The sequence below is a fragment of the Trematomus bernacchii genome, unplaced genomic scaffold, assembly GCF_902827165.1.
Source record: "Trematomus bernacchii unplaced genomic scaffold, fTreBer1.1, whole genome shotgun sequence".
NCBI classification, from domain to species: Eukaryota; Metazoa; Chordata; class Actinopteri; order Perciformes; family Nototheniidae; genus Trematomus; species Trematomus bernacchii.
In genome coordinates, this window is record NW_022987656.1 from 6,817,201 (window position 1) to 6,889,289 (window position 72,089).

The 72,089-nt window shown below is 41.4% G+C and overlaps 2 protein-coding genes across 2 annotated transcripts; one reads left to right on the forward strand and one right to left on the reverse strand.

The window, feature by feature from the left end:
• Window positions 1-1,476: 1,476 nt before the first annotated feature.
• On the reverse strand, window positions 1,477-13,251 carry hhipl1 (HHIP-like 1). Its single transcript, XM_034135346.1, has 9 exons — window positions 12,961-13,251; window positions 7,338-7,984; window positions 7,129-7,272; window positions 6,580-6,908; window positions 5,746-5,872; window positions 4,656-4,801; window positions 4,468-4,549; window positions 3,342-3,424; window positions 1,477-3,231 (listed from the first exon to the last, which is right to left on the reverse strand). Exons 1-9 carry the CDS (start codon window positions 13,249-13,251, stop codon window positions 2,672-2,674), a joined length of 2,409 nt encoding a protein of 802 aa, XP_033991237.1. The 3' UTR covers window positions 1,477-2,671.
• A 2,710-nt stretch (window positions 13,252-15,961) lies between these two features.
• LOC117486754 (coiled-coil domain-containing protein 85C-A-like) lies at window positions 15,962-27,698 on the forward strand. The gene is made up of 2 exons (XM_034135288.1): window positions 15,962-16,719; window positions 26,104-27,698. The coding sequence occupies exons 1-2, from the start codon at window positions 16,068-16,070 to the stop codon at window positions 26,124-26,126; spliced, it is 675 nt and encodes a 224-aa protein (XP_033991179.1). The 5' UTR covers window positions 15,962-16,067; the 3' UTR covers window positions 26,127-27,698.
• The last annotated feature ends 44,391 nt before the right edge of the window (window positions 27,699-72,089 follow it).

Below are 72,089 nucleotides of genomic sequence, written 5' to 3' on the forward strand. Positions count from 1 at the left end.
TAAGCTTCTCTCATCGTGGTATAATACTTTTGGGCTGATAATGAGTAATTAGGATGGTTTTATTGATGATGATATATCATTTCCGACAGAATAAATAAAGTATTCTGATCATGTTCCAATTTTGCTCCCCAAATATGTTACACTGCCCCTTTAAGTTTCCAAAGATATAATGTCAGATAAAGAACACTGTGACACACAGGGGGCTAATGTCAGACTGCATAAAGCAGACTGAAGTGCTATTGGCAGGCTGAGGGCCACACATTGGCAGGCTGAGGGCCACAGATTAGCAGGCTGAGGGCCATACATTGGCAGGCTGCTGGGGGCTTCAGCTTGGCTCCAGCTCCTGAGGTTTGCTGCCCAGCATATCAATGGGGTTGACTACACAGAGGACACATTCCTCAAACAAGAAGTGACTGCTGAGAATAAAAGGGCCGTCATTTACACCCCTCCACATCCTGCAAACATGGACGATTTGGGGCTGGTATCATTTTAAGGTTTTAACAATTTTTTCTAGACTTCATTTATCATGGACTTTTTAACAATTTAAAGGAGAATAAAAAATTCAGTCGACATATTGAACTTTTAAATATCTATTCTGAATAAAGGGGTGCATGAATGAGTCCTAAAACACAGAAATTAGATGGCATTTAAGCACATTCTGTTGTCTCATCTTGAACTCAACAGATTTTTGTATGAGTTTTGGTTAGAGGCCAAAAGAAAGGCTGTGGTTAACACAAGCTGAAGAGATTTTCACGGTCAGTAATTACCCCACTGGTGAATGTCTGAGGCTTCTATGTGTCATTTGAAACTGTTTTTGCTAACAAGTAATTAAATGAGACCACTTAACATCATCACTACTAACACAAGTCCGCCGTTAGCTTAGCGGAGTAACGTTAGCTTTTCACTTCTGCCGATAGCATCTATGCTTCAAATATTATAAAATTGGTGTCAATAGGAAATAATGCTGTTGAACAAAACGTGTAAATATTTCAACATTATTTTTGCAATATTCCGAAATCCAATTGAAAAATCTCATTGCTTTCTGTCAAGGGAGCCCTTGCGATGCTAACTTTCTACACAAATCCCTTATCACTGCACCACTTATTTTATTCTGCTTTGTGTGCTAAGTTTTTTTATTTCAGTTATGCTAATATCCACAAGATGCCAGTGTAGAGCTGCTTGTATTTGAACTGACTGTAGACTTGGTGCAAAACTTTAGAATTGGCCGGCTTTATAGGCTACAGTTCAAACTCAGCACAATGGTTATGTAAGCCAGGCTGAAATGTGCTGCCAGGCCCCAGCAGCTCCCAACTTCAGACCAAAGAGCAGCACTCTGAACTCTCCAGGAAGGGGGGGGGGGGGGGCTATAATGTGAGCTTACCTAGGCTCCATGATATTAGAACACTTTGTTTTTTTTGCCCATCGGTCATCTTTTGATTACATTGTGTATAGAATTGGATAAACTCTTCCTCAAACTTCATTTCAAACAATCAATCAATTTTTATTAATATGGCTCAATATCAAAAATTACAAATGTGTCTCAGTGGGCTTTACAGACTGTACAGCAGGAAGAACTCCCAAAGAAACCCCACAATTAACAGAAGAAAATGTTATAAAAGCCGGAGAGAGCGACGTACAATAGTTGTCATGTGTACAGCATTAATAACACAATAAAATTACAACATAGACAATACAAGTGACAAAAATGATAATGCAAACATATGAGAAAGATTAACACACATGTGGTCCAGGTATAGGTATCGTATACTAAATTGATGACATCATAACATACCCATACATTCATCCAGTGGGAATTTACTGGGAAATATGACATTCAGACTAACTGTCAAATATGTTTCGTAACAAATCACTGAGATGGTGCCACACATGTTTAGATGAAACATTCAACACTGTCATGGACAATTACAAATAAACGACTATATAAACATTTAGAAAAGAATGGATACCACTACTGGCAGGTAAAAAAAAAAGGGAAAGCCCACCCCTGCAAAGTGTTAGGTTACCTCATAAATAACCTCTGGAATGCTTTGATGATCTGCCTTGTCCCTAAACCTACATCACTTCCTGCTTCTGGGGTTCTGGGAACAATAAGTGCCATGCCCCTTATTCAGAGCATAATGTATTGTGGTTGCAGTGTAATCTACACGATTTCCCCCCTTTCCCTTTCTAATGTGTTGGACTGACATCAAGATAAGGCACATTTTGGCTCATAATCTCCATTATAGCTGCTGAAAATAACATGGCTCAAAGTTATGTGGTTATTTTTTGTGGGCTTTTTCATCGGAATAATTATTGGTGTTCACTTTTTTAGTTACCAACTACATTTTTCCATGATATCCAACAGCCAATTAACCCACAAATTCAGCTACAATCAGTTCTTTATCATACCCTGATCTTCATCAAATCAACACCAGTGTCAGGACAACAGGTGGGGAGTTCCTGATCTACTTACAGCAGGACCTCCTCCTTATGATATCTCATTTATCACAATGGGGTCTCGTCTCCAAAGACCATTCACATTTCTATCATCTTGTGCACATGATGCAAATATTCTTTTAAAAAAAGATCTCCTGATTGAATTAAATTTAGGATGGATTTTTAAAACAACAGGTTTAATGATGGTTGCTCGGATTTCATAGCAGACAAACATTTAGACTTCTATAATGTGGTCCGAGGTGCCACAGATCACCCCTGCGTCTTCATAGTGGGCACAGTTATTGGTCCCCACCCCGGCGTGTTGGCAGTCCAGCAGACCGGACTCTGTCCCGTCACACTGAACGTCATCCAGAAGAATCCGCAGATCCTTCCCTTCCCCGAACTCTGAGTTCTTGGCCGCCTTCAGAGCCCGTGTGAAGCCCAGTTGGCGGCACACCACTTCAGCGTTATTGATGGTCCACAGGTCGTCACACACGGTGCCCCACTCCCCGTTTACGTAGATCTCCACCCTCCCACGGTCGCTCTGGCCTTTTTCGTCCCCAACCAGCCTCACCATTCCATTCTGGAGCTCGGGGACACTCTCCGTTCCGGTTTGACCTTTTCTGCGTCTGCCTTTCCGCCTGGGGGGTTTGGTGGTTGTGATTGTGGTTGGCAAAGGGGGGGTAGCACCATCCGGCAGTCCCAGACGGTCGATGAGCTCTTGGAGCCAGTCGGAGGAATCTGTGGGCTCTGGCTCAGGCTTGGCTTTGTGAGGTGGTTCAAGACCAGTTAATGCTAATGGAGAATGATGAAAAAAACATGAGAGCAAATATGAATAAAATCAGATTCATGTCACAGATTGAATTAGTTTGGAATAATTCAGTAGTGTTTGGCTGTGGACTCACTTTCCTGAGGAACAAACTTGATGAGGTTACTTTTGACTCTGACAGGAAGAGGGTCATAGTGGCATTGTCTCGGTGGAGCGCGTCTGAAAAACAACCAAAAACAGCGGATAATGTTTGTATTATGAAAATAAGATCTTTGGCTTACAAACGTTTATGATATGTTTCTTCAGCAGGATAAATTATGAATGTTAAAAATGTTTCTTAATTTGAAAGCCAAAAGTCAAAAGCTAACAATAGTCTATAAACAAACTAATTCACGGCATAGTACGGCTAAGCTAACGGCGGCTAATGTTCGGCGTGATGACTTTTAGTAGTCTCATTTAGACGCTTGTTATCAACCGCTGCTTTTAAGACACATAGAAGTTTCTGACATTCACCAGTGGGGTATTGGCTGAGATTCTTGTCGTAGAACAAAAAGGTAAAAAATCTAAAACACGTTAAAAAACTTCTTCAAGACAAGGGAGCCGTAAAATGCTAACTCATTCCCAGGTTTTAGGACTCAGTCCTTCACCACTCTACTGCTTTCACATTTCAGCCAGCACTGCTTTAATTTCCCCATCTCTACCAAAAAGGAGACAGGGATATAGCCTCCTCATTCAGCAGCACTGAGACCCTGAGAAAGCACAGATCTAATCTTACATCCAGGCCCAGTTTGATCTCAGTACTGCACATCCCTCGGGCCGACAGAGAAGAATGACATGCCTGTGTTTGTAATTGTGAACAGATGTGTGTCTTACATATCCATTCCACAGAAACAGTATTAGGACTGTCCATACTCTGCACAGTGAGCAGTTATTGCACATGACACACGGTTTTACTGTAATCATGGTAATCTAGTGCGAAAGAAGAAAAGTAATGATTATGTTAAGCACTGTATAAAAACCCTGTTTCTGCCACAGCTTGGACTATTCCATACCACCCTTGTCAATGGACTGAACCTTACTAGTCACTAGTCTGTTAGATCACATTGTCTGACGGATTGGGTGGTGGTTCTTTGGAATGTGTATATTTTAATATACCATAACATATGTTTATTACACTTCATCATAGTGGGTCTAACAGAGGGCAGGAATATCTTACTGCAGCACAGTAGCAGTACATTATACACAGTGTGTGTAGTACACACCTTGAGGGGTCCACCACTTTATAGACGACTCCTGAAGGTGATGTATTGCTCGGTACTCCAGTGGACATGAAGTAAAGCTCGCCTGATGGAAAGATCAACAAACTATTACATCAAAAGCATATTCCACAGGTAAAGACCTTTCCAAATGACAGCTAGAGTTTGAGGATGTTTGTGTGTTCATGCGTTACCAGCTTCATCCTCTGCGAAGGAGATGATGTACTGGTGGTAGTTGTTGATGAGTCCAGGGAAGGCACAGGTCATGCCCTTCCCCATACAGACCTCATTGTACTTCCATTTCCCTGTGTTTCTGTCTTCCTGCAAACTCATCAAACGTCTGGGGAGGAAAACAAGAGAGTGTGTGAAACCTTTTGATGGAGCGTTGGGAGAGCTTTTAATCATGTACCAAGTAATACCAACTTCTACTTTTATGTTTACACAGATGTGGAAGAAGTACTCAGATCTTGCACTTGAGTAATAGTAGAAGTACCAGAGTGTAGGAATACTCTGTTACAAGTAAAAGTCCTGCATTCAAAATGTTCCTCAAGTAAAAGTACAAAAGTATTGGCATCAAAATATAGTTAAAGTAGCGACAGTAAAAGTAGTCATTGGTCCATTTCAGAATAATATATATGATATGTTTTATAATGATTGATCATTAAAGTGTTCTCAAACCTGGTAAAGGTGCAGCTAGTTTGAATGACTTTGTATACTGCAGGGTAGCTTGTGAATTTACTCCAGGTGGAACTAAAGTCTGATTTAACACTTGATTATATTTCACATCATTCATCCACATCTGTAGAGTAACTAAAGGTATTAAATACATGTAGTGGAGGAAAAGTACAACATTTACCTCTGAATTGTAGTGGGGTAGAAGTACAAAGTAGAACACATTTAAATACTCAAGTAAAGTACAAATCTCTCAAAATGGTACTTAAGTACAGTACTTGAGTAAATGTACTTAGTTACTTTAGACCTCTGTGTTTACGTGTATCAGTTTCCAAAGCATGAACTTGATTTTTACGATACAATGAAACATAAGATCAAGTCTGAATATGTTCTTGCATCACAGTAGCTCCAGTTGCAAAACCATCAAGGACACATATCGAAGACACGAAGGAACAGATATTTGACCTCAATCCCTGAGTACCATATGTTGAAGGCCCTTTAATGTACATTTGATCCCAAACTAAACTCCCTCTTTCATTGTAAGAGTTACTGGTGCATTAAAGAGTGCTTCAGTCCTCCCGTATTAAATGCCTTTGATCACATAAAGCTTACCCGCTCATGAAGTCTCCAAATATGTACATGCCGTTCATGTTAGGGTATTCACAGCCTCGGTAAACATAGCCCCCAGTCACCGACTTGCCCATCTTGTGAGGGTACGCATAAATAGGGAGGACATCATCTGAGAAGAAACCCACAATTAAATATTTGTTTTACTGAGTTTCTCCTTTGTCTGTGCTAGCCATTTCTCTTTACAGTGAAGCCAATTCAAATCAATGGCAATTCCTCATTTTGTATTATCAGCAGTAATACATATGAATATTTGTGTTTATTAAATCAATTGTTCAGTCTTTTGGATTGTAGATATTCAGTGTCCAAGTAGTATTGGAAATGAACAGTCATGACACTAAATTGCCATGATTACAGTAGTATAGTAAATATCAAGAAGAAGAACAATGCAGTTCTAACTATTAAAGTAGACTAGAAGTTACTAGTTTTTATGTTTTTGAAATTTGTTTTATTGTTTAACGTCTTATATATATTATGTTGCATAATATATATATATGTTGTTTGAGGAGCCTGGGACTTAAGACTTTCATTGCCCAAACTACACTGTAGCTACTGAGCATATGACAATAAAGCCTTTGAATCGATGAATCTTGAATCTAGTGGTAATCAAATCTAGAATATGGCAAATAAATCACGTCATAGGTTAAACTGATTGATGTTTTAATAAAAGAGGTTTCCTAGGGTAGACGATGGTCAATTGGTGCCTTCACAAAGTCCCTCTGACACCCGTTCGAGTTGGATAAGTTCTAATGATGAGTTCATGACCACTGTTTGAATAATAATGTTTCCAAACCATTGGACTGACCGGAGCAGGCCTACCTAGCGAGCTGTTGGCACACAGCTTCTTATCATAGCAGGAGAAGCCCTCTTTGGCTCTCCAGCCGAAATTTCGACCTTTCTCGATGATGTCTATCTCTTCAAACTTGTTCTGGCCCACATCCCCACAGAAGATACGTCCTTTGCCCTCTTTGGTCCGAGGGTCCCCCCGGTCCACGGAACACCTCCACATATTACGCACACCGTAAGCATAAACCTCTGGTCGTGCCCCCCGATCATGTACAAAGGGGTTATCTGGAGGAATTCTGTACAATGGACCTCTGTTATTGTCATCCACATCGATCCGGAGAACTTTACCCAATAGAGACGACCTAAAATAGATATGGAAAAAGTCATATTTTATCCCAAATGCAGAGAAATGCGCATTTACTCTTCATAAGTCTACAGTAGACAAACATTATAAATGATGAATCAAATCAGATCTGACATCAGGAGCAAGAGTCTTTACTGAGTTTTCTGAAATGTGGTTCATTCATTGTTACTTAAGATCATTTGAGGGTTTCAGTTTGCGGACCATTGTGTAATTCTTACTTGTTCTGGGCATTCCCATATTTCCCAAATGGATCTCCTGCCATTCCCCCATCGCCTGTGAAAACGTACAAGTAGCCATCATCTGCAAAGAGTAGTTGCCCTCCATTGTGGTTGGATGCTGGTTCGTCGATCTCTAGAATAACCCTGGAAGGAAGTGGATATCAGACAAGAATAGACCAAGTGTAGGACATGTGTTGGTCCCTACCTACCGCTCAGAGGCATGATCCACCACATTCATGTCATGGGCTGACACATGAAACTCACTGATCCTGATCCTCTCATCAAAACCCACCTCCACTGAGTAGTACACATAAAGCTTCCTATTGTACTTGTGCTTGGGGTGGAAGGTAAGACCCAGAAAGCCCCTCTCGTCTCCTTCCCATGAGGACGTTAACACTGCCTTGGTAATGTTCAAAAATGGTTTCTCCAGTTTGGATCGGTCATGAAGGTAGGTCCACACCAAGCCCACCTGCTCCGCCACGAAGAACCGGTGTGTGCCATCGTTGGCGTGCACCATCGCTAGCGGGTTCCTCAGCCCATTTGCGACTTCCTCCAGGCACAGCTGCAGACACCCGTCCACGTCTGACTGGACCCGGCCCAGGTTCAGGGTGAGCTTCTGGTCGCTGAGGAGGTGAGGGTAGCAGTAGTCTGCGTCGTCCAGCTCCAGGTACCGGCAGAGACGGGTCTGGTCTTCTTTGACTTTAGCTATGTGTGGGTCGTCAGACAGGAGAGGGATGGTGGACCTGCACTTATTCCAAAATTGCGAGCAGTAGTCAGGACAGAGGCCAGGGATGGTCCTTATCGGGGTGGTGGGGTCTTCAGCATCAAATAGATGAGCTGCAAATGGAGAGCATTCCTGCGCAGAAAGGAAGAGAGATGAGGGATGAAGAAGAGACAATGAAGAGGCAGACTAAAGCACAACATCTTATCTAGAGTTAAACCTGTCACACCTTATGTAGTCCTTAAACCTGCAATAGCAAGGTTGCAAAATAAACTGACTCAATATTTTATCTCGACACATTTTAAGTTGAAGTTGTGAACTTGGTAGAACACAGTTACCTAGTTTCACATCCAGCACATTTCACTTGAAGTCATGTTTCTGCCACCTGGTGAGTGTAAGGCCCAATTCCAATCCGGGCCCTACACCCTCCCCACCTTCACTTGTCTGCACATTTGCATGGAGGGTCTGCCCTCATTAAGTGTAGTTAAAAGCCAAGTACCAGGACGTGGAAGTGGGTTACCAAACTCTCAAACAACTCATTTAGCTGAGAGTGAGACTCATCCGGTCACAGAGCGGCAGGGTGTAGAGGTCTGCTGTGTTTTGTTCTTCATTACCTCCTCATACACACTCTGCTCACCAGCTTGTCTCTTTCTTTGTCTTTGCTGTTTGCTGCTAGGCAGGTAGTTAACAGTGGGTTAAGGTTAGGGCTGCTGAAACATGGTTGATGATAGTAGTGAGAGCAAACTAGAACATTAAAGACATGGGCATTAAAAGAAAACATCAGCAGAGTGTTAGTTTTACCTGGCATTATAATATTGAGTTCAACACCAAGATTCAACACCGTTCACATTGACAAGACTTTTGATCAATTGTTAGAATAAAACATCTTCGTAGGCAAATAAAAGGATTCGTTTTTTGGCCAGTAAACATTTGCATTTGACTGAAGAAGTAGAGGCACGTGTACATGTATCTTTGTGAACCCTCGGATTGCTCCTGTAGGCTGAGCCCTTGGTGAGAATGTAAATGAGCATTAGATCACAGAATGAACAGTTTGGCACTCAGTGTTTGCATGTGTGTGAATGGGTTCTTGAGTTGATAGAAGCCATAGGAAACGTACAATTATATAAAATTATATAAAATAATATATGATAGATAACTGTCAACTAACTTATGGCACACTGTATGAGCTGGTGACAGGAAGTGCACGCTTATGCATGCATGTATGTCATGTAGAAGTTGCAGAAAGCAATGGTGTTTGTCAGACTCAAAGAGACAGTTTTGGTTTTTTTAGATGGGAAAAATAATAGTTAATTATTATTATTATTAAGCCTCCTAATTTAAAAGGATACATCATGTAATTGGTGGTTTCATGCCTGCAGATCACTGTAGTAAATAAGGCATATTTCTGAAAAATGCAAATTCTAAAGTTGGCTACAGAGGGTGGAGCCCATGGGGCTGACTGTTGTGAGATTAGGAGATGCCTGGAATACTAATTGTATATATATGATATCATATGATAAGATAAGTGGTACACCTGCCTCATAATAAGTTGCTCAATCAGCGGTTTCAGAGCGGCCAAGCCTTTCCTCTCGACATCTCCTCTGTGTGACTGCTGATCATCGGGGAACTTCAAATAGAGGAAGCCTATGTTCTACATTTATTGTAAGATTAAACTGTTTCATAAATCCTACTTTAGTGTTATGGCCAGTGGCGACTGGTCATTAGGGGCAGGTGGGGCACAGCCCCACCTAGTGTCAGCAGAAAGTATTACACATGATTACAAAAAATGCAAAGAGATGCAAAAAAAGAAATAAAAAAATATATAAAATATATTTTAAGGTCATGTTTAATCATCTGATTCGTCTGTACATTGCTGTTTTAGTCTGTGTTCTTCTAATTAGTGTCTACAGTGCCGTTTTGAGCCATGTGGGACAAAACCTGATCATGCCCCTCCCTCTCACTGTCAAAGTGAACGGTGACTGTAAAAACTACACTGCGCATGCTCAGAGTATTTTCAATGTAATGTGTGTGGCAAAAAAAAAAAGACCAAAGGGGCACAGAGCTGCCATCCCCACCATACGTCATCTCACATCATTCAGAGCTGATTGGCTGTAAGTACGTGTGCCGCGAAAAGTGTGGTGCTTGAAGAGGAGACGAGAGAGCTGCAGTGACGCGTCCTAAAACCAGGAAGTAAGCTGTAAAAAAGCAATGAGGTTTCTCCATAGAATTTTAGAAAATAGCTGTAAATAAGATCTGTGGGAAACGTACCTGTTAGATAAATGCACGTTTTGTTCAGCCGGATAATATCCACATGTCTACCCTACTTTTATAATTTTTTTATCATAAATCTATCGATTAGATTTATGATAGACTTTTGAAACTACAAGAAGATAAGGAGGACTTTTACAAAAAAGTTATAGAAATTTTTGTCCAGAAGGATAGGCAAATGGACTTCATCTTCAAGTCAAGGTAAGACCGCAATTTTTTGAAAATGGGATCTTACTAAGAGAGAACAATTCAATATTTAAATGGTAAAATTACATTTTTTGGGTATCCTTTTGTTGAACTGTCCGTTTAAAATTAATCGAAGCATCAGACAAAAAAAGCTTTTGAAAATAATATTATATTTTGGTTTAGGTCAAAATATAATATTTGTAAACCTGAAGAGTCAATGCCAGTGCCTCAGCAGCCATGAACCTCACTGCACGTCACTGCAGAAGCTTATATATAGACTAGGGCTGTCAGTCGATTAAAATATTTAATCGCGATTAATCGCATGATTGTCCATAGTTAATCGCGATTAATCGCAAATTAATCGCACATTTTTTATCTGTTCTAAATGTACCTTAGAGGGATATCTTTCAAGTTTTTAATACTCTTATCAACATATGAGTGGACAAATATGCTTTATATGTTTGTTTATTATCATATGAACAATGACAAATATTCTCATGAATATTAAACACAACAACCTCTGAACATTACAAATATTCGCCTCAATTCAACCTGGAACCTCTCTCATACAATAATACTGTGTGTGTGTGTGTGTGTGTGTGTGTGTGTGTGTGTGTGTGTGTGTGTGTGTGTGTGTGTGTGTGTGTGTGTGTGTGTGTGTGTGTGTGTGTGTGTGTGTGTGTGGAGACACTGTGATGAATCGTTGGAGCTATGTGCAGCTCAAGGCATATATGCTCGAATGGGAGCTGCCTGGACGCTGCAATCATGTTGCGCGTACGATCCGTGCTGAGTGTGCTGACTTTTCGTACAATGTCCCACTGTCTGGCTACCTGCATAAAGTCAAGTGCTCGGCGCAGTTGTCGGCGAAATGTCATTGAAACAGCTCCTTAAATCCGTTAGCGCAGCTAGCTAGCACCAGATGCTAACAACAACAACACGTAAGGTGTGCCTCGCTCGCGCGAGTCGCGCCACACATACACACTCCCTCCCAGTCCTCCCGATGGCCAGTCCGGGCCTGCCGGTGAGCGTGGAAGTGTGGTCTGCCACAAGCGGGCGGCAGGAGCGAGGCTGTCAGCATCAGCTTGTCGATGGTATTTTACACTCGATGCGCTCTGAAACTACGGCGGCGGAGGACAAAAAATACACATGCGTTAATCGCGTTCAAATAATTAGTGGCGTTAATTTTTTTTTGCGTTAACGCGTTATTAACGCGTTAACTTGACAGCCCTAATATAGACATCTAAGTTTTTTGTGCCCCACCACTTTTGTACATATAAAAACGCCACTGGTTATGGCAGCTTTAAGATTCGGTTTGGGATGCAGGCGGATGAAAGAGACTTTGGTCCCGAAAGTGGTGACCCATTTTCTCTACTCCCCTCCCCCTTTTGAAGGAATAAACTAATCGTTACATTACACTTTAGAAAATCTTATAGTCCCTACAATTCATTGCTCTAACACCTTTCAAGAAGCTGGCACTTGACAAAAGCAATCAAACATTACGTAAATGATTATGGACTTGAAAAAGTGGAAGAACTTCGTCCAAGAATAATTGGAACCCTTTTTCTGACCAGCAATCCATGAACCAGAAACTTAAAGACACTAACTTCCAATATACCATATAACAGGGTTATAGTTTGCATGTCAACTGCAACATAAAAAAGAGCAATACATTATTTCATACATCATTATTTCCAGTGGTAAAAGCATCCAGGATTCACAGGAAACACATTAAAATATGCTAAAAATAATAACATATTTGATGTTCTGTGGATCCTGGATGGTTTTACCACTACTACCAGCAAGTTCATTGGTATAGTTTTAATAAGTTCTGTTTCATAAAGCATTTATTAGTCAGTGGTGGAATGTACAGAGGTTCATTTACTCAAGTACATACTTAAGTACACTTTTGAGGTACTTGTACTGAGTATGTTCATGTTATGCTACTCCACTACATTTTTTGTAAACACATTCAGTTACTAGCTACTTTGCAGACAGAATATAAATCAACCAATATATCATTATGTATTATTAATGGCAGTGTCGAAAGTAACTAAGTGGATTTAATAAAGTACAATTTTGAGAGACTAGTACTTTAATGAAGTATTTCAACGTCAGCTAATTTGTACTTCTACTCCACTACAATTCAGAGGTAAATGGTGTACTTTTACTCCACTACATGTATTTAATACCTTTAGTTACTTTACAGATGTGGATGATTGATGTGAAATATAATCAAGTGTTAAATCAGACTTGAGTTCCACCTGGAGTAAATTCACAAGCTACCCTGCAGTATACAAAGTCATTCAAACTAGCTGCACCTTTACCAGCTTTGAGAACACTTTCATGATCAATCATTATAAAACATATCATATATATTATTCTGAAATGGACCAATCTGCACAATCACTACTTTTACTGTCTGTACTTTAAGTATAGTTTGATGCTAATTCAAGTAGTTTTAATAATTCATGATTCATAAAGCCTATCCCAGTGACAGCTCTGAGGGTCAGTGTGTTGTGTGTGTTGCTGTGTGTGTTGCTATGTGTCTTGCTGTGTGTGTTGCTGTGTGTGTTTTTGTGTGTGTTGCTGTGTGTGTTGCTCTTGGCTCGTACTACAGGCGGTGATGGAGAGGGTCTGGACGGAGACCTTTGCCCTACCTGGCAGATCATCTCCAGCACGAACCCAGCGCAGTTGGCATATCCATAATAATCAAAGTTATCCATGATCCGGTAGTACTTGGCCCTCAGCTGCTGGTCCTTCTCATAGTCGCAACAGCCGAACTCCTTGTACATGACGCAGAACTGGAGCTCGCGCAGCGGTCTGAAGGGGGGCTTGAAGTCCAGACACTGGGGGTGAGGGGCTGCAGGTGCGACACACAACACCAGGACACACACCGTGAGGACCCACAGGACCCCCAGCCCGCCCGGGACCCGGACACACTGCCTCATCACGGCTTGCGGTTAGGATTCTGCAAGATGAAGCGACTTCCGGTGTGCACTTTGCCCGTTATGTGGTCCTCTGACGTGGGGAACGTGACCCGCAGTGACTCGCGCTGTCCCGGGACAAATGGGCAGAGAGGGAGTCGAATAATACCAACACGAATACCAGCAAGAGTTAATATCGCCAATATTAATTTAGAGTAATAGTTACACAATCAAAATCATCTCAAAGTAAAATGTAATAAAACCAAAACCGTCTTTGAGACATAGTTAATAACACAAGTAAATGATGGTAATGAAATCAACAATAGTTATAGTTAATAACAGCAAGATTATCCCAAAAATAATAAATAATAACACCAAAATCAGCATAGACTAGAGTAATAGTAAATTATTGTAATAACATCGACAAGAGTTATAGTTTTTGATGCTAAATCAAAGCACGACATTGCTGTTTTTGTAGATGTTTGTCTTGGAGTGATATCTGTTGCAACATGTTGATGTTGAATAATCATGCAGTTACTCCTGAGCCCAGCAGATGGCGACATTAGCCCTCATTTGACTGTCTCCAGAACAGTCTCTATAATAATAACAATATATGTTTTTGTCTTGAACACTGCAGCAGGTATTGGTCAGTCATGGAAGAAGGAGAGATTCATGTATTTAAGAAGTCAATTGATGTATTAGTCTACAGAAGTGTCCAAGCAAAGTAGGCCCTCGTCCACCCTCTATTTGATAAGGCGCACATATTTCAGTGAATGCACGCCACTCAGGATAAATAAATACATGAATTTAAAAGAAAGAAAGAGAGGAAAAAAAGAGAGAAAATAGTAAGAAATGTCTGCTGTCCTATTTCACAGACTTGTGTTTGAAATAAGCCTATTTAAAGGGGACCTATCATGCAAAATGCACTTTTGTACGTCTTTTATACATGAATATGTGTCCCCGGTGTTCCAGAGAACTCACCAAGTGTCAGAAAACACAACCCTCTCTATTTTTCTCCATACCCAAATCTCTAAAAAAGGGGCTGCAACGGATCTGATACAGACTGATCCAGATTTGAACACTTCTATGTCGTCACAGAAGTGGCGCTACGGCTATTGGGCCAACTCTCCACCTATCAGGGGAATGTGGGGTTGGGCCACGGCCGGCCATTGCCGCTCGAAAGCGCTGGAGACGCTGTAGTACACATGCCAGGCCTGTAAGTGGCGCTGTAGTCTGCCACAAAAGCAGCGAAGAAGACTTCCCGCCCATAGAAGGGTATATGGTTACCCTTCTGTTTATTCTCCGCTGTGGCTTTTTTTCTCCCTCCCCGAGGCAAGCGTTTGCTCCCGCTGCTTTAATTCAATGCAATCCCTCCCCGTCGAGGCAAGCACTGTAATTCTCTCCTGTTAGTCCACCAGCAGATGACAAACACCCACCTCTCCGCCTCTTCCAAGGAACGAGGGGACCGTGCGGCAGAGTTTCAGTTTCAGTTTCTTTCGCCGGTCAAGATGTCCGTTAAAGTTTAAATCTTCCTGACAAAATTAGAAAAGTGCCGGTCAAAGGTCTTCTTTGTTATTTATTGAGCTTTAAAACAAATGAATAACGACTCTATAGGCCTATAATAATATAATAAAACACGGAGGACGGAGATCTATTTTTCTCCCCCTCTTGACTTGATCAGAGCACGGCTTCCCTCTCCTGCAGGGGGGCGTGGTCAGCTGCAGCTCACAGAATCAGCCCCGTAGACAGCAAACAGCACATAGAGCGAAATGAGGCATGGCTAAAATGCATGATCTGTTTGGTATTTTGAAAACAGAAACGTATAAATATACCTTATATAGGTATGGCCCTACAATATATCATTTAAATATAGCATGGTAGGTCCACTTTAAGAAAAGGTTCTCATGTTATGGTGCGCCCATATTTATTCATAAATAACCCAATACAAATCTGTGCAATAACATAACCATAATACCAGTTGCACTTGAACAACAATCAAACATTGACATTATAATATCAATAAAAACATTTGCAACAACATAACCATAATGAAATGTGCACTATAACAACAATAACCCATTTGCATTTAAATAACCATAGCATAATTTGCACCAAAAAAAGTTATCATTAATATAACAACAATTATATTTGCATTAATCTAACAATAAAACATTTGCATGAAAATCACAATAAATTGATGCACAACATACACATAAAACTACATTTGCATTATTAAACAATCAAATACATTTTTAATATAACAATAATACAATGTGCATGAAGGACTATTACAATAAGACATCTGCATACAAATTCAAACATAACAATACAACAAAATGCATACGTATAACAATATAACATTAACATGAATATAGCTATACTTTTGCACTAATATAACAATAAGACATTTCAATTATTATATACAAATAATAACATCTACATGAATGTAACAGTAAAGACATTTGCTTCAACTATATGGCTGACTGATCACAGAGCAGTTTGCACCACCATGAAGTGTACATGTTTAAAAAAGATAAAGAGCTGCAGTTGATCAATGAAGCAGGGGGGGGGGGGGGGGCTGCCTATAGAGGACACTGTGTAGGCCACCTACCTGTGTCTCCCCCCCCCACCTCTCCTCCTCCTCCTCCTCCCCGGCTCCAGTCCCCGGCTGCAGCCAGCACTCATCGCGTCTCAGAGGTTAACTTCCAGTAAGACACTGAGACAAATGGCGGGGAGCTGTGTCTGTGGCCCGGTGTGTCAACTGTCATGGATCCGGTCTAACCCAACTTAGCCCGCTGGTAGGACTCTGTGATTATCAGCCAGCATTAGAAGCTGCGGGGATGGACGCGGCTGATGTGAGCCAGCTGCCCGACGAGGAGCTGCTGATGCTGGGGAAGGATGACCTGGTCCGGAGGCTGAGGCGCTTCGAGAGCCTCAACATGGACCTGATCGTGGAGCACGGAAACATGATGAAGGAGGTGAACCGGAGCCTGCAGGTGCACCTTCACGAGATCCGGAGTCTGAAGGAGGCCAACCAGAAACTGCAGGGAGAGAACCAGGAGCTCCGGGAGCTCTGCTGCTTCCTGGACGATGATCGGCAGAAGGGCAGGAAGGTGTCCCGGGAGTGGCAGCGCTTCGGCCGCTACACCGCCAGCGTCCTGTGGAGGGATGTCGGGCTGTACCAGCAGAAGCTGCGGGAGCTGGAGGGCAGTCAGGAGGCGCTGAGGAGTCGGACAGAGAACACGGAGCTGAAGGAGATCCTCCTCATGCTGGATGAGGACAGGAGCGGACCCGGCTCGCGGAGCTCCATAGACAGCCAGTCCAGCCTCAGCAGCCTCACCTACCCGGCGCAGCTGCGGGACGCCGGGGACGGGAGCAGTTCATCCAGCACCGGAAGCGCCGGGAGTCCGGACCACTCTCACTCAGGGCCTGAGGGGAAGATGGGCTCCATGAGGCGGGCTGCGGACCTCCACAGAGGAGCCGGGCTCAGTGGTGAGAGATACTTAAGTATATTTACCCAAGTAGGCTACTGTACTGTACACTTTTTAGGTAGACTACTTACTTCACTTGAGTATCTCCATGAAATGCTACTTTACTTCTACTCCACTACTCTCAAAAGGGAAATAATGTAATTTTACTTAACTACATTTATTGAACACATTTAGCTACTTTTAACAAAATGCATCCCTAGAAATGTAATTAGTGGACTAACTCAGTCACAAGAGTCAAATTATTTAAATATTTTACGAAAAGTAAAACTTTACTTTTGCCACTTTAGGTAGCCTACATTTTGATGCCAATACTTTTGTTCTTTCAATTTAATGTCCCCTATTATAGTCTTTGTCAACAATATATTGTAGGTCTCAGTTATATACAGAACATGTCTCTGAAGTGTTTGAATGAAACACCAAACAGATCATTGCAGCATCCCATAATCCCCTCTGTTTCAGACCTGTTCCAAAAGTGCTGATTCTGTGTCTGTAGCTTTAAATGAGCTGCTGCTGCTGCTGGCCACGCCCCTCTGCGAGATGAATGGTTTAAAAAAACACAAAGGTGCTCTAGGTGGAGATTCAGGTGATAAGGTGTGTGTGTGTGGGGGGGGGGGGGTACCTTGGTTGCTGATTGGCCAATGGTTACACAAGCCAAAAAAAATCGTTATGACATCACAAAGTGGCCAAAATCTGATCAGCTCATTTTCAGACAGGTTTTTATATAAATGGATCAAGACAAAAAGAGAGGGGGTCTTTTTTCCTGACACTTTCTTAACACAGATGTCTTTAATGTCTAAAAGACATGAAAAGTGGATTTTGTATAATAGGTGCATTTCCAATGCAGGACTTTTACTTGTAATTATTTTGTAACGCTGCTTTTACTACTTATTGCACCATCATTGTAAGTGATAGTGAAAATACCAGTTCAGGTAATCTGCGTTCTTAAAAGTTTATTTCAAAATGTGTGATAATGAATTCTAAATTAACTCAAATTAGAGTGTAAAAACAAATAAATACAAAATAAAGACACTTAAAGATATACAATGTTTCTGGTCTTGCAGTACAGATATCGAAGTGTTCTTCACAGATTATTTTTTCATTAAAATTATCACAAAGCAACTCTCAACAGACCCCTAAGCACGATGATTAGTAACAACTTATCATTCATATCACATCATATTTTCAGTTTTTAAGCAGTACATTGACAAGGTTACTTTGCTAAATAAATTGGATTAACAATATGAAACACTTGCACATCAATATAGTCAATAGGCTCTAGGCGCTTGTCAGCAGCCATAAATCAAAACCGTCTTTAAAGGTCCCATGTCATGGCCATTTCTACTGATCATAATTCCATTGTTGAGGTCTACTAGAATAGATTTATATTGTGCAATTTTCCAAACTCACATTGGTTTCTCATACAGCATCTCTGTATAGTATGTGTATTCACTCTCTGTCCTAAACAGCTTGTTGGAGCTCCTGCCCCCCCCCCCCTCTAACTGTGATATATTTTGATGCCAATACTTTTGTACTTTTACTCAAGTTAGATTTTGAATGCAGGACTCAATACAATTTAATATTGCTACTTTTACTTAAAGGGGACCTATCATGCAAAATGCACTTTTTGATGTCTTTTATACATGAATATGTGTCCCCGGTGTGTCAGGGAACTCACAAAGTGTCAGAAAACAAAACCCTCTCTCTTTTCCTCCGTACCCACATCTCTAAAAAATAAAATAAAAGGGGGTGCTAACAAGCAGATCCAGAATCTTCGCTCCTATAACGTCATTGGCGACATCCGGCCGACATGACACGTCCCAGGCACACGTGACACGTCCCAACCTATCGTCTCCGGCACACGTGATACGTCCCAACCTATCGTCTCTGTATACAGTCGCAGCTGTGTGTGTGTATTCAGCAGGATGCTTGCAGGAGGCACTTCAGTAAAGTTGTTATATATATAATACATATAATGGCACTGTTCTAGCGGTAAACACTTAAGGCCCCAGCTCCACGGGAACCCATACGGCAAAACGCATCGGAGTAACGCAAATGCAACCGCAAAAAACCTTCCGCCCACACGCAATATACACCGGATTGTGTCAAGCTCCACGAGACGGCTCCGTTTACATCCAACCGCTGGAAAAGCTGCAGTACATATGCCGAACCTGTACGTGGCGCTGTAACTTCCTCCACAAAAGCAGCAACTTCCTCCACAAAAGCAGCGAAGAAGAATGGTTGTCATGGCTGCACTTCTGTTTATTCTCCGCGGTGGGGGCGGAGGGAACCGCGCAGAGTTTTTCGCCAGTCAATGTGTGTTAAAGTTTAAATCTTCATGCTTCCTCATGCAGCAGCTGATCCAGTAAGTAAACCCGACAGTAAAAATAAACATATTTATAACTAGTTTAGGTAGTTTGAGAGGTAATTAAAATAGCTAAGGGTGGTGATCTGACTTGAAGTGTGTGTTTTGCTCCCGCTGCTTCACAGCCGGAGGAGATGCGTGTCTCCGTCCTGTCAGATTAGACTTCACTCGCGTTTATGTTCATATCGAGATAAAGATAAATAATCTGAATTCAGTGTGCAGTGTACTTTTGCGGGGGTGAGCAGCAGAGGTGGGGAGAGGCGGGGAGAGGCGGGGCTATGAAACGCATGACCGTATAGGCGACCCCACGGCCCCGTTGGACCCCCCAGAGCGCTCCGTTCCCAGATCTATCCACCTTTGGACCCGTTGTCATTTGCGGGGTCTGTTTCTACGTTTCTGTTATGGCGTCGTCAAGCTTAAAGGGCTATACGCATGAGAAATATGCGGATTCAACCCGTTTTCGTCCTCGTGGAGCCTACGCCTAAGAAAGAACATGTCAAGCTATGTGCTGTATCAGAAACAATGTGTGGCGTGTTTTGGGAGTAATATGCTATGTGTTTACATTAGCAAGCATGCTAACACTCAGAGCTAACCATGGAGCTAACGCTGTAGGCTACTGGAGAGAATATGTGTAACGTAATGTCCTTGTGGTAAACCCTGCGAGAGAGAAAGGTTTGAGCTCCATACCGTTTCAGAAATAAAGCTTGAAGTGGTTGGGAGCATAATATGGCATTTAATCACCGCAGCGTTTAGCTGAGCTTCTCTCGGTAGAAAACTCTCTTAGCAGGGGAAAGCTGCGTGACGCTACAAAGGGGCGTGGCTAGCAGCAGCCGTTCCATTTATAGCAGAATCAGCCAGTTTGGAACAGGGCTGGAATAGAGGGGTATGAGCAGTATGAGGCATGGCTACAATGGGTGATCTGTTTGGTATTTTAAGCAAAAAACTTCACAGATGTGTTTTGTATAGGTATGGCCCTACACTATATTTTTTTCAAATATAGCATAATAGGTCCACTTTAAGTTTAAAATCTGAGTACTTCTTCAACCTCTGATTAATTCCTCATCCAGCCATAATTGATTCTTTGTCCCTCTCAGTCCTTCCCTCTACACATTTAACAGAGGGTCGGGGGGGGGGGGGGGGGGGGGGGGGTTGGGCGTGCTGACCGACTGTAATTCAAGAAGTCCTCTGTCATTTGCTTTTAGTCGCTCAGCGTTGTCTCAGTGTGTGTGTACCTGTGTGTGTGTGTTTTGCCCTGAGGTCAGCACTGTCTGTTTCAGTGACTTTGAATGCATCACAGAGGTCACTACCTTACGGCTAGGTGTACTGAACAAGCTTACACTAACATTTAAGTTTAATTTATCGTCATAATGCAACACAGGGTGTCACAATGAAATGCAACTGTAGCTAAGTACAGTACATCATCCTACACACAAAAAGCTATTTTCAAAGTCATAATCCACACTCAAGACAGGTGGTGCTGCCAAAGCAGGACAAACAGCTGGTATAAAATCACCGCCTGTGTAAATGTGCAAATTCACAGGATTATAAAATCACTGCTCATCTACAGTAACTATGACAACTTTAGTTTTTTCTATTAAATTAATGTTTTTCTTTAGATGTATTCTTAGGAAATACAATAAAACTAAATTTGTTCATCTAATTTTGGAAATTCTGATGTGTATGACAATTGTTGTCTTATTTCTACAGCTGCAGACCTGATAATGGAATGTGAGCAATACATTAATAAATATAAAAGCATAATCGTATGCAGTTAAACAGGCTTACTTTCATATCTTTAAAGGTCCCATGTCATGCTTTTCCGGTTATTACCTGTCCCCTTGTGTGTATCCCTAAACTTAATGACAGTGCTGAACATATCACATGAAAAAACAAAACTTTAATACAATTATTTTTTAAACTTGAAAAAATCTTTGGATATATGGTAGAATAGACTCAAGAGCCTTTCAAATTTGATTTTACTTGAAGTGCAGGACTTAATCAAATGATTGTAATGACATCAAGTTTGTCCGTAACATAGTTGACAAACTGAGTAGTGAAAACATCCTTTCCCTTAAAATAAAATAAAATAAAAAAATGTTTAAGCTTTGCAACTAGTGGATATGTTACACTGAGGAATATACTAACTTGAACCACTGATTGTTCTATTGAGAAAGAACACTTTCTTTGTACTGTTTTGTTGATGTGAAATGCACCCTAAATTATAGAATCAGTCTCCTGGTCTCTTCAGTCTACTCTCTTTTCCTTTTCCTCTTTCTACTCATCCTGATCACTTGATAGGCCTATGTCTTTTTGTTGTTGTTGAATCACTCCAGCTACTCTGGCCTGCAAGAGTCTACTTGTGAAAAGCACTGGTACAAATGCTTGTATAACTTTACACGTTAGGGCCATGTAGCTAATAAGTAGCATAGCATATAATAAATATAACATCAGAAAGTATTTATCAAACGCACACAGGCAGCTGTGTTTAGACCCAGTTTGACGGTAAAGGATGTATCCTGGTTTCATTGATCTGGCCTCATTGCTGTGATGTGTAATTTACGTGGATTTAATAGTAGGCCTACCGCATAGTTTAGCAAATAAAGTGATCAATCTCCCAGCTAGCGCTGTCTGCGTAGTATTTTGTAACGTAACGTCCCAAACAGCGACCATCTGTTAAACGCTATATCGATTCAAACGGCAGCGTTTTATTAATACTTTGTTTCAAGCTCTCGTCTTTAGTAAAAAACAAAACTAGTGGAAGGGGACATGCTCCCAGGGGAAGCTGATCCATCTTCAGGTGCTGGGACAGCTCGCTCCCTCTCTGCAGCGGTGTGAGCCGCGGTCTGTGTGAGCCGCGGTCTGTGTGAACGCCGCTCCGCAGTTTAATGCAGGGCCGTAGCTGCGTTTTTAACGGGCCTAAGATGATATTTAAAATGATTCACTTTTAATTAATGAACTGCTTGTTTCGTTGCTTGAGAAGCTTGTGGACATAGTGTAGGTTTGTTTCTACAAGTACAGTTTTAGGGACACAAAAGTTAGGGGGGCAGCTGGGGGGGCAAGGCTCTACAGTGGGGGGGCAGCTGCCGTAGATCCGCCCCTGAAACTGAAGCAATATAATAATGAGCCCCATGAACTGAGTTTTAAACATCAGCATATCCGGTCATAGTCCGGTAATTACCTGCTAACGGAAACTCTGCTACACAATTCTTATTGTTATTATTGAAACATGACCGGTAAGTTTCAAATTTGTCCGGTAAAATTAATTCTTTCCGGACATTTGACCGGCAAGAAAAAATCCTAGCGGAAACCCTGGGGTGTGTGTGTGTGTGCTCGGGCTGGTTTCGGGCTGGGTTTCGCTGTGTCTCGCTATCTCACAGACGGCCACTGGGCTCACAGGGAGGGGGGGGGCTGGAGCTCCAACAAGCCGTTTAGGACAGAGAGTGAATACACATACTATACAGCATGGGTCGGCAACAGGCGGCCCGCGGGCCATTGTTGGCCCGCCAGCAATAATATTTGGCCCGTAATTTTGAGAATAAAAAATAAAAAAATATTTTGAGATTCTTTTTTTTTTACAACATCGGACCGACAGTCGCACATATAGGCTATAATGTCCGAATAGAGAATCTACCTACACCTGAAGAATGCTTATTGTACTTTTATCTATGTTGAGAATGAATGACATACAGCACAGGCACAATCAGGCAGCGGGGTGCACTGACGTCAATTAAAGTACTTATTTAAAGGACACCTATCATGCTATATTTAAATGATATATTGTAGGGCCATACCTATATAAGGTATATTTATACGTTTCTGTTTTCAAAATACCAAACAGATCATGCATTTTAGCCATGCCTCATTTCACTCTATTTGCTGTTCTCCAGCTCTGTTTTTGCAAGGGGCTGATTCTGTGAGCTGCAGCTGACCACGCCCCCCTGCAGGAGAGGGGAGCGTGCTCTGATCAAGTCAGAAGAGGGGGAGAAAAAGAGATCTCCGTCCTCCGTGTTTTATTCTTATATTATTATATAGAGTTGTTATTCATTTGTTTTAAAGCTCAATAAATAACAAAGAAGACCTTTGACCGGCACTTTTCTAATTTTGTCCGGAAGATTTAAACTTTAACGGACATCTTGACCGGCGAAAGAAAACCTAACTGAAACTCTGCCGCACGGTCCCCTCGTTCCTTGGAAGAGGCGGAGAGGTGGGTGTTTGTCATCTGTTGGTGGACTAACCGGAGAGAATTACAGTGCTTGCCTCGGGGAGGGAGAACAAAAGCCACAGCGGAGAATAAACAGAAGGGTAACCATGGCAACCATGCGCGGGAAGTCTTCTTCGCTGCTTTTGTGGCAGACTACAGCGCCACTTACAGGCCTGGCATATGTACTACAGCGTCTCCAGCGCTTTCGAGCGGCAATGGCCGGCCGTGGCCCAACCCCACATTCCCCTGATTGGTGGAGTTGGCCCAATAGCCGTAGCGCCACCGTCCTGACGTCAGGACAGTGTTCAAATCTGGATCAGTTTTTATCAGATCCGTTGCAGTCCCTTTTTTAGAGATTTGGGTATGGAGGAAAATAGAGAGGGTTGTGTTTTCTGACACTTGGTGAGTTCCCTGGAACACCGGGGACACATATTCATGTAGAAAAGACGTACAAAAGTGCATTTTGCATGATAGGTCCCCTTTAACTATTAAATACATTGAGTTTGAGTAAAATACTTGGTTACTGATTAATTTAGGTTATAATATATTAAATAAATTGCAAAGCAAAACATGCTGTAATTTATTTATTTTGTATTTTTTTAAAGGTTTTCAACCTGAAAGAATCCTAATGTGTTCTTGAAAAGTTGAAATAAAGAAAAGGAAAAAGGATTCCAGTTGTCCATGTGTCCTCTGTTGCCCCTCAAGCCTCTCAAATGTGGGCAAACACTCAAATAAATGCCAAAAACCCAGAGAACTTGACAATACTTATCAGAATAAAAGTATGTTAAATAACACTGCTACCTAGTTAATAACTCACTCAGTGGAGGCTCGTCCATTGAAGAAAGGGAGGACCATCCTCCCTAAAATTTCAGAAAAAAATAAACTTTGAAGAGAACAATAAATACACCTCAATTTAAAAGATAAGTCTGTTAAAATACAGATAATAGCCCTGACTTTTAACATGAGACTGAAATGGGGCTAGAGACGACGAGCCTCCCTTTGGGCGGGTCTATCCAGAGGCTCTGGATTGGGCGCCTATATCATCAGTGAACCAATCAGCGGATCTGACTGCGCATCAGAGTGTTGATGGGGAGGGTTATCAGCGATATCAGAGTTTTTTCTGAACCGGGGAACAGGGGCGCTGCGCCCTCTTACCAAAATCAATTCCTTGAATTAGGCTTCGATTATGTTCTGGCCTGCCATCTTGTGGCTCAGCAAAAAATTGGCCCACGGCCAAACTTACTTGCCTACCCCTGCTATACAGAGATGCTGTATGAGAAACCAATGTGAGTTTGGAAAATTGCACAATATATCTATTCTAGTAGACCTCAACAATGGAATTATGATCAGTAGAAATGGCCATGACATGGGACCTTTAAAGACGGTTTTGATTTATGGCTGCTGACAAGCGCCTAGAGCCTATTGACTATATTGATGTGCAAGTGTTTCATATTGTTAATCCAATATATTTAGCAAAGTAACCTTGTCAATGTACTGCTTAAAAACTGAACATATGATGTGATATGAATGATAAGTTTGACACTAAGATGTGTACACTAATTTCACAGATTCTCTGTGATATTATGCTCCAGGAATATATATATATATATTTTTATAAGACTACCCTTGTCATATATGTATCATATATTTTAAATATGTATTTCCACCAGCAGAGGGCGACGTAACCCCACCTCACTGCCACAATAAAATATCTACCAGTGATTCATTGCATGAGTAACATATTAAAACCACAGACTGTATATTAAGACCCAGGATTCCATGTTTTTTATGGCTAAAAAACCACAACAAATGGATGAATAATACTCTACATGTGCCTCATGTTCCCAGTATACCATCAGATCACATTATGATGTATCTGGTTTCTTTAGAGAGAGAAATCTGAGCCATAATTCAAGTTAAAGTCTTTATTTGCGCAGTGGCTCACCGAAGATGCATCTGTGAAATTCACTTGAGCTGCAGCAAAAAAAACGTAAAGATATTTGTAACGCAACCCAAAAATTAAACTATTTTACATGAATTGAGCAATCTACAGCCACATTACATGTAACAGTTTATATTTCGGTATTTGTTAAATATAAACCTTCAAAATGTATTAATGATACGCAAAACATTATACATTACATTTAAAAATACACACACCCTGACATTAATCTATCGCTGTCACACTCTCTCACACACACACACACACACACACACACACACACACACACACACACACACACACACACACACACACACACACACACACACACACACACTCAGTTTGAATTACATATATTATCATGTATCTATGTGTGATTGCTAATATAACTGTTGTGTTGTAAGTGCGAGTCTTACATGAATTATCTTATTATATATATAACTTTCATGATGATAACTGTACATAAATAAAGAGACGGGGGGAGGGGGTTCGGGGTTAAAAAGACTTGTCTAATATTACATTCACATGCTTATTTTAGAAGTCTCCTACCCAGTGCACCCAAATATCCTTTAATCCTTACTTATTTTTGTAAAATCCGATTCACCCTATTTTCTACACAAATAAAGAAAAAGAAAAGAACAAAGATGGATGAAAGATAAATTCAAACAAAAGCACAGGACAAACTGGTTCATCATTGGTACAAATCACAAGCTACATGGAGTTTGAAGGGGGAAAGCCATTCTACATACTGTGCCAGGAGCTATACATTGCAAGTCATTGAAATGGTAAACCTTAGCTATATGCGGTATACTGTCTGCAGGGTTGTCCACTTGCCAGATCTTTGATGTAATCTCACGTTACTGTGTCTTTTCTCCGTCAGGCGGTGTGGAGAAAGCTGGATGAAGCCGTTGGATCCAGCAAACTGTTTTAAAAGACCCTTAAAGACACCAAGGGAGCCACCAGAGGTCCCAACATCCCTACACTGCTGCTCTGGACTGGAGGCTCTTCAGCACAGTGTGTGTTCTGTCAAACCAGGGTCTCCTCAGCCTGAAGACAGAATGGATATCCTGTCCTGCAAGACATTCATAACAGCCACTCTTCTACTCTGGGTCACAGACTTGTGCTGTATCTCATCTTGGAAACCTTCCTTATTACACTGCCATGTCGTACTCTGTGAACACTGCGCAGTGTGTACATTTAGACCATGTTGTGTTGTCTCAAATCACACACTGCTGCTGTGCCATCGCCAGAAGTGATGAATGCTGCTGTTAGCTAGCTAGCAATGTTATCGTTTGCGGTAGCCAATCATTACGTACTGCTCAATTTACCCAATAGAAAATGGATAGCTTCTTTTCAACACCAGTGAAGTGATACGTTAATAAATTGAGAAAAAAGGCCAAATGTATAACCTTTATTTTTAAAGTGCTACGTTCACAGGAGCAAACAAATCACGGCTGGAGTTGCACAGCAATCCACATAAAGTGTTTTAATCGTTACTCCTACATTTTGCCATGCTTTTTTATTTTTTTATTTATTGGGAAAATATCCAAAATGCATTGCTTTTTTGGTCATTGAGTTATACCTTGAAGGGGCATTTTAGAGAAAGAAGAGGGCTGTGTAAAATATATATATATTTCAGTATATAGATATCTATTTAGGTAACCTTGGACTAGCATGACTTGTATTTCTAAATAAGCTGTATATAGCTGACAGTATTTTAGCAGTCGATCATAGTGATATGAACACATTGAAAAAGGCCATTTGTTGGTGATCGTAACATGAGGAGGAATTTCTGTCAGAAAAAGTACACAAAAGAAGTAAAAGTACCTGTGATTGAACAGGATACTTATATCTGATGATCTGAACAACCAATTCATATAATGTTGGGCAAGTTTAACTTACAGTATAAAAAGGCATTGTGTTTAACATCCTATAGTCTGTTTCCAGACCTCTGATCACTACAGAATCTCCAATTGGTTCAGTGATCGATAGTGAATGTATCCCAGCAAAATGGCAATTAATTTGAATCTAAAATGTTAGGTCAGATACATTTGGATTCAAAAATATGTAACATAAAGCCTAAAAAGTCAATACTTACATTGATCATTGGGCCACTATAATAAAAGGACATGTACTTAAAAAACTGAGAAATATCTGTTCATACAAATATTTGTATCTTTTAGTTGAATTTTTAATTTGGGAATGCTGTCAGTGAGGAGGAAGGAAAAAGTTACCAGGGGAGTTTCAGTGATGGCTGCCAGTCTCCATGTATCCACTAGGTGACACCATAACCCCATGAAATGGAATCTGGAAGGACACTATAGTGAGATGAGAGTGTTGCATATGTGTGTTGATGTCTGTGTAGTTGGTATCCTAAATCTACCCTAACATGTGCCCTGTGGCTCAATAGTGCACAAATAAAATCGACTTTGTACATATTGTAAAAAAAATCCCAAATTAGGATCAATAAAGTATATCTAATCTAATCTGATGAACACTCAACACCCATGTGTGAGTATATTGCAATTGAGACACACCAAAGGTTTATACTTGCAAAGGTATTAAGTAAAGCTTTTACGAAAGTTTTTTGAAAAAAGGTTTTATTTAATTTGTCTTCCTTTGTGAGATTAACTGTAAAAAGATGAATTAGAATAGTGAAATTACATTACATTTTATATCAGTATGAGGTCTGATTATGTCCATTACAGTCCATTACTCTAATGGCGCTTTTCCACTGCAGGGCCTCGCTCGGCTTAGTACGGTATGGCTAGGCCTCGTTAGGCCATGTTAGGCCAGGCTCACTTTATGCTGCGTTTCCGTAACAGTTTAGGAACTGGGGTAGTATCTATATTAACGCAGTGAAGGCGGAGCCGTGACGTGATCTTCAATGCGAAACACAAAACCAACATCAGCCGTTAGCTGTTATCCCTCAGAGCTCACAGCTCCTCATATCTGTTCAGAAACTAGAAAAAGGTAAACAAGTACAAACCACAGACTGCCTGTGTCATGGTGAATACAGTCGCTGCTTTATTTATGTCTGTATAGGCCGTTGTTGTGAGTGGATATACTGCGTTAGCTTAGCCAAGCTCCATTCAGAAAACACGCATTTTAAAAGGTTTTTCGCCTGCCGTCTGTCTGCAGACTTGTCAAAGCATTAATTCAGTGTTTACTAACCGGTATCAGTATGTTGTTACTTCGGCATCATTTTGAAACGTGTATTACAATTAAATCACGGTCAAATATGTTCATTTTGTTGTAGTTGCCAGCTATTCTCTCACTAGTTTAGCATACTCAGCCCGGTTGTTGGCCCGGAAAGAACCTCGATTTTGGAGAGCCAGAAAACTGTGAAATAGTACCCGCTAGCCGGTACTACGCCTAGTGGAAACGCAACCAAAAACGGGCCGGGCACGGCACGCTTAAACCGCGCTCTGCGCTGTAGTGGAAATGCGCCATTATAGAACCATTGTGTATTTAGGATATTTGTGTTATCTCTCCAAAGAATGTGTAATTCATTCACAACAACCATACAGCATTTCAACAGAAAGTAAAGTTCAGTCAGCCAGCTCCTGTAAAATTGATTATTATGTAAATGAAGAATATGTACAGTGGTCTTTGACTTCTTCACTCCCCACACAAGGCAACAGCTAAATGAGCACAACAGGGAGTGAGGAGAGACCCTTAAACCCCCCACAGGGAAGTTAACTCAGGGGCTACAACCTGTCCTTAGGTGGAGGCAAGCTAAAAACATCTATATATCCAGCAGCAGCAAGTGTCGGCAGAGCTTTCAGGTGAGCAGTGATACATCAGGCATGTTGGCCAGACTGAGCTCCAGCTGTAACAACGTGAAGCAGCACAGTCTAGTGCAGTGTTTCTCAAATAGAATGTTGCAGTAATTACATATTCTTGTAGGCCCACCCTGAGGTTAGCATCCGTAGGGCTCAATCGACAAAATAAGATAAGCGTAAATGCATTCGGCAGCAGTAAATAGCTAACGTTAGGCTAGGAACACCACGTCACCACCTCTAAGCTAAAGGCGGCTAATGTTTGGCGTGACAACACAGTCTTTCGTGTATCTATTGATTCGTGTTCACCAACACGATTTCCCCATTTTTTTCGTGTCACACAGAACGATTTTAAAAGCAATGTAAATAATAACAAATTAGAAGGAAAAAGAGATTAAAAAAAATACAGATTTCAGTATTCTGAGGCTCTGAGCCCCATTTCTTCTCCTCGCGGATGGCAAAAAAACTCAGACATTATACTATTTAAAATAAAAGGGTTAGGGTTAGGCTTAGGGTAAGATATTGAGTAAGAAAATGTTTTTATGAACCACACAGCTTCTGGTATTCCAAGACCCGACCGGACAAAAAGACGTGTTGCAGGCACGAAACATACTACCAATAAAAATACATTGCTTTTAAAATCGTTCTGTGTGACACGAAAAAAATGGGGAAATCGTGTTGGTGAACACGAATCAATAGATACACGAAATGCCGTGAGACTGTGTTGTCACGCCAAACATTAGCCGCCTTTAGCTTAGAGGTGGTGACGTGGTGTTCCTAGCCTAACGTCCTATAGTCTGTTTCCAGACCTCTGATCACTACAGAATCTCCAATTGGTTCAGTGATCGATAGTGAATGTATCCCAGCAAAATGGCAATTAATTTAAATCTAAAATGTTAGGTCAGATACATTTGGATTCAAAAATATGTAACATAAAGCCTAAAAAGTCAATACTTACATTGATCATTGGGCCACTATAATAAAAGGACATGTACTTAAAAAACTGAGAAATATCTGTTCATACAAATATTTGTATCTTTTAGTTGAATTTTTATGTTCCTGTCTGAAGTTAAACTTACAGGAATTGAAACGTACTTGTGTATCAGTGTGAAATAGTTTAAATGGCTCAAGTCAAAACAAGGGCAAAATCTTCTTCTCATTTGAGTAATCTTGTTGGCACTGGGCGAGAGCTGTTGGTGTCTGAACTGCCAACTGTGAGGGATATCCTGAGGTATGGCAGCTACTTGAGGGATCAAAGTAAAGATGACATGGGGAACTACCCAGTGGACCAGCTGGTGGGTGACATCTTCCCTGGTCTGATTGGTCAGTGGAGCAAAGCGAATGCTCTTTTCAAGCCACCTGTTATTAATGAAAAGGTGACCATCATGTCCAAGCTCAAGGAGGTCTGGAATCAGGCAGAGAAGTTTTCCCTTGGGAAGGGCAAACTTGATGCCAAAGAGAGGTTCAATGTCAAGGTAGACAAATTATTTGGCCACTTGATAGCAACCACCGTTTTAATGATACATACACGCTTCAGACATTCAATGGTGGTGTGTTGACTGGCATATTTTATGTCGTAGGTCGGACAACCTACAAATCTTGTAAGCCAGACCTTATTTTAGGAATTGTACCAAAAATGTATTTAAAAGAAAAAGATTTAATTTGAGGCGTGGTAGCTTGCAAATGCTAAAATGCTAACGGATTTCCAGGTTAATAATGACCCATTCTTGGACCACTCTATTGGGGTATGTGTGCCCCTAGGGGTACTTCGGAGTACTGCAGGGGGTAAGAAAGATTTTTTTTTTTTAAATGCTCGCTTCACATTATCCCTTGTTTTTTGTATTGGTAGTTGGTGATGGGAAATCATCGAAATGTTCCCTGTGGCTATTCAATGTATCATGTCATGTCATCTGACTTTGAGTTGCTCAGACACAAGCAATCTTAACACGTAAAAAACAGTGAAACATAAAGATCAGTACCTTCCTTTCGGCATGTCTGAGTTCACTAACAGCCTCTTTAGGTTATTTAATCTTAAAACCAATTCAGTTTGTCTATCCGTAGAAATGTGTACTGTCTCCAGCACGTTGTGAAAGATGATTAGCATTGAATGACCCCTGCTGGAGTTACGGATTAAATCGCAGGGTGAAAGCTTTTAAAGTGAGCTATGAAGTCAGACTCGTAAAACCGTAACTGCATTGTTTACTTTGCAGAGAGCAGGTGTAAGAGGGTTAAATGCGGTCCTTAAACCACAGCCTAGAGCCTGTAGTTTCCACTGTAACAGTTATTATTAAAGTCTTATCTCGCACCCCTGCTCTTGTCCGCATGCTACTTCGGCTCTGCTGCCTATTCATTAACAACATCCATGCACATTTTTTGTAATACACGTACAACACTTTCTGCATGAAATTAGTTTTGATGCTGTGTTAAGAGGTCATGTTGCCAGCTTAAATGACCAGGCTGCCCAGTAGGCAAAGCTCTAAATGACCACTAGACCTCTGTATATGTGATCTCATCAGTACAGACATAAGTACAGAAACCAACATGAGTTCTTTGGGTTTGGGTTACCCTCAGGGTTAGGGTGAGGAACTCAGACAATTGGAACAGCTTGTACTACAACTGCTGATTCTTGGCATTAAAGGAGTTGTTGTTGCTGGTATGCACATCTGGAGGTGTTGATGCAAGCACATCTAGTTTAAGGGAGCCAGAACATGCAGGAGGTAAACCATGACCCATCTATTCTCGGTCCACCTTGACAACCACAAGAAGAGCTTGACAAAGATGCTGGACAACGGGTTATCTCAAGTAGTTTGCTACCATAACAACCAGGTCCCAAATCTGTTTGGTGATCCCCTGACCATCAAACTAAATGTTTGCCTTGAACCCTTGACAATCCTTAATGAGTTATCTCCCAAACAACTGTCTAGGTTACCAGAAAAGTTTTCTGTGTGTTAAATATTATTCAAGCTCCCCAGAGGATTAACTAATTTGAATACTTTATAGGTTCCTTCCTTCCACAGTCAAGTCAACCTTTGAGTACATTTAGATCCCAAATCTGTCTGGTTTTCTAAAAAAGCAACATGTATTTATGGGTTTAATTTGCTTTAGTTTAAGTGTGATGTTAATAACGCCAAGGCCACTGGTTCAAAACCTATATGGGCCCAACGTTCTTTAAGGGGGGCTGTAACTTAGGAACTTGGCTTAGGAGGGTCCCTGCTTGTAGTCCTTGAATGGATCAAGTGTGGAGTGTGGACTGGTACTCTTGGAGGTACCATTTAACCTCCTAGGCAATGCAGAGGTGCCGTTAAGGAAGGCACCAGACCACAACACTAATACCAGGACGCTGTATACTATATAATACTGGGAAGTGTTAAATGCAGAGACCACATTTGCGGTGCTGATTTCGATTGACTCCTCAATGGTCATGTCCATTTGTGTTCAAACATTTCTCTGTTCTTTGTGAACATACAGCCTTTTCCTACTCAGTATGATACCTAGCTTGAAACTGAAAACAGAAAAGTTCTACTGAAAACAGAAACATGTCCTTTTAAAACTGCCAGTAGAGAAACAAAACATAAGGCCTTCAGTCCTGTGTTTTTGTGTAATCTCTTTCTCTCTCCGAACCACTTTATTGACGTTCTCTCCAAACAAAAGAGAAAAAACATTATGCCGAGGAAGAATTGGGCAAAGTGCCGGAGAATGCACCTGGGACTCCCAGAAGGTGTTAAAACACCAGGAGCCCTCTCCCAGAAAGAAGGGGAGGGATCATATTAGGCTAGCAGGTGCAACCTTCACATTAAAGCAAGAACTAAGCCTTCCTAATAAATGTCTTTATGACTGCATCTGTTTTCAAGTCCTGTGGTGGTAATGTCAGTGAGAGGGAGGAATGTTTTATGGGGATAGCAAACACACCATTTACGAGTGGTATAAACAAGTATGTTGTACAGAAACACTATAAAGACTGGAGAAAATACTCTAGTTTTGAGAGTGGATGAGATTCCCATTCTAGTGCTTTAGGGCAGGCCAACCCCAAACCCTAAGCCTAACCCCAACCCTAACCCTGACCCTAAGCCTGGGCAAAACGCTTTCCCTTCATCCTTCAAGAAAAGCCAATAGATAGATAGGTCTATATTGACATATTTTTTCAAAGCAAGCTACCAAAAGGCATAAATGTCAGCCTGACAGATGTACAGGTTGTTGTACATTGAAATACCCATAATGTCTTAAATGTACAAAATTCTTTGATTAATTTGAAGAAATTGCTCCCAGTGCATCTGGTTAACGTAAAAAAATATAATAAGGGGAAAAAAAGAAAGAAAATGGCAAGCAGACAGTTTCTTTTAATGCTGGGTGAAAGTGCAGGCTGCACTTTTTTTATTGTTTGTATTGTTGTTTTTATAAGTATCACCATTTTATTATGACTAGCATCGCTATGAACATAAACCAGTAGATTCTTGCTCTCACACTTTGCATGAATAAGCGTCACCGCTCAGTCTGACAGCCGTACAGCGAGAAGAACAAAAAAGTATGAATTTTCCACCAGCTTCATTCAGTTTCCGCTGCCAGATCTACCAAGGAGTTTTCTGTTCTTTGTTCTGATTTTTTCTGTCGGTCTAAAGCACTATTTTCCTCAAATGTCTGCCGCGACATCACCGGCGCTTTTCTCAAAAGTTAAGATATTTTAAACTAGGACTACTATGTGTGACCGCACAAAAAATGGCGGTGTGCTTATAAATACATTGCGGGTGCTGCCCTTTTTCACGAGGCAGCCTCAGGGCATTTACTCTCTCCTCATTGGAAACAATGGAACAAGACGCTACAACTACGAGAAAAGCACTATGTGAACACAGGCCTTTAGTAGGCCCTTAATGCTTTAGTTAAGAAGTTCTGGTGGCACATTTTTAAACGCATCAAAGCATGGTATATTGCAGGCCTTGGGCTTTTCCAGCTGCACAGTTTTCATGAGGGGTTGCTTATTATTTTGATGTATCAGTCTTGCCATCATTAATTTATCGGTCAAGGCTGTTTCATAGATAATGACAAAGAACAAGGGTTTATTCCTGTTGTAAAACAACATTTCCAGTGACATCATGAACACATCCTCACATCTCCTGCTTGTTTATAACTAACTTCATTATGGCTAACATTGTGGTTTGTCCACTGAAAGCCTGGGTTTGTGTTTATAGCAGCAACATTGCTTTTAAGTGACTCAGCATTTGAAACTTCTCTCCGTCTGAGGTCACTGTCGAAGATCTCGGCTTGTGGTCCTGCTGCTGTTTGTATTCAAGGGGGGGGGGGACATTTTATGGTATCGCACCTGTTTGTTTGCTAAAGCCATGACTCATTTGCATTCATGTAGAATTGTTATAGATTGTTGTTTGACATCTTGTTCTCATTTGTTGCAGGCTGTAATGATACACCGTGAAATAACAATACAGTCATCTCTGAGCTTCTTTGCACGTAAGCTTGTGGTTTTATGGGTTTATTCTATTCAAATGTAATATGTTTACCTGTTGCGAAAGTCCCACAAATGTCAGTACGCATCAAACTGTCGTGTCCGAGTTCATGACATCATCAGGAGTCGATCAGCGCTCGGTGAACTTCACCATCTTCTCTGTAAACTGTGCCTGGATGACGGCAGCTTCCAGCGTACCTGGAAGCTTTTTGACATCCTCCTCGATCCATCTTTTTCAATAATGTTCCCATAATCATTTCTGTCATGTAGTTTGTCTACGTTTTACTTTATCGTGGTGTTATTCTGGGAAGGGTTCCTCATCAATCATGACTTCCTTGAGCTTCTGGGAGAAGTTTCCCCCGTTAATAGTTTATTTTGGGAGTCTTTCCTTATGTCTGTGCTGTACAGTTTGTAAGGTTCCCCAAGCTTTACTTGGAATTTGTGAAATTGGGCTTTACAATCACAATTTGATTGATTGAGCCAAGTATGATCAGTGCCCAGATGGTGACCTTTAGATATATGTGTCATGATTTTTTGGAGGGAAGTCAACTTCCGGCGTTCCTTCTCAGTTGCAGGTCTCTCTTTGACTCTGAGGCCTTAATGGTACCCCACTGTATCCATAACGGTGAACAGTACATTCCTTCCTGGACCGGCAAAAGTGGCCAGGCTGCCCACACCACATGCACTCCTGCCTTAACTTCAGAAGAACCCTTCAGATATTCCAAACGTACGGACGTGAAACCGGATCCCATGGAGCAGTAAACCCAGTGCGGTTTGATGAACTGTATGTGAGTGTGTTTAGGTTTGTGTGGTGTGGACAGTGGTGGAGAACCTCCTTCTTGGAACTCAGATGGGCCGGTCCAGCTTGGACAGAGGATGACCGTTATTCCTCCTTCAGGCCGCTGGGAGAGAGATGATCCTCTTCAAGTACGACCCTAACTACGAGGCTGTCGAGGAGTTGGCAATGTACTCAATTATAAGACAGAATGTCGAAGGCAAACTGCTCAAGAGTTAGACAACTTGACAACGCCCTTGGCCAAGGAGCTGTTACACGTAAAAAAAGGGGCAGCCAGCCAGCGATGGGGAGGCCTCTTAACCGGCATGCATAGTGTCAATTTTTGACAATTTGAACCTTGCAATGTCTATACCTAAAGCCAACAATGGGTAAGCGTGTGGACTTCAGGGTGGTTGATAAGCATGATAGATTAGTATAGATATGAAAGGATATATATAATATTTTTGCCATTTCTCTAATCAAGAACCCACTTACTTTATTACTTGGGAAAACACCAGAGGGAATTCAAAAAGAAAGATTCCTACACATTTCTCGTAATAAGAATAGCAATTATTAAACAAATTACAAGGAATTGTTTAAAAGACAATAACTTAATTAACTCACAATGGAATAATCTAATAAATTAAATGTATGGAATGGGAAATATAACCATGATAATTAGAAACCAAGTTCATATCTTTGATAAAAGATAGGGAAAATGGGTGAGCTAAAGAACACAAAACATTTATAAAGTTTGAACATAAAAAATTTAAATCTAATTTTCTTTCTACTTTTCTCCTGATTTGTGGATTGTTATAAAGTTATTTTATGCATCGAAATGTTTTTTTTTAATGTATGCCTTGCAATCAAATACTTTCTTAAACGGCGCCTTTTCTGATGGAAATATAACAAAACGCAATAAAGTACTTTTATGTGTATCAGGGGTTAAAAAAAAACAATTTAAGAGTGTAGCGTAGGAGCCGATAGTTGGAAGTCTGCTGTGCAGGAGGTGACGAGAAACAGGTTGTAATAAAAAGCACAAAAATATATATTTAGTTAGTTGGCCTTGAAGTGTAGCTACCACTGAGGTTATAACAGCAATTCAGGGTAGATATGCTGCGAGCTGATGAGAGGCAGGGGAACTGGTTGGAATTGGGAACACAGGGAAGCGGAGACACATAGTATGCCAGGGAATCTTCTGGACGAAGGTACGACCATGGCAAACAACATAGTGTGTTTAATTACCTATCCCTAACTATACCTTAAAGGTGGGGTAGGTAAGTTTGAGAAACCGACTCGAGATACACTTTTTGTTATATTCCATGGAATGCTCTTAACATCCCGATAGCAATGAATATCTTAAGTGCTTTGACAAAAAATCCAGAAAAGAATTTCATCTGTGGAAGCAGTAATACTGTAAAAAGCACGACCAATCATTTTAGCCGGCCCGGCTAAAATAACTGGATGGCCTACCTGCCTGTCAGCCTTCCATCTGTGCACAAACTTATCTCGTGCCCTCATTGGTCATGTGCGCGTTCGTGTGTGTTGGAGGAGGGGCTCTGTAAGGAAGTGGCAGATTTTTGCCGGCTGTGTATTTTCAAATTTTAGCGCACTCGAGCCGGTTTCTCCAAAATTACCTACCCCACCTTTAACCATACTTTATTTGTGTCTCTATATTCTTAATAAGGAACCATACTGAAGTTGCCATGAACAGATATAGCTGGAAGTGCATATTTGAAATACATTTGCATTGTGTTTGTGCTCTTACCTGAGAAAAGCCTACGTCTATTAGATCATGGTGCTTTTTCATAATCAGCTTGTGCACCCTCAGGGTCGTTTTTATCCTAAATGTAAGGGTTAAGCAAAGAAGACAGAAAATAAAAAAGTCTAACTGTCATTTATCATTTGTCCTAACAGCAACAGGAAGTCCTGTGAGTTTTAAAAACATAAGGAATCAAACAGCAGCTAACAATATGCTAACAATATTGAAATACAAATAATATAAAACCTTTTTTTGTTGAGAAATTGCAGTTTCTCTTTTCTTCGACTTGTCACTTTTAGGCTGTAGTATGGCCGTAAAAGTTAAACCTCTGTCCACCTCAAACAAAACATTATCCCTCATCTGGAAAAATCTGAATTTATTTAAATGTAGCAAATTTCAAGATTGATCAATTGCAACCTATCCTAATAAAATGGCCATCTTGCAATATAAATACATGAACTGAAAGGAGGAGAAAACATGAGCAGGGGGACCTGGCACCCGACCCGGTGCTGTCATGTATTCTCAATGACATCATCATTGTAAAATTAGGAACCTGGTTTCATCTTTCCTGCAGATGTGGAAGCTTGAAATTGCATTCCCTGGGCCGGTGCCACATTTCATCAGTGAATTTTCCCCTTGGTGGTGTCCAAAAAGGGGGCTTGGCTGCACACAGCCCTAGTAACCCCCACCGTGCCCCAGACCCCCACCCTAACCCTCGCTACTTGGCCAGCACAGAGGAGTTTTACCTCCTCAAAACATTTGTTGGCGGCGGGGCTTCGCTAGAGGCAGATAATGGGTACGTTAAATCTCTTAGGTGGGGTTGTTTTTCTTAATACCAGGTTAGTGTACTGACGGGGGGGGGTGGTGTCTGGTGTCAGATGTGAACGACTCCTGGTCCACGACCTTTGGATGTTCTGTTCTGATGGAGTCTCCCCTACAGCTGTTTCATTTCACCTGTTATTACGTGAAGCTCCCTACTGACGATGACTGTCTCCATGGCTGTCACCATAATTTGCACTCCATGTTTTTTCTTTCTGTGGTAAGGGGACCTCACCTCATTGATTATTTAATCAGTTGAGGAAAAAGTGTATACAGTAAAAGAAATTGTTTAAAGAGCAACTTGCAGGTTGTTTCTTTTACTAGATTTATGCTTAACCTTGCCTGAAAATTACAATAAAAAAAGTGAATGCAGGATTTGATGTTTTACAAGACATAAGGGCAGGAATTCAGAGGGAAAGGAGACGTTTTGAGCTCTGCTACTAAAAACTGCTTCTTTTTAACGTCATACGTCAAACGCGTCATATTACGTCACATGGGGGAGCAACTTTCTCGGACTCCTTCTCTGCCCAATCCGCGGTAGTAGTTTGTAGTTGGTTTGAGCCGTTGTGATTTAGTGAGCTGGTATTTTTTCGGTAATTTTACATTGCATTTCACAATTTTTAATCATGCTGAGCTGGAGTTTGTGCAGGTTGCACAAACTCGAGCCTGTCAAGACATCGAGTCCACAGTTTCCGTAACAGGAAAAGGACCGGAGCTAGCTTTCGTTCCTGGGTGCGTTGTGCGAGGTGCATCCACCTCCCTGCAGCACATACTCTCCACAGCTGAGGCCTATCAAACAAAACGTTTATCAGGAAACCGTATTACATCTCTCTCCCCCCCTTCGTTCCTCTCTCTCCCCCCCTTCACTCCTGTCTCTCTCCCCTCCGGTACACAGCACCGTAAGACGTAGTGTGGAGTTGCATTAGGTAACGCGAGATACGGCTGATACTTGCGCATTAGTTTCTGTTATGGATCAGTATCAACAGTCCTGCCAGTAACGTTACTATATTATCAATACTACTTTAGTTATAGCCTGATATATGATAGCTAACTTTACAATGTTGTGATGTGAACGACGTTAGCTAACATTAACTGTAGCTAACGCCGGTCAGTCACCAAGACAGCTGCCCAGTTCTCCACTGGTTCTCCTCACACCACAGCTCCATTTCTCTCCGATGGCCGTTATTTCTTCTAATCCTTGGCTGCTCCTGGTCTCTTGGCTCATAATTCTAAGGTTGTGGTCCGTCATATGCATACGAATATACATTTTCAACCTCTTCTGTGTCAAAACTAGCATTGTGATCCATGTTTATTAATACGATAGACCGGCCGCTCTCCCCCATGTGACGTCACACGCGGGTGGTCTTTTTTTATGTGGAAGTAAAAATGTCTTACAAAAACGACGCCAGATGTCACTGTAGTGTATATTTATGTATATTTTTTGGGAAAATCTAGTGTATACATCATTTTCCTACACATTTATTCACTGGGGTCTCTAACCTGCAAGTTGCTCTTTAACACATATAATGAAAACTTACATCGGAAAGGACTTTAGATATGGATATTTTATGAAATCCAGATTGTATAAAGTGGTTCAGTGAAGACAGATTTTTTTTTAGGGCGACCCGGAAGTTAGCTTCGCAAGGGCCAGTTGATGAAATCCAATGGAAATGGATTATCTCAAAACTACTTTTATATGACTGAAGCATAAATGCAATAACCTGAAGTATATAGCTAGCGTAATGCCATATACAAACTACATCACAGTCACATTACTTTATGTCACTACCGCTAAACTAATGGCGGTTTCTGCATCAACGTCAAGCGGCAAACTCTGGGGAAGAGCCGGGACGCCAATACGGAAGTGCCACAAACTGCAGTTCATATATTGGCCGATAGGCGATGACTGCAGAAAGGAGCAATTTCCATAGACCCCCATGTTAAAATGCCCAATTTCACAGCAGAAAAAAAACGTTTCTAGCCCTGGATGCAATAAATATTATTATGTATATAGTTAGATTCCACCTTCATGATTATGAATCTGTGAGTGAATTGTTTTCTAACATGACCCTTTTATTTATATTAGGTCTTAAAGTTTTTGCATAAATTAGGGCGTGGTCACATTGAGTGACAGCTCTGTCAAGTGACTGCTGCTGTTAGCTTCTTGTCTCTCTGCTAGCTGCTCCGTCTCCGTGAAGCTACAGGGACTCTCCATGCTCAGTTCATCCAGGGAACACAACTTGACCCCGGCCGTGTTTGTTTGTTCTTCATGCTTATATATCGGACTATTGTGACTCGCTCTGCGGTTAAAACAGACGGTGCATGAATGCCGTTTTGCGGTAAGTGAAATTCAAGTACTTTATTTATGTGTTTATGATTTCAATCAGCTACGTAATGAATGTTAAGGCTTGGGTTAGCGTGTAAGCGAGTGGTAGCTACATCGGTGCTAACGATGCTAATCGTAGCCTCCAAGTTAAAACCATAGACTGTATATATAAAGGTTAAAACGAAATAGACAAGTGTTAAGCGTTAAGTGAGATAGTACTGTAGAACAAAAGGCTTCTGTTTGAGGTTGATAAAATAAGGTCATCCTTGTAACTTGTAGGTAGGAACTGTATGCATCGCTAAGGTTAATTTAAATTGGCTATGCTCAAGTATGTAGACAAGCTAACGTCGAAGTAGTGTATGTGAAATCAACCTCACAATAAGATGTGTGTATATTACAATTATTAATGTCATATTTCAAGATGATTACTTAGATATTACAATATGGTTGGTTGAGCTGGAGTTCATTATTGAGCTTACACGTTAACATCACAGTCATCTGAAGAACGAACCCAAACCTTGTTGTTTTTATTAATTGCATTACCAAATTGGTATCAAATAAATAGTAAGCATTGGTAACACAACTTCCAAAGTTACAGTAAAATAAAAAGGACCCTGACTCGGAAAATACACAATCCAACATGTTCAACAGAAGAGAATAAGTTATATTGTTTGTACACATGGTTCTTTACATATATATCTGTTTGTTTAAAGTGCCCAGGTTATGCAGACAGGCTGGACCAGAGAGTGAGAGACAGAACTGGACTCCTCACAGCAGTGAACTTCAGCACAGGTGCAAATACTCTTTTTTCATACTGTACAAAGAATCAAGAAAGATATTGGTTTAAATAAATGAAGTATTGACTTTAATACACTGCTATACATTCCATTAAACAATACTAAATACTAGATCACCTACACATCAGTGAAGTTGAGGGTTTTTTCCATGCAAAAGGTTACATTTAGATGTTAACAAGCAATATGACTGTCAGCTTTCTAATTTAATGTATTGAAGGCAAAGATATTTAACGCATAGTGACAACTGCTATTTATCTCTCAATATTGTCTGTAAAAACGTGGTAAAAGTTATTCTTTCAGTGAGACAACAGAGCAAGCTTGTTTTAATAACAGTTAAATATTATTTTGATAATAAAATATATTTCAATGTTGATGAATTTCATACTGTTCATTCATAATCTGATTGTCTTTGTAGCTCACTGTTGAAATAAAAAAAAACATTACAATTACAAAATAATTATATCTACAGCCCCTAAACACAAACACACCTCTTTCATAAATAACACACTTGTTCTGCAATAATATGTTTTATGTTTCCTGTAATTTTTGTTAGGAAAGGACATGCCTGAAAGACACGACTCAGCATCTCCTCTTTCTCTGAGGGTCAAGAAGAACATCCAATAGGAAAATTAAAAGCTGATGTTATGAGATGTTAAGACCAGTACAGGACATTCACTAAGAAACTATTTTTATTGTGAAAACACAGTCAGCTGATCGAATGCACCTATTTCCACATCTACACTCCATCAGCTGATTATTTCTATTTGCCTCACTTCATGAGCTTCACAACATGTACCTTGTACCGCAGAGTTTGCAACGCAAATAAATGGGGCCAATCTTCAGTCAGATGTGAATGTGTAATCTAACATTTTCAGTAAGAATAATGGACAAAAGGAGTGCAAATACAAATTCAATTTATTGAAATGTGAACCAAAAGTTAATCAAACATGTTTTAAATAAAAAGCACATATGGACAGAAGGTGTAAACCTATTAAATGTATAAGTAAACACATTTAGTCAAATAAAGTGACAGACTAGGCCTGATCAGGTGGTATCAGCTATGCCCAGCATGGGCTCCTCCATCAGGCCTGGTCCTCCTCACAGAGGAAAGACCCTCAGTCCTCTCCGGCCAAACCAACAGACAGGACGTCCATCACACGGAGGTTTCTCTCTGAAGTCTCTGCAGCTCTCTGGACACCACGCTGTCTCAATCCATCCACACTGAATATGAGAGGGGAAAAATGAAAATAATAAATGCTTTAGACTATAAGAAATATAAAGTTGACTGTTGAGTTGCTCAGTTTTTTTAGATTGTCAATACTATTACTGTATAACTAATATCTCAGGTTAAGAGGCACCTTCAAATAAAGATTGGTCTTTAAATACATTTTGTCTTTTGAATTGTTTGTCTAAAGTCAAGGATCTAGAACTGGTACTTGTAGTTTTAATGATACAGTCTGGTTATAATGCTGTTTGGAGGAGGCCTCACAGGTAAGAGCACTAACTAGCTATCATCATATGTACCTTAGCTTAACTTAAATGTATTAAACGTATAATTAAGTGATGGCAAAATATAAATAACTAATGTCATGCAAACATATTAATATTTGCTTGATTCCAGTGTTTAATTTAGCACAATTGCATACAAACGTTAAGGGATTTTAAGATTCTGAAGTATTATGCTAAAAACTAGTTTTGCTGAATAGTCTCATGTCCGCTTACCTTAGAAACGTAAAATGCGACGGCAGTGTGCAGATAGTGAGCATGTTAGCTTAGCTTGGTAGCTTGAGCTAGCTCTGGAACTTCCAGCCCGGAGGCAGCAGGTCCCGCCTCGGCTCCGCCTCTTTGCCCTTATTTGGAGCAGGCGGGAGTGGAACTCTGACGCCACTGCCGAGCCGTTAGTGGCCGACTCCGCCTACTAAGGGCTTCTCGGCAACTCTGCAGAATCCTATGGGTGACGTCACGGACCCTACGTCCATTTATATATACAGTCTATGATCAACGTATAGTTTTATTAAATCATTTTTTAGCAAACATTACAAGTGTAGTAATTACCGAAAGATTTAATGTCGTAGAACAAAGCGTTAAAATCTCTTAAACTTGTGTTAACAACAGATCTTGTTTTGGACATCGAACCAAAAACGTACTCAAATAACCATTAACTCATTTTTGGGTTAAGGGGTCCACTCTTTTAACAGGATGCAGAGTGCAAGCAACAACTTAACAATGACCCAGTGCAACAGAAACCCTAACCCTAACTTGAACAATGGTTGATCAAGAAAACACCTCCATGTTTTACCCTCGACTGAGGTAAGTATTCGAACCAAAACTAATTCAATATCTTTCTTGCAAAAATGTCTTACATCCAGAAGGATTTATTTGTTGCTTTTTTTAAAAACGTAATTCCTCCTACTGGGATTATATCGACACAAAAGCAAATTCCTTGTATGTGTACGGATGTATAAATAGGATGTATAATACTGGATCATCGAGCGTGTGCTATTGTTTTTCTTCAGCCTCCAAACCGCTGTGACTCGCCTTCCCTCGGCTCAGTCCATTGAATAGAACGAGAAAATGAATCTGGATTTTGATTTTAGCCCATTTTATAAAGTGACCTAATGATTTAAACAAGTCTATTGAAGTCTTTGTACTGGCTGCTTTAGCTAAAAAATATCACCCGCTGATTGACAGAAATCTCTTTCCCAATATAATTTAATGGAAAAAAGTTGTTTTACCGAGGTTTGGCCACTACCGCTACCGAAATTAACTTTAACCTTCGGCTCCCCTCCTGGGGGCTTCATGTGTAAGCCTTCTTGGCACTAAACCTGATTCTGACTCATTCAATGACATTCATCAGTAACATTTCTCACATGTCAATAATCTCAACCGCGACCATGATCTTTCCAGAATTAGATTTAGTCTCCTAAACTTAACCAAACTCTAATCATACAAGATCATTCTTTGCACCTGTCATGGATGTACAGGAAAGTGAACTTTTTTGAAGACAGAGAATGGGTGCTGCTTTGGTTCCATCCACTGATGTTCACCTCAGTGAACAGAGTTCTCTACTGCCTCTGAGAAAAATACCAATCTGCCTGACACCTTGGCACTTTCTTCCCCTCTTGGATCCTGCTCTCCTGCCTCTGTTGCTTCACTATCCTCGCTGCGCCTCCTGTGTTTGGCTGAGCTAAACGGGGCTCTCAGTGTTTCCAGCGCGGGGATGTCTAATCCCCATGCAGAGCCCGCACCTGTGGCTGATCGGATCCTTCTGGAGTACAAAGGCTCTGATTTACAGCCCGAGGAGCTGTGGGCCCGGCTACAGCTGCAGAACGGCAGGAAAGGGAAGTTGTTCATCACGCTGTGTGCATTTCACCAGCAATAGTCACTGTGCTGCTAGTGTAGGCGAGCCACTTGAACTTCACCTAAATGACAGGTGGCAAAATACGGCCTTTTGTTACAAATGTAATGCAATAAACACTGCCTGTGTAATCATTTGAAGGTACTTCCAAAGGGTTTTATTTGTCATTTTCTACTTTAAAGAAAAAAATTCAGATTGCATTTTGGCTTTGCTTAACAACAATGCTAAATTTCAACATTCCACTTGGAAGTCCAATAAAATTGTTGTGGTCTTATGGGAATGTATGGAGATGAATGGTACAGGGATATCATGGGCCTGAGGGGTATCAGGGTTCCAAAGCAGCACAGTGAACTATTTGTTTGTGTGTGAGTTAGCGTGTCTGTGTTATGTCCCAACCCAGTCTCACGCCATTTCGTGTTATAATCACGAAATTAATTTAATCTATTGATTCGTGTTCACCAACACAATTTTCGCATTTTTTTCGTGTCACACAGAACGATTTTAAAAGCAATGTATTTCTATTGGTAGTATGTTTCGTGCCTGCACCACGTCTTTTTGTCCGGTCGGGTCTTGGAAGACCGGAAGCTGTGTGGTTCATAAACACATTTTCTTACTCAATATCTTACCCTAAGCCTAACCCTATCCCTTTTATTCTAAATTGTATAATGTCTGAGTTTTTTTGCCGTCCGCGAGGAAAAGAAATGGCTCAGAGCCTCAGAATACTGAAATCTGTATTTTTTGTCATCTCTTTTTCCTTCTAATTTGTTATTATTTGGTGCAGGCACGAAACATAGGCCTACTACCAATATACATTGCTTCTAAAATCGTTCTGTGTCAGAATACTGAAATCTGTATTTTTTTTTATCTGTTTTTCCTTCTAATTTGTTATTATTTACATTGCTTTTAAAATCGTTCTGTGTGACACGAAAAAAATGGGAAAATCGTGTTGGTGAACACGAATCAATAGATTAATTTCGTGACTATAACACGAAATGCCGTGACACTGTGTTGCATGTCCAGGCTAATCTCATTTAATAATAGGCCTGCAATTTATTGTGCTCTCTTTTGTGGTCAGGGCCACCGCTTCAGATTGGATTGCTTATGGCAATGTTTAGCTATTAGCTAAAAGTGCTAATAAAGCTAACAGAGCCAACAGGTGCTTATACAGCTAAAAGACACCCCTAATCTTGTGAACTACTGGAACAATCAGACTAATATTTGTTGAGTTCCCTTTTGTGATTAGGCTGCTGCTTCAGACTGAACTGATTACGGCTGTGTTTATCTGACAGCTAACGGTGCTAAAACAGCTAACAGAGCTACAGTAACAGCTAACGTTGCTAATACAGCTAACAGAGTTTACAGCTGAGAAAACTAAACACAAAAGACTTACAGTTTCTGTTCAGAGGAAGCAATAACAGTATACAGTACTGCAGTTTATGGAGTGGCTGAGTCAATTGTATGTAGGTTTTTTATGGATGCTTCTTGATATTTTATTTTTCTATTTGACTTCAAAGAACAACAGCCGCTAAAAGTAGTTTCATTTAGAGTGGTTCATTTTCACTTAAAGTGTTTACTTCTGCAACTGATTGCAATGTATTCCCATCGGCGGCGGTATTTGACGCTCAGGGAAGCACCGCAACGGTCCATGTCGGCGGCATTTAAAGGCAATGTGAGCGTCCATTCCCATTGGATAACGGAGGATTTTACACCCGGAAGTAACTATTCTCCTTACTGTCGATTGATTTTACAGTGATATCTGCACTACTCATCAACTCAAAAACACCAGATTATCCTTGTTAATTACACAACATTGATTGGTTTAAATTGTGTGCAATGCTTTTGTGTTTTTCCCCTTTGATTCGGAGAAACAAATATTTTTTCGGAGTTTAGGATGGCAGAAGACACTACACTACCCTGAATCCTCAGCTAATGTTTGGGACTACACCATGTGCTCTGTTTGACAAACCCCGTGATTAGTTCTCAAGCTCTGTGATTGGATGTTGGAGTGGCAGTGCGTGAAGTTTACACCGCGTCAAACAGCACTTTGAAATGGAATGAAACCCATCGACGGCACACTATCCAAATCAAGACTCGAACGTGTAAACAAAATATTACTACTAACTTTATTGTGAAATTAAAACAGAACGGTAAAAGAATAGTTTCCGGTCTATTCTGAGGCCCGATCTCTGTAGATAAATAAAGAACTACGACAGATGTGTAATATTTAATGCAGCCAAACCATTTATTACAATGCATTCATGTGATGACTTTCAAAGAGTAAAGCAAGCACTGCTGAATAAAGTATGATTTTATCTTTTACGAAACGTTTTTTTTTATATGGAATGCAGTTGGAGGTCAACCAATCACAGAGCTTGAGAACTAATCACGGGGTTTGTCAAACAAAGCACATGGTGTAGTCCTAAACGATAGCTGAGGATTCTGGGTAGTGTAGTGTCTTCTGCCATCCTAAACTCCGAAAAAATATTTGTTTCTCCGAATCGAAGGGGAAAAAATACAAAAGCATTGCACACAATTTAAACCAATCAATGTTGTGTAATTAACAAGGATAATCTGGTGTTTTTGAGTTGATGAGTAGTGCAGATATCACTGTCAAATCAATCGACAGTAAGGAGAATAGTTACTTCCGGGTGTAAAATCCTCCGTTATCCAATGGGAATGGACGCTCACATTGCCTTTAAACAGCCGCCGACATAAACGGATGCAGTGCTTCCATGAGCGTCAAATACCGCCGCCGATGGGAATACATTGCAATCAGTTGAAAGCTCTTTGCGTCCGTTTATGAAGCTGAAGGAGCCTCGGCGCGTCCCAACTGCACGCCACGGGACCCTGACCAAGCGTCGCTCCTGGATGTTTAGGGAGTGAGAGTGTGTTGCAGAGTCAGACACCTGGCAGGTGCTAATAAACTTTTGTTATTGATTACAAAAACATTTTGGGTGATTTTTTTACAAATCAGAATTCTGCTTAATGTCCTGCTGTTTGTTGGATTTAAGGAGTGAACATCCTACAATTTATGAATTAGCTTCCCTGTTTAGTGTTTGGATAGACATGCAATCTGTATGGACTGGAAATATTATTTCCCCCCACGTTCACGGAGAGGAATCTGTTGACATGTTGAGCTCTTGTGCACATGTGAGTTGAGAGCGTCAGCATGGGACACGCACAGTGGAACTAATGCATTTGGTTAGGCTCTTTCAAATAATTTCCATACTGAGTGTTGTGAAGACAAAACTCATCTCTCATGCAGACAGGGAAGTGCGCTACATTTAGAGACCACAATAAATGTCACCAGTGAACCTAAATCATTATTAGAGTTCAAAATTCTCAAGTCCACTCGGTTTTAACACAACATTGATGATAGGTTTGCTTTTATCATTAAAGTATAATTACTAAGGCTGTCAAGTTAACGCGTTAATAAAAAAAATTAACGCCAATAATTATTTTAACGCGATTAATGCATGTGTATTTTTTGTCCTCGGCCGCCCCGTAGTTTCAGAGCGCATGGAGTTTAAAATACCATCTACAAGCTGATGCTGACAGCCCCGCTCCTGCCGCCCGCTTGTGGCAGACCACACTTCCACGCTCACCAGCAGGCCCGGACTGGCCATCGGGAGGACCGGGAGGGTGTGTGTATGTGTGGCGCGACTCGCGAGCGAGGCACACCTTACGTGTTGTTGTTGTTGTTAGCATCTGGTGCTAGCTAGCTGCGCTAACGGATATAAGGAGCTGTTTCAATTCAAACAGAGGAGCGACATTTCGCCGACAACTGCGCCGAGCACTTGACTTTATGCAGGTAGCCAGACAGTGGGACATTGTACGAAAAGTCAGCACACTCAGCACGGATAGTGCGCGCAACATGATTGCAGCGTCCAGGCAGCTCCCGTTCGAGCATATATGCCTTGAGCTGCACATAGCTCCAACGATCCATCACAGTACATTCACACACACACACGCACGCACGCACGCACGCACGCACGCACGCACGCACGCACACACACACACACACACACACACACACACACACACACACACACACACACACACACACACACACACACACACACACACACACACACACACACACACACTTTGTATTGTATTATTGTATGAGAGAGGTTCCAGGTTGAATTGAGGCGAATATTTGTAATGTTCAGAGGTTGTTGTGTTTAATATTCATGAGAATATTTGTCATTGTTCAAATGATAATAAACAAACATATAACGCATATTTGTCCTCTCATATGTTGATAAGAGTATTAAAAACTTGAAAAATATCCCTCGAAAGTACATTTAGAACAGATAAAAAATATGCGATTAATTTGCGATTAATCGCGATTAACTATGGACAATCATGCGATTAATCGCGATTAAATATTTTAATCGACTGACAGCCCTAATAATTACACTGAGTCATCACGGTAATGAGCTCTCGAGACCAAAAGTAAACTGTTTGATTCACTGTTAAATATTTCCTGACAGCATAAAGTACTACCGAATGAATCTGAACTGAAGGTACAACAGCATTGTCTTAGCAGCAGCCAGAAGGGTAGACAAAAACTCAAACCTGTCAGTGTGCTATTTAGCTGGCAAACGTTAGCCATTTAGCTAGCGAGTGTAAGCTAATAAGCTAGCAAACTTTAGCAAACTAGCAAACATTAGCTATTTAGCTAGTAGGCCAGTTTACTTATCACATTTTTGAGCAGTTTAACCCTCCTGTTATCCTTCGTGTCAATTTGACCCCATTCAATGTTTAAAGTATCTAAAGAAATGGTTCACAATATTTTCTTTGTTTAGTGACTTTTCCTAATTTAGTGAGGACAAATGGGTAAACATAAAATGAACATGTTGATATTTTTTCAATGTCCTGTATGCACATTGTACGCATCGGTGTTCCTTGGGGTCCATTTGACCCCAGGCTGTTTTAGTAGTATCAATCATATAACAATTTCAACATTTTACACATATTTGTGTTGATTGTGTAGGATGATATTGAGGTGACTATTGCATGCAAATGTATCATTGTAAAAAAAACTACCCTCTGCTTTAGTTATCTAATAACATACCATACCTGAGGAGCGAGATCCACTCATAATTCACATAGGGGAGGGGAGATTACTATACAATAAACATTCTATACTACTACTATAGACTGTATACTATATACTATAATGAATAATATACTGTATATGTCCTGCAAAATGGGGGCGGGGCCATATGGTTCCTGCGAGGACATTGGTAGCTCACACAGTGGTGGGGGGGGCGGGGGGGCATAATGCCTACATTGCGAGAACTCTTATATTTCCAGAAACATGGGACATATGGTTCCCCAGAGGACAGTAGTTTATACAACATACTGCATAGCAGCCTTCTAATCCATTTCTCTTGGTGCTCTGTGGGTTTTTCCTAATGTTTCTCTCTCAATTGAAGATGACCTCAAAGAAAAGGTTTTCTGTCGGTGAAGTTTTGTCACAGCTCTTTGACGGTGAAAGTGGCATAGAAGAGAATGTGTCTGAGACAGAGGCTAATGTTGAGGAGGACCATGTTTATGAGGCTTCCTCTTCTGATGACAATGAGACCCCAGTACAGACGCTCCTGTTGTCTCTCTACCACAAGCAGACACATTACTTTCCAAATATAAAGTTATAGTAAGAGTTGGATGGGACCCACTTGTAAGCCTACATTGATACATCTATAGAAGGAGTGTCCAGAAGGAGAAGCAACAGAAAGCCTTTGGTATCAATCTGACACTGGAAGGGCAATATTTCAGTATTGACCCCAAACACAATACATGTAACTGTCCGTTTTTTTTTAAATGCCAAAATTGTATTTGGAAATAATATTGGTCCTTTAACAACATCAAAAAGATCTTACTTTAACATTTTATTTCAATCAGTGAGATTTTATGGTGATTTATATATCTTTTGATAGTCACATAATAGGAATTCTGGATGTATAAAGGGGTCTGTGGGAGGGAAGGTTGGGGTAATGTTTTATTTAAATGGTTATTTAGGTAGTCAACTAAGACACCTAAACCACCAGAGGTGGTTAACATTTGGAATATGATAATTTTCTTGAGTTTCTTTCTTTTAATTGAAATGATGATTATTAATGTGGAAATGCACTTGGATTTTCTGACTGCTACCAACAATCAATGTTGTTTTCATTGCCTTATACCTGATAGTAATAAAGCTTTAATGTGTTGTTGTGAGGTCAGTTATAATATGTTTTACTTTTCCTCTTATACTATTTGCTTAGTGGGTTCTTTGGATATTCCGTTTTGACTTATAAATACCATGCCTATTTGTGCCTAAAAAGAAAATTCCACGATTTAATAAAACAATCCTCCAATCTTTCCTTGACTTTAATTAAGTGAATCTTGGTAAACAGATATTCCATGAGCATTTGAAGACATTAAGGCCCTAGCCACACGGAAACGAAAAACAAACCGAATTCGATATCAAAAAAGTCTTCCATCCACACGCAATAGGCACCAGAAACGTGTCCTTCCACACGAGACGGCTCGACCCGCTGGAGAGGTTTAGCAGCAGAGGTGGGGAGAGGCAGGGCTCTGGCTCTTTGTCTCCCTCCCCGAGGCAAGCGTGTGCTCCTGCTGTAAATCTCCCCGGTAGTCCACCAGCAGATGAAAAACCCACCTCTCCGCCTCTTCCAAGGGACGAGGGAACCGTGCGGCAGAGTTTCCGTTGTAATTTTCTTTCGCGGTCAACATGTCCGTTAAAGTTTAAATCTTCCGGACAAAATTATAAAAGTGCCAGTCAAAGGTCTTCTTTGTTATTTATTGAGCTTTAAAACAAATGAATAACGACTCTATATAATAATATAAGAATAATACACGGAGTCTCTCTTTTCCTCCCCCTCTCCTGACAGCCCGTCAGTATTTTCGTTATCAGGAAATGATCGTATAGGGCGTAATAACGGAGCCGTTTGGCCCCCCAGAGCGTTGCGTCCGCAGATCTACCCACCTTGGGACCCATTATCGCTATCGTTATCGCTATCGTTATCGTTATCGTTATCGCTATCGCTATCGTTATTGTTATCGTTATCCGCGTTTCCCTGTGTCGCCGAACCGTCTATAAGATAGAGAACTGTAGCGGATACGACCCGTTTCGTCACCGTGTGGCTAGGGCATAAAGTTAAAGGGGACCTATCATGCAAAATGCACTTTTGTACGTCTTTTATACGTGGATATGTGTCCCCGGTGTTCCAGGGAACTCACCAAGTGTCAGAGAACACAACCCTCTCTCTTTTCCTCCGTACCCAAATCTCTAAAAACGGGGCTGCAACGGATCTGATACAGACTGATCCAGATTTGAACATTTCTCTGACGTCAGGACGGAGGAGCTGACCTATCAGGGGAATGAGAGGTTGCCGTGGCATGGTAACAGCATGGTAACATGACGCTCGTAATTCGGCCCCCTCCTTTGCAGGGGGGCGTGGTCAGCTGCAGCGCATGCAAAGACAGGATGGAGGAGAGCAAAATAGAGCGAAATGAGGCATGGCTGAAATGCATGATCTGTTTGGTATTTTGAAAAAGAAAACGTATAAATATACCTTATATAGGTATGGCCCTACAATATATTATTCAAATATAGCATGATAGGTCCACTTTAAACATTAAAGAGTGTCACCAATACCTCCACCACTTAGTCCTTAGTATAGAACGCCCTATCTCTTGATTGCATTGTTCAATTACCACTGAACTTGGGTGGTATCCTCTGATGTGAATCACCCAAACCGGGACTCTTTCAGAAGCTGCGCCAGTAAGCAGCAGATGCAGCAATCTCAGGAAATGAATATTTCTAGTTTAATTACTGCTACTCTGTTGACAAGAGACATTTATTGCTTCATAATCCCAGTCTACTTTATTTGTCACAATAATGAGGATCCCTGTCTGATGATAAAGCAGACAGTTTGAATCTGCAGTGGCTCTCTGCAGACTCTGGATCAGTGACATGAGGCAAAAGGAGGCCATGCTGTTACCTCAGGCCTTGAACCTTGGCACAGCAAACTCGGCACAGCTGTCTTGGACGCGGTTCCCTTGTTTGCGTACCCGTTCGCACATGCACGCTTTGGAGTTTTATTTGCAGATCCCTGAGCATCACAGCTATGTTCCCTGAGCCAGACCACCTGCAACAATTAAAAATGCCTCTGCAGCCTGCTGGCTCAGCAGGGCTCTGCTCAACACTGCATCATATTATGAAGAGTATTTTGCAAATGGCTGTAAAGGGGGATCTGATTTCAACCCCATGTCCCGCTGGGCCCATCATTTTCCCCACAGTGTTCCCACTCTGATCAAGGAGAGTAAACCATGAAATTTAAAAAGAAGTACACATTTTTTTCATTTCCCCGATGAAAAGGAATAGAGGCTTTTCTGGGTTTATTTATGAATGTGAATTTGTAGGTATCAGTAACTCACTTCTCGTTACGCTACTTTTACAAAATGAGTCTTATGAGTCAAATTCAATCCTAACCCCAAACCCCCAAAGTGTATGGCCCCTTCCAATGACGCCCATGTTAAAATGCCCAACTTTACAGCCAAAATAAACATGTTTTCAGCCTGTTGTGACTGCAAACTGTGTAGAAGGTGGATTTCAAACAGCTCACCCATTCAAGTTACATTAATGTATCATTTAGGGCGTGGCCACTTTGATAGACAGGTGGGTGCGTCACTGCTGGTTAGCCACATTGTCTGATCCGCTAGGCTCCAGGCCACTCACTAGAGGTATATTGCCTCATAAATTCAGTTATAAGTTAGCAAAATCAATCAAATGTAGGTAAATGATGCTTGTGAGTGTTGGCAGCTCATCCCTTAAAACAGAAGCCTCAGATTGATTATAATAATGAGAAATAGGAAGGGTGTATTTCAAGCTTGTTATGTAAATAAGTAATTGGGCTTTTTTCTTTTCTCAACTAAGATATGTTAGAAAATGTTTACAACTTTAATTGACTGAATTTATTGTAAAAGTGGTCTTATTAACACATGAATACTACTGTGTAATATATTTTTACATTTATAGTTAAGAAGTACAATATAAGACAAGCACATTTTCATTTGTGGGTCATATTCCATTATACTTTTTGAATTTGCTGACGGCCGATTCAAAATGGTCCGTGGGCCGCATTTTGCCCCGGGCTGTAGTTTGGACACCCCTGGCCTAACAGATGCATAAAGAGAAGCATTTGAATGAGAAGCACATGTGTGCTAAAGATGCTAATGGGAGCACTACATTCAAAATGTAATAATAAAGAAGTTTTACATTTAAAGTGATAAAGTACAATAGCCATCTGTGTGAGGTTGATTAAAAGATCTACCCCATTAGTTAGTTGGTTAGTAAGTTAGTCAGTTAGTAATGTTGTTATGCAATTGTACTGTTTGACATGCTAGATTACTCAACGTTAACAAAATGTTAAAGAGTGGCAAACTTTGTGTGCAATTAACTTTACAATTAGGTGTGTGTATCTTAAAAATATGAATGTCACATTTAAGTATGGTTCCATATAAACAGTTAATAATCACAGAGCACAACCAAAAGCATATTCATGTTTTTTTGTGCTCTTTGAGTTAGTTTTCAAGCTTTATGGTGAGTTTTGTTATTGTATATATCGACTAATCACAGTGCTAAAAATATAAGGAAACTGAATGACTAGTTACCTTTGTTTACTTCACAGTAACATGTTATTGGACACCAAGATCCTATTTTAAATTCTTAAGGACAAAATAAATAATAAAATATCAGGTAGCTAGTTATTGTGACTTTTGTTAACTTGGTTGGTTACATGTGGTGACCAGAATTCCCGAAAAAACGCTGCTGTCTTCTGCTTATTGTCTTAATGTTTTATTGTTCCCTCATCTCTCTGAAAACCGATAGGGCTCCTTTGAATCTAAGTTATTAATAAATAACAAAGTAGAAAGATGAGTTGAGTGAAAGAATAGAAAGAAGTCTCCAACATTGTGAGGCTCCTGTCATCTGAGCCTGTCCCCATCTGCCTCAGCTTAGGAGCGTTTCTCTAATTGTGCTAAATTGAGCTGCTGTGAGTGATTAAAGTTATTCAGAGGAGAAACGAATCTCTACCTATGTCAATTATTACCTCATTGACTACACTAATGCAGGAAATTGCCCTTTGGAATCAGATGTTAGCGCAGACACCTGGCTCACACAGGAGCCGGGCCCAGACTGCACTCGTCTGTGAAATGAGAAGTGACAGTGACAGCTCCACAGAGGCATGATGGGATGCTGCTGTGGAGTACACAAAAGTATACCTGTCCCCAAAAAGAAATTATAGTCAAAATAAGAGGTGTGAAAAGAACTCATAAATAACTGAATAAAAAAAGTTAACCACTTATCATATCGATTTTTATATTGTCTCTGTTTTTCAGGGGGGGGGGGGGGGGGGGGGGGGGGGGTGCTCACTGTATCAGCTGCTTGGTGAGTGGTGTTTGAGGCTCAACCTACTTCAGAGATAACTCAGTTCACATTGACGGTAAATATTTGGTGAACTTTTCTTTCTCCACTTGAGGCTTGTTTTTGTTCGCCATCAACAATGTTACTGTTACATCGCTTCTTGCTTACCCAAAAGCGTTAACTTCGTTATTTTATTTAATTGATATGAAAAATAATAGGTGTAAGGCATACATGAGTGTTGAAAAAGGTCATGAGGAGACGTGGAGTCTGTGGCTCAGGGGGGTCAGTGAGGGTGCTGATCTGCCAATCAGGGGGTTTGATCCCACCCCTTGCAGTCCACATGTCGAGGTGTCCGTGGGCAAGATAGTAAACCCTGAATTGCTCGTATGCATGTCTACGCTATTCAAGTGTATGTAAGTTGCTTTTGATAAAAGCATCAGCAAAAGACAAAAATGTAATTAAAGAATGTTCAAGGGCCACCTTATAGCTCAGTTGGTAGAGCTGGTGTCCCATGCGGAGGACCCAGGTTCAGATCCGGTTTGGGACCATGTGCAGCGTGTCATCCCATCCGTCTCCCCTCTTCTAATCTGTCTCTACAACAAAGGCACTGGTTGCCCAACATATTTTAAAGAATCTTAAAAAAAAAAAAAAAAAGGAATGATCAAGAAGGCTGAGCCTGGGAGAGCAGCAAGAAGAAAACTGAGGGTGGGCCATCCCAATGTGCTAACTGAAAGATGGAGATTAGCCAATAGTTTTATTGACTGGATCTCCGGAAGATGTCAGACTGTCTATAAGAATAGTGTTCTGTACATGTGGGGAGTCATGCTTGGATTAATCCACTTGAGAATAAGACGGTGTTACGAACTCAGAAACTCAAGGTATAGGACCCAATTGCACGACCCAGGAGACAGAGGTAAAGTATTTGTAAGATACTTTATTTTCAAAAGATGAACAGAAATAAACACTATCAAATCTCTAGATGAGATGACAAAAAGTGAACAAAAGAAAATCGCTCACGTAGTGAGGAACAAAAACATCTTGGTATCAAGGAGAGCATAGATCTGACCTAGGCATGAGAAAGGCAAACTGACGAAGAACACATGGGAGACTGGGGAATTTAAACACAGGATAACAAGACACAGGTGGAAACAATCAGGGGTGGGGCTGGTGCTGATGAGCGCGGGAGACACACAACAAGTAGACAATCAGGCAACCTGGAATGACAGGTAAATGGTGAGTGACAAAAACAACCATAAACCAACATGAAAATGAAACTCCCTTAACATTTCTGTCGGTGCACAACAGTACCCCCCCCTCCCTCTAGGGCCGACTCCTGATGGCCCAGGCTGATTGTAAAAATCTTGGATAAGAGTCTTATCTACAATAAATGAAGCAGCTACCCAGCTTCTAGCCTCAGGACCGTAACCCTTCCAGTCTACCAGGAAATGCTTCCCCCTCCCCCTATTACGGACCTCCAGCAGCTTACGGACCTTGTAAACCTCACCCCCTTCAAAGAACTGGGGCGGTGGAGGGGGCTTGGAGGCGGGAACAAGTGTGCTCTCACACACTGGCTTGATCTTACTGACGTGAAATGTCGGATGCACTCTCATAGTCCTGGGGAGTTGCAAGCGTACAGACACCGGGTTGATGACTCTGGACACCGGAAAAGGACCCACAAATCTCTGAGCCAGTTTCTTAGAGGCGACATGGAGTGGTAAGTCCTTGGTGGAAAGCCAAACCTTTTGGCCTGGTTGTAGGAGGGAGCGACCCTGCGATGGACGTCTGCAACAGCCTTCATCCGAGCTGAACTTCGGAGAAGAGACTGGCGAGCACCAGCCCAAACTCGGCGACAACGTCTGATCATGGCATGCGCCGATGGTACCGTAACCTCCTTCTCGCTGTTTGGGAAAAGTGGAGTTTGGAAACCATTGACACAATGGAATGGAGGCCGCCGTAGGAAGAGTATTGTGGGCAAACTCGACCCATGTGAGGTGGTCACTCCAGGTAGTCTGGTTCTGGGAGACGAGACAACGTAGCGTAGTCTCCAGTTCCTGGTTCAGACGCTCCGACTGTCCATTTGACTGAGGGTGATATCCGGATGACAAGCTGACGGTGGCGCCTATGAGTCGACAAAACTCCTTCCAAAAAATGGAAATGAATTGTGGACCCCTGTCGGAAACAATGTCATCAGTGAATCCATGGATCCTGAATACCTGATTCATCATGACCTCTGCGGTGACTTTGGCAGAGGGAAGCTTGGTCAATGGGATGAAGTGAGCCATCTTTGAGAATCGACCCACCACTGTTAGGACCGTAGTCTTGCCTCTGGATGAGGGAAGTCCTGTCACAAAGTCCATTGATATGTGTGACCAAGGACGTTGGGGAACCGGCAGCGGCTGGAGCAAGCCCATCTTGACCTGAGACGAGGTCTTATTACACGCACACACCGGACAAGCCGATACATACTCCGCCTCATCCTTCTTCATGGCTGGCCACCAGAAACGCTGTTTTATCCTGAACATTGTCCTTGTTACTCCCGGATGGCACGAAAGCACAGACAAGTGAGCCCAGTGGATGACCTTGGAGTGGAGAGACTCAGGAACAAACAGCAGATTGTTGGGACACTCGCTAGGTGCTGGATTCATGACATTCACCTTTTTAACGTCCGACTCCACCTGCCAGAAAAAGGCTTCGACCACACGGTTAAGTGGAAGGATGGTCTTGGGCTCTACAGCAAGTGGTTCTGGATCGTAAAGACGAGACAAAGAATCAGGTTTTTGATTCTGGGATCCGGGACGAAAAGAGAGTGTGAAGTTGAACCTACTAAAAGATAGTGTCCACCTGGCCTGACGGGAGTTGAGGCGTTTAGCCTTTCTTATGTACTCCAGATTTTCGTGGTCTGTCCAGACTAAAAACGGCTGCTCTGCCCCCTCTAGCCAGTGTCTCCATTCCTCGAGGGCAGCTTTTACAGCTAACAGTTCCTTGTTTCCCACATCATAATTCCTCTCTGCCGTTGTCAACTTCCGCGACAGGTAAGCACAGGGATGCATCTTGTTGTCTTCTACAGAACGCTGAGACAATACTCCTCCAATTCCCTCACTGAAAGCATCAACCTCGACCACAAACTGGTGCTGGGGATCTGGAATAGTGAGTATAGGAGCTGATGTGAATCTCTCTCTCTGAGGCGCTGGAAAGCGAAGTCCGCCTGGGGAGTCCACTTGAAGGGAACCTTAGGAGAAGTCAGAACATGCAGAGGGGCAGCGACAGAACTGAAATTCCTAATACACCTCCTATAGAAGTTAGCAAACCCTAGAAACTGCTGAACTTTCTTCCTGGAGTCTGGTGTGGGCCACTGGGAAACTGCACTGATTTTAGCAGGATCCATCTGGATATGATTGGGTGAGATTATGTATCCTAAGAAAGACACCTCTTCTGTGTGGAACTCACATTTCTCTGCCTTGACATATAGCTGATTCTCAAGCAGTTTCTTCAAAACCTGGCAGACATGGTTAACATGAGATTTAGCGTATGGGGAGAAAATCAGAATATCATCAAGATACACGAACACCGAAATATTCAAAAATTCCCGCAAAACCTCATTCACAAAAGCTTGAAACACAGCCGGTGCATTGCATAGTCCAAAAGGCATTACTAGGTACTCATAGTGACCACTCTGAGTATTGAATCCTGTCTTCCACTCATCCCCCTTTCTTATTCTAACCAAGTAATATGCATTTCTTAAATCTAACTTGGTGAATATCTTGGCAGTTTGAAGCAGTTCAAAAGCAGATGACATAAGTGGCAGAGGATAGCGGTTTTTCACCGTAATGTCATGTAGTCTATGCAAGGTCTCAGAGACCCGTCTTTCTTTTTCCACGAAGAAAAACCCCGCTCCGGCTGGAGAAGATGAAGGACGGATAATCCCTGACTTGAGTGAAGAGGAGATGTAGTCGTCCATTGCTGCTCTCTCAGGTCTCAAAATCGAATAAAGTCTCCCCTTGGGAATGGATGCTCCCGGTATGAGATCAATGGGACAGTCAAAATCTCGGTGAGGAGGTAGCGACAAGGCTTTGGATTTGTTAAACGCTTCCTTTAAATCATGGTAACAGGGAGGTACCTTCTGTAGATCAGGATAGTCAGGGTGATCTATAATGATTCTACTAGAGTCTGTTGGTGCATTAACAGGTTGTGAAAGTTTACACCTGCCAATACAATCCTCTCCCCATTCCTTAATTTTGCCTGAGCGCCAGTCAATGTGAGGATTGTGTGTTTTCAGCCATGGAAACCCCAAAATAATCGGGTGCTGAGCCGACTCAAAAATATGAAACTGCATACTCTCTGTATGGTCCTTATTCATAGTGATCTGAATAGGCTCAGTGCAGTGCGTAACTGTGAACAACAGACGGCCGTCTAAGGCACTGGCGTTAATAGGGCGAGATAGAGGAACAGTCTTTATTTTTAGCTGTTTGACTATGCCCCAGTCCATAAGGCTTTCGTCAGCCCCTGAGTCTATTAACACACCCTGGTCTATGGCCTGATTGTTTATAAAAATGTTTACCTGAGTAACAGGTTGAGGAAGAAAGTCTGTGGGAAACTTGCTCACCAGCGCCCTCCTTTTGACTGGTAAGCTCAATCTTTTCCCGGAAATGAAGCGAGTTGGTGATCCAGCTCACCGCAGTAGAAACAGCAGCCCTCCCGTAAACGGCGCTGCCTCTCCTCCCGAATAAGCCTGGTTCTACCCAACTGCATGGGTTCGCCGGAGTTAACCGGAAGCGCTGTCCTCCGACGGTCCGATACCACGGGCTGGAAATCCTCACCCGGCCGAGCGACCCTCCGAGAATAATCCTGGGAACTGGGAAGAACGTCACGGGTGCGTCGGCGCTCTCTCTCTCTTTCCCGAAGACGGTTGTCGATCCGGATGGCCACAGCGATGAGAGATTCCAGATCCTGGGGCACCTCCAGTGGAGCCAGCTGGTCCTTTATTGGCTCTGAAAGTCCAGTCATGAAAGCGTCACGAAGAGCCGGAACATTCCACCCGCTGTCTGCTGCCGCTGTGCGAAACTCGATGGCATAATCAACCACCTGACGGTTGAGCTGGCGCCTCTGGAAAAGTCTTCTGCTGGCCTCTGTAGCAGGTGATGAGTGATCAAAAATGTGACTCATAGTGTTTATGAAATCGGCCAATGAGTAACATAACTCGGTGTCTCTAGACCATTCTGCATTAGCCCAGGCTGCAGCTCTTCCCGTTAAGTGAGACACGATAAAAGCCACTTTACCATGGTCTGACGAAAAGGCTCCTGGGTGGTGTTGGAAGTGCAGATCGCACTGTACCAAAAAGGCTCTGCAGTTCATGGAGTCTCCGGAAAATCTCTCCGGAAGAGCCAGCCGTAAAGAGGAAGAAACAGCCTGGTTTGGGTTGACTGTGTCAGCAGGATTCTCGACAAGGAAACCCCCAGCTGAGGATGACGTCACCGGAGGAGCAGTCTGTAGGTGAGTGAAGAATTGATTCATCTGTGCAGTCAGCTGTTGCATCTGCGTAAAGATGACTTCCTGAAACTCTGCCTGGCGTCCTCCCAGCTCTTTTATTCCCTGGTTGGCTATGCCCAGCTGTTCCTCGTGGTGATAAATCTTCACGCCTTGTGCTGACAGGGCGGCGTGAAGCGTTCTTGGGTCGGCTGGGTCCATAATTGTCAGTTCGTTCTGTTACGAACTCAGAAACTCAAGGTATAGGACCCAATTGCACGACCCAGGAGACAGAGGTAAAGTATTTGTAAGATACTTTATTTTCAAAAGATGAACAGAAATAAACACTATCAAATCTCTAGATGAGTGAACAAAAGAAAATCGCTCACGTAGTGAGGAACAACAACATCTTGGTATCAAGGAGAGCATAGATCTGACCTAGGCATGAGACAAGACGAACTGACGAAGAACACATGGGAGACAGGGGAATTTAAACACAGGATAACAAGACACAGGTGGAAACAATCAGGGGCGGGGCTGGTGCTGATGAGCACGGGAGACACACAACAAGTAGACAATCAGGCAACCTACAGGTTGGTAAATGGTGAGTGACAAAAACAACCAGAAACCAACATGAAAATGAAACTCCCTTAACATTTATGTCGGTGCACAACAGACGGAAGCAGAAAAATACTCATTTACACTTCACGGTAGTTCAAAAAACACCAATCAATCATCCACCGTCCCATCCCGACAAAATACTCGTGGATATGTTTTCCTTTCCAGCAAAAAAAAAGAAGCTGTTGGAGTTTATTTTTGTACGTTTTTTCTTATTAAAGAGCGTGATCAAATTTGATGAATGTTTGTTCTTTGTAGTGACTAAGAGGACGCTGTGTTTGTATAAGGAACTAATAAATACACGTGTCTTCAGCACTACCATCAAAATACAATAATAACAAATTGCTGAAATTCCTGTTCATGAGTAATGATAGGCCTAGCTGTCAAATAATGGAGCAGAACTAACTTCGATTATTAAGACTCAGCCAATAATCTTGATCAGGTGCTTTAATTATAATCATATTTAAATAGATATCTAACACATGTGCAATCATGTAGCAAAGTGAAAGAGGCAAAGATACAGTTTATATGTAAGATATTCAGAAGAATGTTCGGATGTCTGTGTGCACCTCTGTCAATGATGTGCTCTCCATCATGTTTACGGTGACTGTCAGAGCTGAAATGTATAGGAAGAGCCTGACCTTCAGAGGGTCCTGTGGGGACGCATATTTTTCCTGTAGTGCTTCGCTATGATTTTCATAAAGGAGGGGCTTTGTGGTTTCACATTGCAGTGGATCGCTCAGAGGGATCACGTCTGTCCAGGCGTTTTGATCAGTAAAAATAAATTATTATTATAATGTTTTTTTGACATTTGTATAATTATAACATAAATATAAAGAAAATAAAGATGAAATTGGTTTGCCAACCGTTATAAGAATAATAACAACTTTATGTATACAGCACTTTTCAAAACAAAGTTACGAAGTGCTTTACATGGATTAAAACAAGCTGTTCAGGCCGCAACAGAACATGAGGTCAACAATCCCAACCCCACCCCGTAAACTATACAATGTTACAACAATAATGAAAAAGGAAAAAATCAAATAAAACATGGATGTGGAGTAAAATTGAGTAGTGGCATTATTAATGAAAGTCTTTGATAAAGAGATGCGTTTTAAGAAGTGATTTAAAAGATGTCGCTGATTGTGCTACCTTCAGATTCTCAGGCAGGCAGTTCCAGAGCCAAAGAGCTACAGAGCTATACCCGAGGATCTGAGGTTGCGTTCAGGCTCATGAGAGCATCGCAAGTCAGTTATGTAATCAGGAGCCGAACAGTTAAGAGTTGAAGGCGGGAAATGCTTTTTGGCCTAATCAAGAGTATAAGGAGTTACATTGACCCAGACATGATGAATTAAAAGCATGGATGACTGTCTTCAAATCAGACTGAGAGATGAAGGACTTACTTTTTGAAATGATACGTAACTGATAAAATGATTGAATAACTAAGGGAGGTCACTATCAATCATCACACCAAGGTTTATAGCTACAGGTTTTATGTTTTAGGACAGGGAGCCGAGATGTATTTGCAGAGACAGGGTGGGTTTAGGATGGCCAAAAATGATTACTTCCGATTTATTGTCGTTTAATTGGAGCAAGTATAGGGCCTCCCAGCACTTCCTTTCAGTTTAACACGATAGGTTGTTCACATTGCCTTCTTCACTGTAGTTTATTGGAACATAGATTTGTGAGTCATCAGATTAGCAGTGATATAGAATGGTGTGTTTGTGTATGATATGACCTAATGTAAATGGAAAAAAGTAGAGGATCAAGGATAGAACCTTGGGGAACACCACAGTTAAGTGGGTCCGCAGTAGAGGAGGCATCCCTAATTGATACAGAAAACAATCGATCCGATAGATAGAATTTTAACTATTTAAGAGCCCTCACACTTTCCAAGTGATCTAATAATATAAAATTATCAACTGTATCGAAAGATAAGCTAAGATCAAGATGGATTCAAATTGAGCAGTCCACCGAATCCTGTTTAAGTTCTTGTTTTAGTTTCTCCAAAGATTACAAGATTCTTGAATTTCCATTCACTTTATTTAATACGTTATGTTGACAAGCCATCGAAAAGTCATTATTTAGCTGTTAAATGCATTCTATTTGGAATGGGTTTATAAGAAGCTAATTTTTCAATCAAATTTTCATCAGGTACTATTTTTATTGTCTCAACCAAGACTTGTGATTCTTCTTCATAAACTGTGCTAATGTAATTTATGAACAGGCATTTTTGTTGAATTATGACTTTAAGTTCAGTGTTTTCCTTTTTTTTTTTTCAATTTGATTAATTTAAAAGGAACCACATCAATCAATTTTGGGCCTTTTTTGTTTCTGTATTTCCGTAATAATCTTCCAAAAATGTGTTGAACTTGTTTTCTTCAGTAATATGTAGATGACACAATTATATACACATCTGATTCCAATATAACTAACAAAATCAAAGGTCTGCAATCATACGTTTTTCCAGTTTATTGTTTTGCTTGAGGAATGGGTTGATCGTCTATAAATAAATAAACCAAAACATTTGCAGCAAACTACATTTCTAGAAACACTGTCCAAGTGTGCTATTATTATGAATAATCGCGAGTCAGCCACAGTATTCATGCATTCAAGGTCTCCCTTGAAAAAGAGATCTATGATCTCAATGGGACCAATCTGGTTAAATAAAGGTTTGAAATGAAATGAAATGATTCAAGATCAACACAATAGACAACAATAGTTGATTTAAAAAGTAAAAACGCAACATTGTTTAGTTTTGACTTATTCTGACTGACGTGGCTGTGTTGTAATGGCCAAAATTCAAAGTCGCTCTGCACTGGTACATAAAGCCATATGCTCACACTCATCATCACACATTTGGTAAGCTGCTTTTATATGTTAGCAAAATAACTGCTATTCATATCAATAGAAGCATTTCAACCTTCAATAGTGTTGAACACTTGTCCTATGTAGCAGTGTAGTATGCTATAAATAGCAAGTGGTGATACTGGTTTTGTCAAGCTTTTAGCTGGAGGTAAGACCAAAAAGCAAAAATAAAATGGAGTCGCCATTAAGAACAAAAAGTAAAATGTATTAAAGAAAAGCTGAAAACAAAAAACTGGTAAACACAGAAAAGTGACCAGGCAAGGCCAAGCAGGGCACGGCAAACTGACAAAGCCCTTTTCCACCAAACCGGTTCTGGTTCAAGATCCGTTCTTGTGCTTTTCTGGTTTTTCTCTGTAGCACCACTTGTGTTTCCACTGCTCAGAGCCCGACTGCTGCTGCGTCATGACATCACCGTTTACGTCGCTGATTTTTCTCCCCAACGCCGCTCACAACAAAAACAATGGGGGACGGCGTCGGGTCAATGATCGTGTTGCTTTTAATCATACGAAGACAGATTAAATAGCTACCTCTCAACCCATATACTTTTCTCCAGAGTGCCTTGGTTCATTGTTTATTAATGTGGTTCAGCTGCATTTACCGACCGCTGCAGTGCTGCTCGTCCACCGGAGTTTAGTCTACCGTTAACTCACGGCAGCGGCCGCTGGAAAGTATTCACTGTCTGACTGTCACACAAGCAGCTGATAAATATCCCCCATCCCCATAAGTGAATGTGTTTCAGTATGAATTGACGCTGTTTGGCATCACAACGCTAAAATGGGTGATGTTAGCATAGCAACCGAAGCTAATCTGAATATCTTGACTACTTGTTGCTATCCTATTGTGGCATAAGCCGTTTTCTACAGGCACATTTTATCGGCATATTTTTCATTATGAGTCTACTTGTGATAGTCGGACATGACAACCTGTGCAGCCCATGTTTTGATTCCATCCGATAGCTGCTATAATACAAAACAACAGGAAAACATCTGCCTGCTCTCCACAATGATCAATAACAGCGAACGGATGGACAAAGTAAGGTAAAAATGAACAGAATCACACTAAGCCTGGTTAGTGTTGCCTGACTTTATAAAGTGTGTTTTTTTAATAAGTGTGTGGTTGCGTTCTAGTCACTTTGCTCAGCGCTACTGCTTGTTAAAACTTTATTTGCCGTACTCGCCATTAACTGTTATTGCTCAGGTTAATCTCGCCCCCCTCCGACGTAAGCGTCAAGTATTGGTTATTGGTTCTTGCCAGGCAGCCGAGTGGGGTCAGCTAAGAACCGGTTTTCGGTGCTTAGAGCCGGCTCCGCTGCGGTGTGAACAGGAAGAACCAGAGCTTAATCAGGCTCTAGCCCGGAACCGGCCCTGGAACCAACACAGTCTCACTCCCTGATAGTCCAATAGCGACGCTTGGTCAGGGTCCTTCGGCGTGCAGTTGTGACGCGCCGAGTCTCCTTCAGCTTCATAAACGGACGCAAAGAGCTTTCAACTGATTGCAATGTATTCCCATCGGCGGCGGTATTTGACGCTCAGGGAGGCGCAGCATCGGTCCATGTCGGCGGCAGTTAAAGGCAATGTGAGCGTCCATTGGATAACGGATCATTTTAGACCCGGAAGTAAGTATTCTCCTAACTGTCGATTGATTTTACAGTGAAATCTGCACTACTCATCAACTCAAAAACACCAGATTATCCTTGTTAATTACACAACATTGATTGGTTTAAATTGTGTACAATGTTTTTGTATTTTTCCCCTTCGATTCGGAGAAACAAATATTTTTTCGGAGTTTAGGATTGCCGAAGACACGACACTACCCATAATCCTCAGCTCTCGTTTGAGACTACACCATGCGCTTTGCTCGACAAATCTCGTGATTAGTTCTCAAGCTCTGTGATTGGTTGACCTCCAACTGTATTCCATATGAAAAAAAACATAAAAGATTCAATCATACTTTATTCAGCAGTGCTTGCTTTACTCTTTGAAAGTTATCACATGAATGCATTGTAATAAATGGTTCGGCTGCATTAAATATTACAGATCTGTCATAGTTCTTTATTTATCTACAGAGATTGGGATACATTTTATTTGTATAGAGCTGTTTATCGGTGCAAACGCAATAGCGGCTGTCGTTTAACTTCTGCTACATAACCAACAACTGAATTTCCCTAAGGGGATCAATAAAGGTCTATCTTATCTTAACTTATTTTATCTAAACTGTTTGACCATTATGAGAGCACCATCTGGGTAGTTGTGTATTTGGCAATCATTCGCATTGAGATGCACCTTGAGACACAGCACAAGGATTATGAGTTTTCCTGTCTCTGCTTAATGTAGGCGCTCACTGCTGAGACTGCTCCCTATGTCAAACTTTATGCTCAACTTTATTCTACATGACTGCAGATGATAACCAACTCCTGTACATGGTCGCTGCCCTTAACACTTCCCACACATGCCGAACTGCAATCCATACGCTGGAGAATACCGAAGAGAGCACTTGACCTCAGAGCAGCAGCTGAATCTGATCCATGTGCACTGACATATGCTGAACAATGAATAACCATTGCTCAAGAGCAGCCCTCTTTCCAAAAAACAGTAGTAAAGGGTGTGACCGACATTCCTTACAATAATAATCTGGACGGTGCTGGACAGTGGAAAATATTTCCCTTTTTCCCAGCAGAAAAAAAGAAGCGTTTGAGATTTTTACACAAAAAAAGAGGAAAATATGAATCATGTGCTAGACATCTGAGCTCTGCACTGTTTTTCCCATGTCAAAATATTATAACATTTACAAGACCTAAAAAAAAGTTATTGCTTGCAACACATTTTATGAAAGAGCGTGATAAAACATGATGGACGCCAGGGAGAACAACTGTTCAGCATTACAATAAATGTTTGTGTGTGTGTGTGCGTGTGTGTGTTGTGATGGAGAAAGGGAGGCATAGTGGAACAGTCCATGAAATTGAAGCAATATGATCAATCAGTTTTTTTAAATCGGGCCAGTTCCCAACCTGACCACTCACCCAGATCCCTTAATGTGCTACAGACATGGGTAGCGATGGTCTGCACAAGTCCTGTACAATGTTAAGCTGGTGCTACATTTTCCATAACAATATATCAATAATTTCTTAATTTAAAAAAAATGTATTAGTGCGAGGTGTTCATTCGGGATATGGTTGTGTAATATGCACCCAAAGGAACCAAAGGATAACTGAGGTAAAGCTGCCGACCTCCTAAATCAGAACACCTTGGGAACACTGGGTCAAGCTATTATTTAGAAAGCACTTATAAACATCCTTTCCAACATGTACACTGCATTGGAATACACTGCACTGGGGGGGGGGGTGGTCAATAACGTAACCAGATGAGTGATTACAGCGCCCGGTATCATTTTACACACATTTGTATCACACAGATGCAGGACTTGCACACGCCTGTTATCTAACCGACAGGTCCGCACGCACTCTCCAGCCGAAACTCTCGTTTTATTAATTTAAGCATTTTCTTATTAATTTATGCAGACACACCCCCCCCCCCCCCCAAATGCAATACCAGCCGCTCAATGCGCAGTGCATTCATTCACAAAGTAAATCAGGAGACCTTTAAAGTTTTATGTACACATCAAAGTATCAGTAGGCGTGTATGAAACACATGAATTCAAAAACAATTATGTACAGAAACATTTGCATGCGATAGTCCACCTTCTCTTCCCTTCCCTTTCTAACACACGGCAAGTGCAGCAACAGTCCTCGTCTCTGTAATTAGCTCAGTCCGTAGTCCAAAAGTAACTAAAAAATATAAACAATCTCATCTATTCAGGTGAAATCGCCAGCCGCCTCTGAAGGGAAGCCAGAGAAAGCTGGCTTCCCTTGGCATGGCCCTGACCAATCACAGGTTGGCAGGGGCATCACGTGGGCCTCATCTGATTGGTCAATCCCTCAATTCTTTTCACCAAGGGAAACCCAATCTGACTAGCCTCCTCTCGCAACAGTGAATGCAATCTACTGTTTCACCATAACATCTAGAGGGGCGCTGATTGTTTCACTCTTTGTAAAATACTCAATGAGAGTGGGGGAGAGACGGGCCGGCAGCAACACACAGCAAAGGAGAATTATCGAAACAAAGTGTTTTTATTTATTTATTTAAATTATAACTACAATCCGAAAAAACAGGGGAAGCCTGGCTTCCCTTGGCCTCCGGGAGAAAACGCCACTGCTCAGAGCTCACAGCTCCTCATATATGTTCAGAAACTAGACAAAAGTTAAACTAGTACAAACCACAGACTGTCTGTGTCATGGCGAATACAGTCGCTGGATTATTTATGTCTGTAGGCCGTTGTTATGAGTGTGGACGGAGCAGATACAACGTTAGCTTAGCCTGTTCGATCCGATCTTCATTCAGAAAAACAAGCATTTTAAAAGGTTTTTCGCCTGTTTTTGTCTGCAGACTTGTCAAAGCATTAATTCATAGTTTTTACTAACCGGTATCAGAATGTTGTTACTTCGGCATCATTTAGAAACGTGTATTACAATTAAATCACGGTAAAATATGTTCATTTCTGCACCACTCTATTGTGGATGGATAACCACTTCTGTCCATTTGGAACCGGATACAGGACTGGAACAGGAGTTCTCCACCTGCTTGTCGTTTCAAGGACTGCTGCACTTTATCAAATCCACACCATGTGTTTTCTGATGTTGATCACATTTCTATCATAAACCGTACGAGTTTCAATAATTCCTCGGCCTGTTCTTTATGATTGTCACAGACTTCCCTGTTAACCCGAGGATTCTGATTCGCGAATGCATGTAATCCTTGGTACAACTTCATCAACATATGTCAATCTACCCATTGACAATTTCCGTCGTTTTTGTCAATGATATTGTCCTTAAACACATACCACCCCGTAGTGCAGAAAGCAGCATTTAAGTGGGGCTGATGCTGATTGTTGGGACCAGAGCTGAATTTTTCTCGTCATCGGTGGTGAGTTTCTGCTAATAGGCATGCAGAAGCAGAACTGAGACGTGATCTCAGTTGGCTTTGTTAAACTCCCCAGGCACAGTGAAAGCAGCCCCCCCCCTGTGAGGTCTTGGTGCTGTACTTAACTCAGTACAGCTCGTCAAAGGCTGGGTTGTCGTCTGGTGGAAAACACTGCAGTAAAAAAGTCTGGTTTAAACTCGCTCAGGAGATAATGAAGACGGCATCGTAGAGTCGTAGAGATCTCAAAGTGTAAGCACCACTTGTGGTTGATCAAGCATGATTAATGACTGCAAATCAATCATGATGCTCCATTTATTTTTTTTTCGAAAGTTTGCTGTCCTCGAACTGGACAACCCTGTTTCTGCTCACCGCCACCTATGCTATGTGAAATCCCATGCTGGACTATAAATCCAACAGAATTTATGGTGAGAAATCACAGATTCTGTTATCATTTCCTGTAAGACACAGCAAAACCAGTAACCCTTTTGCAAAACCTGACGCTGAAACTGGAAATGTGTCCTGACGCTGGATTAATGACCCTGGGGTTGTTACAATTGAGAGGTTTAACCATAAAGGGACCTTGTATGTTCAGAAAGTGATGACCACTCATCAGAATCTAGTATTATTTGTGCACGTTTTGTCTAAACTTGCCTTCAGACCAAGGTCACCATGTTGTTGATGTTGTGATTAGGAATTTGTGAAGTGGGTATCTTTGGGCCACATTTAGTGTCCCCAATGGTCGACCAATCTTAACCAACAAAAATCAACAGCAAATTCACGGTGATCCTACCATTAGCTTTCACATCTGCTGCGCTGAACCGCTAGCTGATACACACTCTTGTGTTCGAACTAACACACTGTACAACAGAGTACAACGTGAAATACTTTCGAAGCAATAAAAATCTCTTCTTCACCACCAGCAGCAGTTAGGAGGCTTAAACCTGGAGCCAATAGTTAATGCATGAATGCATTAATCGTGTGTGTGTGTGCATGTGGAATAGCTCACCTGCACACAGCCCTAAATTTGTCCAAATCAAAAGCAGCTCCAACCACAAATAGTTCCACTGTGAGTCAACAGTGTGTTGGTTTCTACGAACAACCACCCTCTGTGGTTTCATAGGATCATTAAATTACACATTCCTTTATAGTCCTCTGGCTCCGACCCAAAGGCAAGTGCTAAAATGAATCGAGCATATTGTTTTAAGGTGAGGAGTATTACTGGCACTTAGCGAGGAAAACAAACAAGATGATCAGGAGGAAGGAGAGACAGATGGAGACAGAGGGAGAGAACAGAGAGAGAGATGGAGCGTTGGCGTCATGTGTTCTCTGTTCAGCTCTAATCATGTCCTGCTGTTTGAGAGCGGCTCAAACTAACTAGCACCCCGAACAACAAATAAGATCAGATGAGATCAAACGTAATTAATGCTCATGGCTACGTTGAGTCATTGCAACAGCAAAGCATTTAATGACAAAGAATGCCAAATGTAAATACAACCCTAACCCTGACATGGCAAAGGGGGAATTGAAATATTTACTGTGCTCCTCGGTAAATTAACTCATCGTTCCGGGCGGCTTTTTATCAGGAAATTATGTGATAAGGTATGTAATAGATACGAAAAATGTTCAGGCCAAAGCCAAGTGTCAAAGCCAAAAGCCTCCGCAGGGGAGAGTAGAAGGGAGGTGCGGGTGAAAGATCTGCAGCAGTGGAAAATCCTACTCCTTCCCCCTGACCCTGAAGGACCCCGGACCGGGCTCTGGCCTGTGGTTAGGTTACAGAAAATTACAATAGAAGATGGTCTATTTAGAGAAGGTATGCGTACAATTCTATTATGAATTTATTTGTCAGTTTACAATCACATGTTTGGTATCGTTGGACAATACAAGTTCCAAAGCTTTCTTAAAGGGGACCTATCATGCAAAATGCACTTTTGTACGTCTTGTATACATGAATATGTGTCCCCGGTGTTCCAGGGAACTCACCAAGTGTCAGAAAACACAACCCTCTCTATTTTCCTCCATACCCAAATCTCTAAAAAAGGGGCTGCAACGGATCTGATAAAAACTGATCCAGATTTGAACACTGTCCTGACGTCAGGACGGTGGCGCTACGGCTATTGGGCCAACTCTCCACCTATCAGGGGAATGTGGGGTTGGGCCACAGCCGGCCATTGCCGCTCGAAAGCGCTGGAGACGCTGTAGTACATATGCCAGGCCTGTAAGTGGCGCTGTAGTCTGCCACAAAAGCAGCGAAGAAGACTTCCCACCCATAGTTACCATGGTTACCCTTCTGTTTATTCTCCGCTGTGGCTTTTTTTCTCCCTCCCCGAGGCAAGCGTTTGCTCCTGCTGCTTTAATTCAATGCAATCCCTCCCCGTCGAGGCAAGCACTGTAATTCTCTCCGGTTAGTCCACCAGCAGATGACAAACACCCACCTCTCCGCCTCTTCCAAGGAACGAGGGGACCGTGCGGCAGAGTTTCAGTTTCAGTTTCTTTCGCCGGTCAAGATGTCCGTTAAAGTTTAAATCTTCCGGACAAAATTAGAAAAGTGCCGGTCAAAGGTCTTCTTTGTTATTTATTGAGCTTTAAAACAAATGAATAACGACTCTATATAATAAAACACGGAGGACGGAGATCTCTTTTTCTCCCCCTCTTCTGACAGCCCAGCAGCTGATCAGAGCACGGCTCCCCTCTCCCGCAGGGGGGCGTGGTCAGCAGATTCAGACCCGTAGACAGCAAACAGCACATAGAGCGAAATGAGGCATGGCTAAAATGCATGATCTGTTTGGTATTTTGAAAACAGAAACGTATAAATATACCTTATATAGGTATGGCCCTACAATATATAATTTAAATATAGCATGATAGGTCCACTTTAAGTTACTTAACCTGTTAAGCCCTGGGCCTATTTTTCAGGCCTCAGGCTCGAAAATGAGATGCCCAGAATGAATGACTATATCTTCACTTATAAAAGGGGTATATGAATAATCTTTTTTATCAAAGCAATGAGACACCTTTGAGTTGGCTGTAGAAGTGTAAGAATACAATATAGCTGTTGCTGTGTCAGAGTCAATTCTGATGGAACATAGTAAAAAAATGTAAATTGTAATCTCTGCCTAAAAAACCCACATTATTTATAGTGAAAACCACCGTTGAATAATGGGATAGTAGCCAAAAACCTTTAGTGATCCACACTACAATATATCATAAGTACCCTGTGTCAAGATAGATGCTAATTTAGTGAAACTTGAATTCTTTTAGAATATTTTGGCACAGCTAGGTCCAGGCGGACTCACCTTCGGGTACATTTGGTTACCATCAGTGCCATTTGACCTTTCTCAGGTACCACACTGTAAAACTCACTTGATTTCATTGAAATATCACTATAAGTATTCATTCCATCCAAATACAACTTTTTTTGACCTTTTTGGAAAG

Excerpts from the sequence above, each read along its gene's own strand:
- LOC117486754 (XM_034135288.1), top strand. The coding sequence starts at position 16,068 with ATGGACGCGGCTGATGTGAGCCAGCTGCCCGACGAGGAGCTGCTGATG. Across the intron at positions 16,720-26,103 it reads CAGAGGAGCCGGGCTCAGTG|GCGGTGTGGAGAAAGCTGGA; the intron begins GTGAGAGATACT and ends TTTCTCCGTCAG.
- hhipl1 (XM_034135346.1), bottom strand. The coding sequence starts at position 13,251 with ATGAGGCAGTGTGTCCGGGTCCCGGGCGGGCTGGGGGTCCTGTGGGTC. Across the intron at positions 4,802-5,745 it reads TTTGGAGACTTCATGAGCGG|ACGTTTGATGAGTTTGCAGG; the intron begins GTAAGCTTTATG and ends TTTCCTCCCCAG. Across the intron at positions 3,232-3,341 it reads CAAGTTTGTTCCTCAGGAAA|CATTAACTGGTCTTGAACCA; the intron begins GTGAGTCCACAG and ends ATTCTCCATTAG.